This window comes from Cupressus sempervirens, chromosome 2, assembly GCF_028749045.1.
Source record: "Cupressus sempervirens isolate cs-2001-9-10 chromosome 2, ASM2874904v1, whole genome shotgun sequence".
In the NCBI taxonomy this organism is placed as follows: Eukaryota; Viridiplantae; Streptophyta; class Pinopsida; order Cupressales; family Cupressaceae; genus Cupressus; species Cupressus sempervirens.
The window spans coordinates 541,858,452-541,930,540 of NC_143119.1; positions in this window are offsets into that span (position 1 = coordinate 541,858,452).

Consider the following 72,089-nt stretch of genomic DNA (forward strand, 5'->3'; position numbering starts at 1 on the left):
TGCAAATTATATTTTGATTCAAGTCTTTGACATTTTCATCAAAACTCTTTTGAAACTCAAGGAGCTTCATGAACTTGTTAATGTTTTATAGCTTTAGTTGGATAAACATATGAATAATAATATATGAGATATGATGTATTTTATTATACATACATACATACATACATACATACATACATACATACATACATATATATATATATGTATATATATATATGTATATATGTATGTATGTATACATGTATACATAAAAAAATAAAAATAAAAGTAAATAAATATATATAAACACACATATATGCATATGTATGTATACATATGTACATATATATATATATATTTGTGTGTATTTATATGCATGTATATATATGTGTGTGCGTGTCTATATATATATGAAAGGACATGTCTCTTCCTAGGATTATTCTCAATATAAATAGGGAGATATTATTGTATTTGAAATGATATAAAAATTACAAGCAATATTAATTTCATCTAAAAAAATTATTTAAATTTAAAATGGTAATAGAATAGGTCAGTTGCTAGGATGATAAACTACATAATCCTAACATAAACAATCTAGTCAGTGGGAGGTAGGAAGATTGATTGGTGAAAAGTAGAGAAGTTCTTGATCATAAACTTAATCTAAAGAGCAGTTCAAATATCTACCATGTGTAAGATCATAGTCTATAATTTGAAAACAATATGATTGTTGTATATCAAAGAAGATGGAAAAATATCTAATATGAATTCATTTTTGCAAAAGATTAGGCTTTATAGGATATCAATTATGTATGGTATGCATGTTGAAGTTCTCTCTAAGATGATATTGATGATGTTTCTTTCCTATATAGATATAAAATAACCACTTGATTTTTAATATGTATTTGATGTGCAAAACTGCTAGGATTTGTGGGATCCCAAAGTATTATCATATCTATAATCACCCAAAAATGGCCATCTAGACTATTAGCCCCTTTTCTAGAATTTTTTTGCCCCCTTTATTAGATCCCAAGTGAATCCATTTTGTTGCTAGGGAGATATTACCTTTAGTCAGCCTACTTTTGAGATATCAAGAGGAACAAACCAAGTGGGGACAAGTAAACCTAGCTATTCCAAACCACTATAAACTGAAGGCTATCAAGGAAAAAAACCTTGATAGACATAGTACTTGTGGGATTGTGACCATGAAGAAATCACTAGGTGAGAGTGCTTAAGGTACTCATATGGCTATGAGGTCCATTACTTATCATATGATAAGGTGTCTTGTATCAAGAGAAAGATGAGTGCTATGAATGGAATCCATTACTAAGAACCTAGGATTAGAGGCCACCCTATTTTTCTGCTCAATATCTTGGTGCAATGATTGATCCTAGTGGACTACCTAGATCATCCCAAGATTTGACTCATCATATGTGCTCCTTTAGATGTGGGCAACCCATCTATGAAAAGTCAATAGATATTGTCAGAAACCACTTTGTGTAAGGAAAGGGAGTATCAATTTGTGGCCAAGGTATTGAGCAATGAACTGTCTCCTTAAGTTAGATATCCTTTGTGTGTTCTTGAATGTGTTGGAGTTTCAAAACTACTAGGAAAAAAAATACCTAACACTAGGGTTCAAGAGACAAATACAAGTCTAAGGGTTAGCTACTTCTTATATTCAACATGAATTTCTTTAGATCTAGACCAACTTCAATAGAATTTCAATGATTCTCTACTCTTTTCGCTCTACAAGACCAAGGTAGGTGCACCTTAGGGATGAAATGGCTATGATACTTGATATTTTCTTCACACTTCACTCATTAACTAATATTATTTCTTCTTATTTATACCCTATAGTAGAAAATGGTCATAATTCTTCTTGGTTTTACAAATAATTCTTGGTTACAAAAACTAAATAACACACATAGATTTATTGGAAATAAGTGCTGAACAACAATTAAACTCTTCATACAACAAAGTAAAGATTGATTTGATTTTAAATTTATGCCCTATGAAACCACATGAACTTTTCAATATGCATCTGAATTGATGATCAATTCCTTATCTATTGCCACATAGACTCTACCTAGTAAAATGTTGACCTAATTAGTTTCCTTACAATTAATTCTTATTAATAGTTAACCCTAAATTCAATTCTTATGAATATCCCTCTCATATGGCTGAAAATAATATCAACTTATTGAAGAACTTACTTAATTCATTGAATTAAAACCAACAACAAATTGGTATACATCCTATCCTAGTTGCATTAAATTGTATAAAACTTGCTCATTCAATCCCAACATAACCAATATATAAAATTGGAGACAAAATTTAGAGAAACAGATATGGTAGAACCTTCCTTTTGTATCAATCTTCCTTGAAAATAATACATTTACTAGTATAACTCATAACAACTCAAGACAAGACAACATAATCCTTCAATGCTCAATGTATTCTCAGATTTGTAGAGATGAATACATCACAAAGTTTTCACACAAACTAGTCGACTAAATGAAAATAGCATAATACTAAAAATTATATGGATTTTGGACCCTTTCTGATGTAGTTCAAGGTACGAGTATCCCTAAAGGAGATGTCCTAGCCCCCAAAAAATAACCACACAATGGAAACACAACAACAAGAAACAATAATGCAAGATTTGATACCAACTCACAACAATTTGTTCATAAATATAAGTAATTACATGCAATATGCCTAGCTATAAGGTCTTCCAAGTTAGAGCCAAGTAAAAACAACAATTACAAAATTAGTTCTACAAGTTCCAACAAGATCCAACTTACAACCAATCTTAGCTAGCCTAGATCTATAACATAACAACAATCTGAAAGAAACCACCAAGGAAATCTAAACTTGTGCTTGCAAGACCACCAAGCAATCTCCTTGTTTTCTTACCACATCCCTAGCTCTTCTCCAAGATCCAAGTGTAAACTACCTCACATTCAAAACTCTATCCAAAAATTCACAACTTCATCACAATCATGTTGTAAACTACCTCACATTTAGTGCTATGTCCATAGACTCAATAAAACTCACCCTTTAGCTGCTCCCACATTCACTCATCCTCCTCTAAATCAATAAAAGACTTCAAAAACCTCCCTAATTATACCCAACTAAGCCACAAGTCAGCCTATAACACAAATTAAATTCCCATACATAAATTAAATGCCATAAGTTAGCCTCCAACACAAATTAAATGCCCAAAATCAATATCTAAGAAAAATCACAATATCTCCTAGCTCTGATTGAATTAGAACTAATGCTTTGAACTGGAGGTAGTAGTTTAGGTCCTCTACAATCATTTAAGTGAAAAAAGTTTGATTCCCCAAAGAAAGGTGTGCATCCATCCTGAAAGTCATGCATATGAAACTATTACAAAAAATTGCTAGAAATTGATACTCTGGGAGAATTGCCATATCTCCCAACTTATAATGAATTAGGACTTGTGCCTTGTATCATAGATAGTAATCTAGGCCTTATTCAATCTATAAAGTGAAAATACTCTAACTCATTGTGGAAAATTAGTTACATGTTTTGTAATAGGCACCGAGAAACTAGAAAACACAATTCCAATAAGGTACAAACAACTCAAACTTCAACTCAATCCATCCAATCTCTATGCAGTCATGAGGAAAGGTTCCCCAATGTGTCTCCAAAAAATCCCTAACCATGAAAATCATAGCACCACCAAAATAAAAGCTTGAACCTCCTACATTAGACTCCCCAGGTATATAGAAAATTATGTCCCATACTATGACACCTAAAGAAAGATCTGCAACCAACTTCATCATTACCAAAGGCTTCCACTTCATCAAAGTCAATAGAAAAAATTTGAAAATCCACCATCTATGCTTTATCCATTGAAACATAGAAATCAAATACATATCAGCAACCCAATTAGTGTGCTCACATGCAAGAACAAACTAAACATAAGGCTTCATCAGTAAACCCTCATCCACATTAGCAACTAGTGAATCCACACTAGCAACAAAAAAACTCCATATCAGTAGAAATATATAACTCAACAACATATGCCAAACTCTCAATACCAAAAACCTCATTGCTCACAACAAGATAATATACAATACACAATTCATCACCAACAACAACTAGATCATCCATGACCAAGTGCTCTATAATTTCCATGTTAGATTCAACTAACTAAACATGAAAACCAACTTCTATCCCACCATAAACAAGGTTAGGAATATATTCAACAACAACCTCTAGCTGCTCTATAGGTTTTGTATCAGACTCCACAAATTGATCAACAAAGCCAACCTCTTCCACCTCAACCTTGCTATGCCATCTTCTCTCACAAACAAGTCTCTTAATTAGACAAACAACTCTCTTCTAGATTAGTCAACTCTAGCTCCACAGATATCTATGGAATGCCTTCCTTACCCTATCCTTAACTTGATCATCCAAACTAGTTTCAAACTGAGCAACCAACTTCTTAGTTAAATTAGCTAAACTAGCTTCAAATTGAATAGACTTCTTACAAAAATTCCTTTCCACCACATCATGGATATTCACAATCATCTCAGGGTCTAATCATCTTGGAACCATCTCCCAACATCTTCATAAACCCTCTACAAAAAAGCTTTCCCACACACTCCTTATGAAAGCCTCAATACCACTTCACATGAACAATCAGGAACCACGTTACAAGTCTAGGACTAGAGATCTACAATGCAAAAACTCTCTATGATCATGCCTTAACAAGTTTAGTCTTCCATCTTTATATCCATCAACCCATCTACAAGCCCTCTAAAATTTCATGTTAGAACCATGATCTACTACCTCACAATCAAGAGATCTAGGACTCCAGAAAGAAAATCCAGCACTAGATCAAGATCAAATTAGAGCAACTTCTCCACCCAAGTACTAGTGCAAATTGCCTCAACTTTGGTGATCTATCTACACACTTAGGAAAACCTTCACTCTAATACCACTTGATGTAGTGCAAGGAAGGAGTATCCCCAAAGGAGATGTCCTAGTCCTTAGCAAATAACCATATAATAGAAACACAATGACAAGAAACAATAATGCAAGATCTAATACTAACTCACAATAACTTGTTCATAAATATAACTAATTACATGCAATATGCTTGGCTATAAGGCCTTTTGAGTTTGGGACAAATAAAAATAGTAATTAAAAAATTAGTTCTACAAGTTCCAATAAGATCTAACTTACAACCAATCTCAGTTAGCCTAGATTTGTAACATAACAACAATTTGGAAGAAATCATCAATGAAATCTAAACTTGTGCTCACAAGCCCACCAAGCTATCTCCATTTTTTTCTAGCCATATCCCTAGCTCTTCTCCAAGATACAAGTTTATACTACCTCAAATTTGGTGCTCTATCCATACATTCACAACTTCATCATAATCATGTTGTAAACTACCTCACATTCAACACTTTGTCCATAGACTCATGAAAACTCGCCCTTTAGCTACTCTCACATTCACTCCTCCATTGAATGAATGAATAAAAGACTCCAAAAAACCCCTAATTATACCCAACTAAGCCACAAGTTGTCCTAGAACACAAATGAAATTTTCATACATAAATTAAATGCCACAAGTCATCCTCCAATAGAAATTAAATGCCCAAAATAGATATTTGAGTAAAATTGCAATATCTCCTAGCTATGATTGAATTAGAACTCACACTTTGAACCTTAGGTAGTATTTTAGGTCCTCTACAAACCCTTAAGTTAATCAAGGATGATTCCCCAAGGAAAAGTGTACATCCATATCGAAAGTCATGCATACAAAACTATCATGTGAAACTGCTAGAAATCGATACTCCAAGAGAATCACCATATCTCCTTACCTATAATGAATTAGGACTTGTGCCCTAGATCATAGATATTGATCTAGGCCCCCTTCAATCCCTAAAGTGTTTACCTCTAAATCATTGTGGAAAATTAGTTACACACTCTACAATAGGCACCCAAAAGCTAGAAAACATAGTTCTATTGGAAATATTCAAGACTATGCTAGGTTACTAAGAGGGGAGGGGTGAATCAGTTCCTCAAAAACTTTATCAAATTTTTATGTTAATTACAATAATCCAATAACAATTTAATTCATTAAATTATATCTAACTGTATGCATGAGGAACTAAAAACACAAACATTCATGGCACATGAACACAATAATTTGGTGACCTAGAAACCTTCCAAATAGAAAGTAAAACTAGGGTGGGGATGATACCCACAAAAATTAAATTCTACAGCATAAATTTGGCCTATTAAAGCTTACAATGATTAATTCTAATGATTTACCTTGTTAGGAGCAATTACAACTGCTAGGTCCACCTTGTTAGAGGTTTTACAAACATACAATGAAGTATGCACTTGGTAAATATATTTGACAAAAGACTGTTAAGTCTACCTTGTTAGAGGATTTGGACTAGTTCACCTGCTAGAATAAAATAGTAGATCTTTGACTTACAACTATTTTTTTGATAAAGATTCTTTGAAGTATTGATCACCTTTATGTGATAGATATGACTTTGCTACTCCTTTGCTGATATGGCCTTACAATACACTTTGTTGCTGATTCACATTCGCTTGCTTCTTACATATTCTTCACTTTCACTTATTTCCCATACATGCATACATACCTCCATATATTTGTATATGATACTATAGAAACCCAAAATTTGGCAAAGACTTAGATCATGTAATCCTGATCAATTAGGACTGAATTAAAGAGAAAATTAGAAGAAGCAAAGCAAAATTTTAAATCAAAAATTGCATCAGGTCATTAATCACCTTTTAAATCAACAAGACTTAAGCCAACTTTAAAAGAGGAAGAAAAAAATTAAAACTCATAAAACAAAATGTAAAAAGGGAGAAAGAAAAAGGCAAAGTGTTGAAAATAAATCATTTAGTAAATCAATAAAATCACTTTATCCTCATAAGATGAAAATCTCCCTTTTACCTTTTAAAAGAATTTGAAAAATCCTCATATTATCCCCAAAACCAAGTCTATATGACTCTTTCTCTTGGCCTTTTATGAAATATTTTGGGTTTCACTTTCACCCCTAGTCAAAAGTGGAAATCCTAATTATTACCCCAACCCCTTCCAAAATCCTATAAATAGGAGGGAAATATAAGAGACAAGGGACCCAAGTTTTTATGCACCTACACTATAGGCATATTTAGACTCATTGTTTTAACATTTTCATTATAGTAATTTCATAGCATTGTTAGCATCATTTTATGTCATTTAGCTACATTTATTGCATATTTAGCTCATGGCATGATCATTTCAAGAGCATTTCTAGGAGTTGAATCTCACACATAATCCACATTATAATCATAGATCTTGCATTCTTCATCATAGATCTACATTTTTAGTAATATCCCATTCTAGAACTGTCACTAAAAGGCTGGTCTGAGAGCTATTTTAGTGGTTTTAGTTAGAGAGACATGAGATGTTTGTAGAGATTACTTGTTGTTGATGATGTCTTGGGGCTAGCGTAGTTTGTCACTAATCCATCTTCATTTTATGTTAAAGTTTCATGAATACACATTCTTTTATCATGTACAAAATGGTGCCCACCATGGGGCTAAACTAAAAGCCTCTCTACTTTCAAGTTTTTCAAGCTAATCCTTCTTTTGTTAGTATAGATTTGTGTTTTTCTTGCTACCTTTTATGTAGATTTGGTCAAATATAGGTTCTACTGCATCTAGGAGGCCTCATGTCAGCAAGAACAACATTCCAAAGTCTTTCCCAAGCATAAAAGAGCTAGATTTGGTTCTTTTGACGCTTCTACACTTCATTTCAATGCTTTCAAGCAATATTCTAATGCTTCTAAACTCTATTTTTGCACATTTGATCTTACTATAGTGCTTATACATCATACTATAATGCATTTTCTTTATTCTGTAACACATTTGCATATTCTTATAGCACTTCTAAAGGTTCTATGATGCATTTACTCATCTCTGTAGAGCATCTAAAGCATCTTATAGTGGATTTGTATTCTTATAGCACATTTGCATGATAAAATAGAGAATTTACATGATAAAATAGAGCATTTACATGATAAAATAGAGAATTTACAAAATAAAATAGAGCTTTTGCATTATAAAATAGCACATTTGCATGATAAAATAGTGCATATAAGGTTTCCTATGATGCATATGAGCATTTCTATAGTGCATTTGATAAAAGTTGCAATTTTCTGTATCTAACTTCTAGATCCAAATATTTTTTTCTAATAGGTCTCTTCTACATTAACAAACAAGCCTTCAAGCTACAGACAACACAAAATAGAAATGAAGACCCTCATAAATGCACCTAGCCCTTTCTAGCTTCAAATCAAGTAGGTGGACCATTGCTCTTATTGATTAAAAGTGTGGCATTTCTGAGCTTTCAAACATAGTTTAATTAGATCATTCGAGCTTGCTGATCTGATAAAGAAGTAGGCCTATGCTCTCAACTCTTTTGAGTTGATCAGAATGCCTGACCTTCTATAAAGATTAGTTACAGTTGAATGAGGAAAAGAACCCACACATAGTCTAATTAGGATCCCCCCTATTTTATGTAGTATAAGGGATGGAAACAAATCCTTTGTGTCTAATGCATTTGGGGAAACAAAGCAGCAAGGATATGCTCTCACTCTCTCGAGTGATCAGATTCCCAGACCTATGTATTGACTTCCATTTCTCACTTTTCACTAGGTAGAATAATCTTGCCATAGAAGGGCTACCTCTCGAGTTGCCTTAGTAGGGCCAGTGAGAGGGATTGCCCCCAATCTTGCATTCTTAATCGAATGCAAGCCACTCGTGTTTGACACATAGCCTTCCTCTAGTAGTCCTGCAAGGGATTGCACCAAACCTCCTTGGTGTTGGTGGGAAGCTCTCTGTTATAAGAGAGGTAAATCCAAACATAGTTGGGACACTAAGACCTACTAGTCATCAACCTTAGATAACCTTGCTAGGAAGCCATCTTTTACAGTTTCTAGGTGCATGTGATTTTTCATTTTGTTTTGATCTCATTGCTATTGTGCTTGAGTGCTTTCAAACTTAATAATGAACAACAGTGTGAATAAAAAACTTTCCAAAAAGAAAAACCTCAAATTAGTATTGAGAAATCAAGTGTAAAACAAAGAAATTGCTGAAAAATCCTTGAAACAATGCATTTGATTAATAAAATAGTGCTTCTAAACATTTCTATAATGCTTTTGACTACTATTGTGATGCATATACCTATAAAATAGTGCATACAATGATTAAACTAGTGCATATGAGAAACAAAATAGCGCATTTGATTACTAAAATAGTGCATCCAAACATTCTTGTGATGCATTTGAGAAAAAACACAAAATAGAGGCTATCTAAAAATATAATACTTGCAAAAAAACTATAAATTTGGATACCCTTTTACATGCTGGTATTTTACAAAGTCTAAAATTTTTCGTATCTGACCAAAAACATCTTTCCAAAACAAGCAAAGAAACATCATCATCAACCCAACAATCACTATTCCCTCACTTTGCACATCAAGCTAGGAACATTCAGAAATACACATCTGTACCTAACTTTGCAAAAGTGGACCTCATCCTATCAACATTGACAAACACCTTATGCAAATTAGCTTGTTGCTACAAATAAATCATGGTCAATAGAAACTTTCACTTCTTGAAAAATGCTTAAACACTAAAAGGATCCTACCCACTTTTCATGCCACCATGCAAGACAAGTGTACCAAAAAAACCAAAACAATAACCCATATGAGTAAGTGCCAAAATAGCAAGTAAAACAACCAAACAAACAAAACCTTTAAACCTCTCAAAATCTACTACAACAATGAATTGTGCACAGAATGAAGTTACTCCTGAATCACCCTTATTTGATTAAAATTCAGAATCCCTAGTCACAATGGGCTCATTTTATCCATGGGATGACATAAGTGTTGAATCTAAGATTGAGGATTTTCAACAAAATCCTAAACTTGTCGACATCATGGACAAGATTCTAGAAAAACAAAAAGAATGACACATACTCACATTAGCACAATAAGGTGTGAAATTTCCATTCGATTTTGATGTGACCAATTTGAAATGAGATTAAGAAGAATCACCCCTAGATGTAGTCACACAAAAATTGCAAGACCTACAATTAGAAATGGAAAAAGTGAAAAGAGGAAAAACACAACTTGCAGAGTTTAGCCTTGAAAAAGTATGTCCCCTACCATTTGACAAAAACATTACTTTCACACCTTTTCCTCCAAATGTGAAAATACCAAAATATGACAAATATTTCGGCACGTCGAGTCCACAAGATCACTTGAGGCAATTTTACATGCTATGCATGGAGTTTTTCCATGACACAATGTAATTAATGTACCTATTTCCTAGGAGCCTTGGAGGGCAAACCATGGAGTGGTTTTCCAAGTTACCCTCAAATATTAAAACTTTTGACCAATTGGCCTCCATTTTCATCACCCAATACTCCTACAACATTGAAAGAAAGGTTACGATGATTAATCTATGCAACACAAAAAAACTCCTAGGAGAATCATTCAAGACCTTACAATAGTAGAGGTGCATGTTTGCTAAATACCATAGAGACATACCAGATAAGGAGAAGATGGATATCTTCATTAACAGTCTCTCAAAATTGATGAATTATTGGCTCCAATTTCAATGGCCTAAATATTTTAAAACCACTTTAGAGAACATAGCTAAAGTGGAAGAAACCTTGGTAAACAATGACATAATCAAACTATCTAAACATGGTAAAGGCTTTTCCAACAACTCCACACATGCACACAAATCCTCTAATGGGTCTATAGAAAAACATAAATCATGGTGGAGAAACAATAATAAAAACTTCACAAATGAGGGGGTAGTTGAAGCTAATCATGTCAAACCACACACTCAACCCCTTTAAATCAACTAGGTCCCAATGTTGCACCACAAAAAAAAAATACTGACCCATTTTTCTAATGTAGTACAGAGACTCCCTCAACATCCAACCAACAAGTTGCTTACAATCAAGCTCCTCCACCACAAAGATATTGGCCTTTTGATATACCTAAGGAGTATACACCCATTGGGGTGTCCTATGAGGGTGCTTTACAAACACTCTTGGCCAACGAAATCATCATATTGCCCAAGGCAAAACCATATGAACCCCAAGTCAAGCTGAAATGGTGGAATGAGAAACACACTTGTGCCTATCATCACAACTGGGGGCATCTAACAAACAATTGCCTCGCCCTTAAGGGAATCATTCAAAAATTAATAAAAAATGGAACCATTGAAGTAAATAATCTTAGTAATAATGAAGATCACACAACCTTTAAGAACCCCTTCATGAGTCATGAAAAGGGGGAGTCCTCCAAGCTTAATCAAAATGCACCTCCACAAACTAAGGTTAATTGTGTGCACCATTACGATAATACTATCAGCATGATTTTTGGATTTGATGACACCATAAATGTGATCATAATCAAAGATAAAAATAAAAAATAGTCCTCAAATACCATCACCCGAGGTCAAGCTTGCAAAATTACCCTACTAGGACTAGTGACAAGCCCTGACCAAGCAACTCCAAATTCCTTTGTGCCCAAATATAACCTAGTTAACCAATTGCTTAAGACTCCAGCCCACATCTCCATTTTTTAACTACTACAAATCTCCCTAGAGCATAAAGATATACTCACTAAAGCTTTAGTACCAAATGATCTAGATGTGAGTAGATTCCAAAACATGGTCAACAATTTAGTTGCTCCCCATTGTGTATCATTTTTAGTGCAAGATGACATGTCTATCATATAGCCACAAAACTCTCCTTTGCACATAGAAATATTCATCCATAGGAACTGAGTTAAAAGGGAATTGGTTGATGGTAGGGCTAGTCTAAATATCAACACACTCAGTTTAGTGAAAGCTCTTGGGTACACAGAGGATGCTATTGACCCAAGAAAAAAGATCACCATTAAGGCCTATGATGAAGAAGAAAGGTCCTTCAAATGCATGGTCATATTACCAATAAGAGTAGGGATGGTCATGAAAGAAATTGTCTGTCAGGTTTAGATTTGCAATTAAGTTATAACATTCTACTAGGAAGACCATGGATCCATGACATGCAAGCCATTCCCTCCACCTACCACTAGTGCCTCAAATTTCCATACATGGGTCAAGAGATAACCATACTCAAATATCAACATTTTTTCATAGTATTGTAACTCACTTGTCCCTCATAACAAAGAAGATGCTGATACACCAACAGATGCTAGAAGTCAACCCATAGTTACAGGCACTTCACACTCAACTAACCAAACAAGTAAACAAGTAAACACTTATCAAAATCAATTAAGGGTAAAGAGAAAGTGGTTTGTTCAGGTCCTTCTATCCCTTCACCGCCATAATCATCAATAGATCCCAAACAACTACACTATGAAGAAGTGGATAAATTGATGAAGGAATTTGATAGAAAATGTAAGTTGCATCGCAAAGGGGTAGGTGAGTACTCAGTCTCCCTATTTGATCTGATCCCCCACTTTCTATGAGGTCTCATGGAAAATTGACTTCCACCAAACCATATCATGTACATTTTGTCAAAGCAAGTAGCACACCTCCAAACTTAGTGGAAGAAGTTAATCAATAGAACATTGACATCTCCTCCCACCTACATGGGAAAGGCTTTGATCTAATGAAAAAAATAGGATATACAAGAGATGGTCCCTTAGGGAAAAGGAAAGGAATCATAGAACCTTTGATGGCACAGTTCAAGTCAAATAAATCTAAAACAAGGGTAGGGCATGATGGATAAGACAAGGCATAAACCTCTTCTACTTTGGTGTGGGTACTCAAACCAAAGGATAGTTATACCCCGATAACAGTTGATGACATAAACAAGAATTTGGTCCTCTCCAATTCACATTTTGTAGAAGAACCACCCCTAAATACCTCGAATAACAAAGACAATGATGATTCCACTAAGTGGGAATTTGAGTCACTATCTGAGGAATCTCTCCATGAAAAAGAATGTGATGTTGTCCACATACCCACCCGTGATAGTTTGGCTACACAAAGAACAATTCAAAGTAGAAGAACCACCTCTACAAGAAACATAACATATTAGGGAAGCTTAGAAGATGATGAACACATTAAATTATTTTACCTTCAAACTTTATTCCCTAACTTCTTTCTAGTGGAAGTCAAAGATGATTACTATGAGCATCTCACAAGCTCTACTTTCCTTGACACTCTAGAAGAAGCCCCTATCATAGATCTGATAGATACAGTGTATGAGCCATCTAACGAAGTTATGTCTTTAAACCCTGTTGAACCCTTCCCATACTATGAATCACTTTCCCTAGTCCATCCTAAACTCATTAATTGGGATAAAACTAAACCCTATCACCTTCCTCATTTTGGAATTGACTATGAATCTTTCATTTACCTTAACATGGTTGAACCATCTCATCGACAAAGAATGGAAGAAGAACATATGGTTGGGTTGGGTATCAATCACCTCAGTCACACTAGAGTAGGGAAAACATCCCACAATCTTATTGACCACCACCAAGTTGTGGCTAATCTTGATAAAAAAATGGAAACAAATAGAAGTGACATATCTCAAGGTGAAAACCCAACTATGGCACGTGCAAATGGGGTAATGGATACCTTACCTGAACATTCTAAGGAGCAATCTTCTACTTTGATTCAACCCGCAAAACTAGTCAACATTAGCATAGAACAAGAACCAAAGGTCTTTATTTAGCACAATATTTGAGTGTTGAAGAAAGGAGGGTATTCATTGACTTCTTTAAAGAAAGACAAATCAGCTTTACATGGTCTTATGCGAACATGCCCAGCTTAGACCCAACCTTAATCCTCCACCATCTTAACATCTCTCTAGAGGTTAAGCTAGTAAAATAGAAACTTAGAAAGATGCATCCGCATATAGCCCTATTAGTGAAAGTAGAGTTGGAAAAATTAATCAGTACCAATTTCATCCAGCCTCTAGCATATACATCATGGATCTTCAAAATTGTCCCAATATCAAAAAAGAATGGCAGCATATGCATTTGTATTGACTTCTAGGATTTAAACAAAGCATGCCCTAAAGATGACTTTCCTCTCCCTAATATTGACACCATAGTTGATCTCACAGTAGGCCATTCCATGCTTTCACTTATGGATCAGTTTTCAGGATACAATCAAATTAGAATAGCACCAGAGGATCAAGAGAAAATTTTTTTTACTCATGCATGGGGCACATTTTTTTGGAATGTAATGCCCTTTGGGCTAAAGAATGCTAGGTCAACCTATCAACAGACCATGACCACTATGTTCCATGATATGATGCATATCTTCATGGAATATTATGTGGATGACATTCGTGCCAAATCCCACAGTTGGGAAGAACATCTTCCCATATTGGCCAAAATATTCACCTACCTAGAAGCATTTAAAGTTACGCTCAATCCCAAGAAATGAACTTTTGGTGTCAAATCAGGCAAGCTCCTAGGATATATTTTCTCAGCTAAAGGGATAGAAGTTGACCCCAAGAAGGTACGAGCCATAGTTACTATGCAATCTCTAAAGAACCTGAATCAATTATGCTCTCTTCAAGGTAGGCTTCAATCAGTGTACCGATTCATTTCTTATTTGCTAGAAATGTGCATACCTTTTACACACCTTTTACATAAAGACAAAATTTAAGTGGGATGATCAGTATCATAAGGCCTCTAAAACACTTAAAACTTATTTGATGAATCTACTTGTGTTGGTTCCTCTGGTATCACACAAACCATTTCTATTGTACATTTCTATAATGGATAAGTCAATTGGAGCCCTCTTGGGACAAGAAAATGATCAAGGAAAAGAATGAGCTATTTACTACATCAGTCTCACCTTAGTCAACTATGAGCTTAATTTTCTTTCATTGAAAAGGCTTGCTTGACCTTATTTTTTGCCTCCCAAAAACTACATCATTACCTCCTGATACACAAAGTTAAGATCATATCCAAGATTGATCCTCTTAAATACTTTCTCAACAAGACAACATTAATGTGTAGGCTAGCTAAATGGGTAATGATCCTAAGTGAGTTTGACATTGAGTATGTGGATAGGAAGGAAATCAAAGAATAGGTCATTGCCAATCAATTGGTAGATGCACCTATAGAAAGTTCCAATCCTATCTTAGTTGACTTCCTTGATATGAACATCCTTCAAGTAGAGCCAGTCACATGGAAATTTTATTTTGATGGTTCCTACACACACCATGGGTCAAGCGTAGGTATTTTTTTCATCACGCCACTCGGTTTTACCATCCCCAAATCATACAAATTGCTCTTCCATTGCACCAACATCATGGTCAAATATGAAGCTTTGGTCTTGGGTCTCAAGTTGGCTTTAGAATGAAAAATGATAGCTTTAGAAGTTTATGGAGACTCCCAATTAATCATCAATCAAGTTAATGGTACTTATCAGAAAAAAGATGAAAAACTGTTGCCTCATAAAAATACAGTTGATGCACTCAAGGCATTTTTTGTTCACATTACATTTGAACAAATTCTTAGAGACAAGAATAGAGAAATAGATGCAATGGCCACCTTGGCCTTCTTACTTTAGCTCCTAGAACAACACGAGCGGTATGAGTTCCTAGTGGAAGAGGTGGTTCAACCTGTATTTACTCAACTCAATTCCCTTATCATTTGCCACCTAAACACCCTTGATTCCCTTTGGTATGATCCCATCATCACATACCTCTATGACAACACCCTTCCATCTAACCTCTCACATAACCAAAACTGAAACTTCATTCACCAAGCCTTCATTACACCTTGGTGGCTGATACACTATATAGGAAAGATCTTGATGGTACTCTATTTAGGTGTCTCAAAAAGGATGAGTTTAGAGTCACTCTACAAGAATTACATGTAGGGATTTGTGGATCACACTCCAATGGATTCACATTAGCCAAGAAGATTTTGAGAATGGGCTATTTTTGGCCAACTATGGAAAAGGATTCTATTGATTTTGTCAAAACTTGTAAAAAATTACCAAATCCATGGTAACCTTGTTCATGCACCAGCTCAAGAGCTAAATCCTTTAGCCACACCTTAGCCCTTTTATCAATGGGGTTTGGATTTGATTAGAGACATACATCCACCCTCCTCCAATGGGCATAAGTGGATTATCACTACCACTGAATACTTCACCAAGTGGGTCAAAGTGGCACCACTTGCAAACTATACCGGAAAACAAATCTCCTCTTTCATTCTCAACCATATCATTTGTCAGTTTAGCATACCTCATGCAATTCTAATAGATAACACCTTGTATTTTAAAAACCAAATAATTGATGAATTATGTGAAAAATTTTACATTATACACCATTCTTCATCTATTTATTACTCCCAAGGCAATGGCCAAGCGGAAGCTACCAAAAAAACTATCATAAACATCATTAAGAAAATAGTTAGCAATTCTAGAAGGGATTGGAACTTACAGTTAAACCCTACCCTTTGGGCCTATAGGACAAGTGTTAGGATGCCTATCGAAATGACACCCTTCTCTCTAGTTTATGGCTGTGAGGCTATTCTCCCTTTAGAATTTGAGATCCCATCCTTGAGAGTTACTCTTCAAGATGTCCTATCAAATGAAGATTACAGATTGGCCCATATAGAACAACTAGAGTTGTTGGAAGAACATTATCATATGAACCCATGCCCACCTCAAAGTGTATCAGAATAGATTATCAAGGCATTATAACAAAAAGGTCAAGCCTCGTGTTTTTTAGATTGGTGACCTAGTGCTTCAAGAAAAACCCAAGAACCAAGCAGCAAGAGAAAAGAAAGGGAAATGGGAGCCTAATTGGATTGGTCCTTACCTCATCACAGAATCCTTTGGGAGTAGTACTTATTAACTTTCAAATTGTGATGGTATTGAATTAGTAGAACCTATCAATAGTATCCATCTCAAACAATTTTATATCTAAAAGATTTGATAAAAGAATACCTCAAAAAAAATTGGAAAACATCCAAAACATAAAACAAAATTAAAAAAAAAAAAGAAATTGGTCAAACAGAAGTGAGAACGTCACTTTTGGTTTGAAAAGGGGCAAGGGATAGCACTTTTGGGCTTCCCTGTGCAACATAAGGCCTTCAATGCTTAAAAAGGGCTATAGTTGAACGGTTGATTCACTATCTCTAAAAAATATTTTGGTTCTTTGTAGCTTACCATTGCAATTAATAGAAGATGGGAATAAGAGAAAGGGATAGCATTTATAGTTGAATTATTTGGAGGTATTCAGTAGAAAATTATTTGTTTATTTGGGGTTGAGAAGCTAGCATAAACTATAAGGCTAGTATCCAATGTAGAATTAATTTCACACATATTCTCTTGAGAAACATTTGTGGGTTATAGTTCATAGATCTTTTGGCATCAAGAGTGGATTCATAGTAGAAAAAATAACTAGTATGGTAGAAATAGTAAGGCAAAGGATATAAAAGCTCATAACGACAATAATAATAATAATAAGAGTGAATCAAAGTCCTTTTCCTTGAGTGAATGTATGCAATAGTGGAAACAACTAGTATGGTAGCCACAACAAGAAGCACCATAAATTCAGCAACATAGAGAATCTGATTATGTATTTAGATACCATAGACATGAATTATAGGAAAATCAATGCACATCTCTGCCATCCACCTGACCCAGTGATCCCCCATACTTGTCATAGCCCTCAGTCAGCCCATTTGGTGTCATAAACTCCTTCATTGCCTCTTTAGGTACTTCACATGGTCCTGGTCAACCTCATATTCCACCAAATCTTGCTCACATCCTCCATTTCACCCCCATATTTCACCAAATCTCACTCACGTCCTCCATTTCACCCTCACAAATCCAAAAATTACCCAAAAATGTCAAAAAAAATCCAGAATAGCTTAAAAATACCAAAAAATCTAAAAATAGCTTATAAATACCAAAAAAATCCAAAAAAAGCTTAAAAATGCCAAAAAGGTCCACAAACTATCCAAAAATGTCAAAAAAAATCTACAAATTGTCTAACAATACCAAAAAATCCAAAAATTATCCAAAAATGTCAAAAAAAATTGAAAAATAGCTCAAAAATACCAAAAAAATCTAGAAATATATCAAAAATGTCAAAAACAATTCAAAAGTCATCCAAAAATTCATAACTAGCCCGAAGCATTCAAAATGGGGGCAATTCCTATCAACGACACCCTGAAATTCCTCTCAATTTCTTAATTGGGCCATGTAACAAGACATTAGCTCCCGGCATGCCCCATTGATATTAAGAAGTAGTGTTGTAATGTCTTGAAACATTTCATTAGACTTTGGAAAATCTAGCACAATGAAGATAGTGCAAGAGATGCCCTCGCTTCCCTCCTCTTATCAAAAGCAACAATTCCCCACAAATTATTAGTCTTATTTAAGTTGCAGTGGTCATGATTAATCTAGCCTCCTTCAACAAACATATCAATGCTATCTTGAGAGCCTAGATATCTGTCAGATTCTTTTATCCTCACTCAACTAGAGGTACAGAATAAGCATGCGTAAGTGTGTGAGCTTGACCTTACCTCCAACACCTTTTTTAAGGCCCAACATTCTTTTTGGACCCCTCCAGTGCTTTTTTAGGCCCAAAGCACCTTTTCCAGGCCCAAAGTGCCTTTTTTAGGCCCCTTTAGTGCCTTTTTCAAGGCCCAACATCCTTTTTGGACCCCTCTAGTGCTTTTTTAGGCACAAAGCGCCTCTTTTAGGCCCCTCTAGCACCTTTTTCAAGGCCCATGCATCATTTTTGGACCCCTCTAGTGCCTTTTTAGGCCCAAAGTGCCTTTTTTAGGCTAACTAGTGCCTTTTTCAAGGCCCATGTGTCCTTTTTGGACCCCTCTAGTGCCTTTTAAGGCCCAAAGCACCTTTTTCAAGGCCCAAGCATCCTTTTTAGACCTGTCTAGTGCCTTTTTAGGTCTAAAGAACCTTTTTAAAGCCCCTCTAGTGCCTTTTTCAAGGCATAATCATCCTTTTTGGACCCCTCCAGTGCCTATTTAGACCCAAAGTGCCTTTTTAAAACCCCTCTAGCACATTTTTCATGTTGGCATTATATTGTATATGTCATTAGTGACAACACTTACTCAATTCTAAATGATTATCGAGTTCATCACTCAGTCTATAGTGTATACTAAGCATTCAGTGGTTACCTTGTAGGTTCATCACTTAAGTAGTTCATACTGAGCATTCCTGAAGCTACCGAGTAGGTGTGCAACCTAGCAGTATCTACCAAGTATACAATGTTCACCAAGCTTCATAATGTTTACTGAGTGATGGAAGTCCAGTGTTTATCAAGTAATGAAAGTGTAGACCTTATCGAGTGAAAGCAAGGTAAATGAAGGATTAAGTTTTTATCGAGTGATACTATATCTACCAAGTCTCCAATGGTTATTGAGTTCCAAGCTACATTGTGTGATTAGTATGGACCAAACTTCTACTCCTACCAAGTGCACGATGATGCCAAGTAATGCAGTGGATGCTGCGTATCAAAAGGTTACCAAGTCAGCTTGAAGAACCCGAGTTTTCTACTATTTGGCTGACTTAGTAATATATTGTTCACTTGTATTTTGGCCGACCTTGCAATTGTAATTATTGGAATGGTACATATGTAATGTATTATATCATTTACAATGTATGCATGAGAGTATCAAGATATAGATGTAATGTTTTGATAAGAATGAAAGCGAATCAGTAGTAGAGTAGAGTATTCAACAAGGTCTTAAGGAGCAGTAAAGATTCATCAGTCACAAGAGGTGATCTATACTTCAAAGATCTAATTAGCAATCAAGTTGTAAGTAGATCAACTGTCTCATCCTAACAGGTGAATCAATTTTGTAAATCCTTTAATAGGGTAGACTTAACAATCTTTGTATAAATCTCCTAATAGAGTGCATACTTCATTGTATTTTTGTAAATCCTCTAACAAGGTGGACCTAGTAGTCCTTTGTGCTCCTAATAGAGCAGATCACTAGAAGTGGTCAATGTAAGCCTTAATAGGCTAACTTCATACTACAGTAACAAAGTTTTATGGGTATCATCCCCACCCCAGTTTTAATTTGTATTTGGAAGGTTTCTGGGTTACCAAATCACTGAGTACATGTGTTATGGATGTTTGATCTCTCATATATGTAGTAGATTAAATGAATGAATGGTGAATAGTATATATGATTAAAGTGGTGAATTTTTTAAAGTTTTGAAGTTACTAATTCACCCCTCCCCTCTCAGTAACCTATCATATCTTGAATATTTACAACAATTGGTATCATAGCTTTTGTAGTTCTCTGGATAAAGTTTGATAACTTGAGCAAAGATCAAGGACAATGGAGATATTTAGACTTGACAAAGCTATTAAAAATGAAAAGTTAGATCTGGAAATGGCCATGGCTCAACTCAAAGAAGTAAAGGAGCATCTTTCTCAATCCTTGAAGAGAAGGAAGGAACTTGCAAGACAAATGAGTGATCATCAGTATGTTGAAGAAAAGATTGAAGACCTTTTGCCATCAAGCAGTTTAGATGAAGCTAATGAGGTAATCAAGGAACTCCTAGCAAAGAATGGCTCTCTGTAGGAAGAAGTAAGAAATCATAAAAGAGAATAAGAAATCCAATCAATCAGACTATGTGAAGTTTTGGAATAGAGAAACAAGGCAAATGAAGACTTAGAGATAAGAAATAATCAATCCCTTTAGCATGAAGATCTTATAGATCAACTATCTAATGCAAATGAAGAAATTACGAATCTAAGATTTGAAAATGAAAGCCTAAGGAATGATTTAATCACTGAAAGACAAATCAATGAAAGCTTACAAAGTGACTTAAGATTTGAAAGACAAATCAATGAAAGTTTGGAAAATGACTTAATCACTGAAAATCAAGTCAATGAAATGATAATGAAATCTCAAGTAGCCATGACTCAATTTAATTAACAAAGTGAGCAGAATCTTCATAGATAAAAAGGTAAAGCTGGTCTTGGTTATAAAGAAGAATGTGAAACCTCCAAACAAGGTGCCCAAAGGAATCAAAGACCTACTTGCAATCACTATGGTAAGTTAGGTCACACATCAAACAAGTGTTGGAGTAATGGAAAAGGTAAATTTAATGATAAATGCTACAATTGCAGTTAGCATGGTCATAAAGCTAATGAATGTAAGGAGAAACCAAAATTTGAAAGAAATTGTCACAAATGCAAGAAGCATGGTCACAAGGCATTCCAATATAGATCTAAATCATTCAATCCAACTGAACAACTTGTTAAAGCAATATTTGGATTGGACTACAATACTTGGTGCAGATATCATTATTGTGGAGAAAATGGAAATATTGGTATAAACTATGCAAGACATCACCTAAGGAAGAAGGACACTTCTATAAGATGCTATACATGCACATAACTCAGTCATATAGCTAAAAACTGCATGAGCATAGGAAGAGTTGAAGATGAAAAGAAAGCTAAAGCTGATAACATTCGAAAGTAGATGAGGCAACAGTGGATTCCTAAATCTACCAAGTAAGATAGTTCAAATGATGGCAATGTCACTCAAGAAGTGAGTGACTCCATCTCTAGTTAGGATCCATAAACAAATATATGGAAGTACATCTTGTAGTGATATCTCAAGCAGCTCCAAAATGAAAGAAAGTAAATGATCCAATTAGTATTTTAGATACAAAGGGTCACAAGAAATTAGGTCATGCTGAGCAAGGTAGTAACTAAAGTTCTGTTTGATCATCGAGTTGTAAGCACCTACCGAGCAAGTGAATGACAACCTTTCAAGAACTATGTCATCTCAACTACCTTTGTACCAAGTATTTATGGAAAAAATTTCATCAAAAGGGTAGAATTTGATTTCATTCTTCACCACAGTTACAGAGCTAAGAAATTTCAAGCAATTCCAAACCAAATTCCAACTGATTTCAAGCAATTTTCAAGTGGAGAATTTGTTCAAAATTTTCTTACACCTATCAAGTAGTGATGACATCAGGGAGTAGTAGTAGCAGTAAGGAAAAAAGAGGTTTAGAAATGCTAGTTAAAGGTGTGGAGTGGAAGGCACCAAATTTTAAGCTAGTTCAAGAAATTGTAGAATCACTCGACCCTAATGGAGCTCAATCACAAACTCCACCAAAGGCAGTTCTCATAAATGGCATTCATACACATTTCAAATGTTCTATTCAAGAGATTAGAAACCTAGAGATGGACAATGCCCTAGGAGAAATGAGTGTTGATGGCTCTTTGAAACCTGAGCATAAGCATCTAAAGACCAAAGGGTTAACCCATATCTCACATATGCCAAGAAGTTTCCAAATTAAGTGGATAAGGTACATACTTAGTCATGTTCACAATGAGAAACTATGGTTAAAGCATCCAGTGTTAATCACCAAGAAGATGATTCACAAGATTATTGGTCTTCCCATGCTAAGTAAGGAAAAAACTACCAAAACCCTAGGTCAGGGGGAGTTATAGAAGAAAACCCTAGTTGAATGGGATGGTAGAGGTTTGAAGGTCAACACTGTATCTGATGTTGAATTAAGGTACAGATACAGTTGTCAAAGAATAATCCTTGCAAATTTGGTTCTCTATTAATTTGTTTATTTTTCTATATTCAAAAAATTCTTTCCATCAAAGGGCTCAGTTGTATGGAGAAAAGATATTCCAATTTTATATCAAATTAATGAGTTTATTTTTGACATGGGTGAAAACTTTGAGAAGGTTATGGATAATTATTTTGAAGATTTCAAGGAAAGAATGAATAATAGGTTCTGAATTCCACCAAAACTTGTTGAAGATTACAAAGACGATGTATGCTTCATGGTTGACTATGATAGAGTATACATTCAGGCAGTCAGACCTTGAGTTGCATGGGTGAAACCTCTTCCTTATGAGGTGAATATTGATGAAGCCAGGGACATTATTGAAGCACTGATAAATGAGCCTATACATCCTAAGCTTCCTACCTTTGGCACTTATGATGAAGCCAAGACTAGAATTGAGTTTGAAATCAAGCTACCCAAGGCTATAAGAAAAGGCAACAGAAAGGAAGAAAAGTTGAAAACTGCAACTAACCCTCTTATGCTTACTAAAGGAAAAAGTGAGGATGAAGAAGAAGAAGAAGAAGGTGAAGAACTTGAACTTGAAAAAGAAGAGGAACTACCAAAGAAGAAAGGGAAGGTGATTATCACCAAACCTAAGAAGCAACCTACTATAGTATTCTCTAAAAGAGCTAGACAAGGCAAGTAGGAAATTGTACTTGTCAAGCCTCCACTTACATTTGATGAAAGGATAAAATAATTGAAAGAGGGAGCTAGCATCACAAATTTCAAGGCATTGAAATTTGAAACAAGAACTAATGGAGAGAAAATGTAGATTGAGGAACTGGTACTCAATAAGATGGGAAAATGGAAATACTCCCCAGACCAGCTTGCCCCTCAAATCTCCAAAGAGTTGTTGGAGAGATGGAAACCAAGATGGGAGTCAGCCACCCAAATAGCTAAGGACATATATGAGAAATCCCTAAAGAATCTTCTACCAAGTCTTATTGAAGTAGAAATAAAGGTAGTAATGAAGAACAATAAAGGTAAAATGATGATTATATTTCACACATGTTTCATTTTAATTAAGGATGTTGAACATGTTGTAAGAGATGCAACAAACATGTGGAAGAACATCTATCATCTGAAAAAGCTTAGCAATGATCTTGTTGAAATCAAGGATGATGATAGCAGTGTCAATGATGATTTTGATAGCACTCCATCCATCACAGTTACTCTAGGAGAGCTACATGCACTAATGGAAGAAAAAGAGGAAGAAGAAAAGGAGGAAGAAGCACTTGAGGAAGAAAAAGATGAAGAAGATCCAGTAAAAATTACAAAAAAAGTTATTGCATCACTTCCTCACTCTCCACCAAAGATAGTTAAATCTACTATGGAGATAGCTTCTGTAATTGAAATTTTGAACACAACAGTCACTACTAGAGCTCAATCTTCACCGGCCACCTCCCAACTCTTGGTATCTAAAATAGATGTGCCAAGAACTTCATCTACTAAGCTGTCTATCACTTCTTTAGCTACCAATTCAACCTCCTTAGCTCCATCACCATCAGTGAGTGTAACAATAAGTTCTACATTTTTGTCTCCATCAATTCCAGTAAGTTCCATAGTTTTGTTCTCATTAGCATTATCTATATCCACTTTGACTCCAATTAGTTTAGATACTACTATGGGTACTCTATCAAGTGTGATACCATTTTTGGGAAGTGTTTTAGTTTTTGATTCAGTTAGTACTTTTGTTGGTATTCAATCCTTGAATCCTATATCATTTTTCACTACTAGCCCTTCTATCTCCACTATTGTGTCTATTCCTAAGGTCAAACTAGTCATCACAAAAGTCATAAAAAAGAATCCATTAAAACTTCTAATCACTAGAAAGGAAATTGGAGAAGACATTGACTTAGACATAGAAATAGTGACTCCAAAGATTGACTATGACAATGCTACCATTGAAGAGATGAGGTTAACCAGTCAACTCATAGAGATGAAAGCTATGCAAAAATAGTTAAGATCAAAAAGGGATAATGAATATAGAATAATTGAGAATTCTAAGGATATAATTAAAGATGCTATAGGTGTTGAAGTAGATTCTACTCAACACATTTTGATCTAGTTAGAAGAGGTAGTAGAAAAATTTAATGAGGATTCTCCTGGACAAGAGAAACTAATTGAAAAAGCTGAAAGGAAATTTGATAATAAGATGCTAGAGCATATAGCTCAAAAGATAGCAATCAAGCAAGTTGAAATATCAACATTTTTTGAGTAATTTTGAAAATTCTTTTAATAATGCAGCATCACTTTTTGCCAAACTATGTGATGTTTTTGGTTTTACTAAAGAAATAAAGGATAAGCTAAATAAGATTGACATTGATATGCAATCAAGTGCATCCAAGTTAAAGGTGGACTCTTCCTCCACAACCTCCCATCACACCAAAATCAGATATTTGGTAGATGTATAGGTAGAACTATTAAGAGAGGAAGCAAGGATTTGGTCTACACTCACAGACATCTAGAACATGATCCTTCATATCATGGACACAATGTAGAAACATATTGCTCATTTCAAAACATTGGTCCAAGATTAGAACTTCTCAATTGCTGATCACATGATCCAATTATTAGCAGAAGTTCAAATCACTCTCTCCACTTATCAAATTTTGTAGTAGACTTGGGATAATACTTTTTCCACCATACTTAAGGTACATCAAGATTTTCTATCTCACTTTGGTGTAGTCATATAAACTATATATGTAGTCCTTTGGCATTATTGTTCAAAATGGGGAGAGATTTAGCATAATAAGTGAGGAGAGTTATCACTATAAGTCAAAGGTAGAGTTAGCACTCAATAGAGTTAGCATGTGTAAATAAGTATCTTTATATATACATTATAAGTCATCAAGAAGATATATAGAAATGTATATGCAATAGTTCTACAAAGATCAATTTTGAAAAATCAAAATTCATTGAGTCAGGTTATGTACATATGTTTTGGCTTATAAGTGTTTTTCACTAATGCCAAAGGAGGAGATTGTTGGCATTATATTGTATTTTTCATTAGTGAAAATACTTAATCAACTCTAAATGATTATCGAGTTCATCACTCAATCTATAGTGTATACTGAGCATTCAATGGTTACCTTGTAGGTTCATCACTTAAGTAGTTCATACCGAGCATTCATGAAGCTACCGAGTGGGTGTGCGGCCCAACAATATCTACCAAGCATATAGTGTTCACTGAGCTTCATAGTGTTTACCAAGTGATGGAAGTCTAGTGTTTACTGAGTAATGAAAGTGTAGTGCTTATCGAGTGAAAGCAAGGTAAATGAAGGATTCAATTTTTTACCGAGTGATACTATATCTATCAAGTCTCCAATGGTTATCAAGTTCCAAGCTATGTTGTGTGATTAGTATGGACTGAGCTTCTACTTCTACCAAGTGCATGATGGTGCCAAGTAATGTAGTGGATGTCGAGTATCAGAAGGTTAACAAGTCAGCTTGAAGAACTCGATTTTTTTACTATTTGGCCAACTCAGTAATATTTTGTTCACTTATGTTTTGGCCGACCTTTCAATTGTAATTATTGGAATGGTATTTATGTAATGTATTATATCATTTAAAATGTATGCATGAGAGTATCAAGATAGATGTGTAATGTTTTGATAAGAATGAAAGTGAATCAGTAGCAGAGCAGAGTATTCAACAAGGTCTCAAGGAGCAGTAAAGATTCATCAATCACAAGAGGTGATCTATACTTCAAGGATCTAATTAGAAATCAAGTTTTAAGTAGATCAATTGTCTCATCCTAATAGATGAATTAGTTTTGTAAATCCTTTAACATGGTAGATTGAATAGTCTTTATATAAATCTCCTAACAGAGTGCATACTTCATTGTATGTTTGTAAATCCTGTAACAAGGTGGACCTAGGAGTCCTTTGTGCTCCTAACAGGGCAGATCACTAGAAGTGGTCAATGTAATCCTTAATAGGCTAACTTCATACTACAGTAGCAAATTTTTGTGGGTATCATCCCCACCCCAGTTTTACTTTGTATTTGGAAGGTTTCTAGGTTACCAAATCATTGTGTACATGTGTTATGGATGTTTGATCTCTCATATATGCAGTAGGTTGGATGAATGAATGGTGAATAGTATATATGATTAAGGTGCAAAATTGTTTTAAAGATTTGAAGTTACTGATTCACCCCTCCCCTCTCAGTAACCTATCATATCTTGAATATTTTGAACATTTCAAGGCCCAATCATCCTTTTGGACCCCTATAGCACATTTTTATGTCTAAAGCACCCTTTTTTTAGGTCCCTCAAATGTCCTTTTTGGCCCAAATGCCTTTTTATAGGCCCCATTTCATTATTTTTCAAGACCGTCGATGTTCTTGGGGCCCCCAACATGTCTTTCTCAGGTTAAAAATGTCTTTTCAAGGCTCTATTTTGCATACTTGAGACCCACATGTCCTCTCTTGGGCCCCATACACCTTTTAATAGGCCTCAAGAATGCCCATCTCATTACACCCCTAGAGAAATATCCTCCCGTTGGCATTATTATTTTCTATACTAGTTCTCCATATGCACATAAACATTATTGCTAGGCCATCATGTTGTCCTCACTCTACAGATGGTATTGTTCCTATTTTTACGAGGGTTAAACCATTCCAACATTTATCCAAAAAACACAAAAAAATCCAAATATTTGCCAAAAAATAACAAAAACATTCATATATTTGAGAAAATCACATAAACATTTAAATATTTGTAAAAATCACAAAAAAATTTAAATATTTGCAAAAATCACAAAAACGTAAATATATTCAAGAAAATCACAAAAACATTTAAATATTTGCAAATATCACAAAAAAATATAAATATTTGTAAAAATCACAAAAACATGCAAATATATTTCAAAAAGTACCAAAAATACACATCATAATGCATTTCAATCAACATCAGTTGCCACAATAGCATTTTATTCCCCTACGATAACATTAACTGCATTACATCCCAACAATGTCTAGTGGATTATTTGTTCTAGCCTCCCGAGGGATGTGGTCTAATAGGGTGTCTGATCAATGGTGTCTCTTTTGGCCTAGGCCCAGACAAAGAAGCTCCCGATGTCAAACCTTGATGTGTCCATACCGCTTCCATAAGAATTGGAAACCTTCCACCATGCAATTGCACATTTAATAGAGCTGTAAATTCCTTATCTATAAATTGCATCTCTCACCAATTCTCATGTGGGAATGCCTGATAATAAAATCCCATCCAATAAGTGACTTCTTGGTGTACCTTGGCTATTCGATGCATTTCCATGAACACATTCCCCACCAACTTTCTTACCCCCAGTGATCGCTCATTGGGCCAAATCTCGCTCCTATTGCATTTGATCAGTCATCATTTGCCAATGTTCCATGTCCACTTTTGCCTCACCCAAACACTGCTATAGTTGCGTCACCTTCCCCTCACTTAATGCTAACGATTCCTACAACTTCAATGCCAAGGTCTTCACCTTCACAATCGCTTCCCTAAATGCCTCGGACTGTGACTACAATAACACTAGCTCATTCTATGCACTCTCCAAACCTACTTGCACCATCTTCATTAATTCTTGTAACTACTATGACTTTTCTTATTCAGTTTGCATTACTGCCTTCTGCTCATGCATGTTCCATGTGCAACTCCATCTCTAGTGATTAAACCTGCAGCCACTTTGCATCTATCATTGCTTGTAGTTTTTTTGCCTCCATTTGTGCTCCAACCTCCTTAGCTTTCTCCATCAATCCTAGCAAAAATGCAACCTCCTGCTCTACATTCTCTCCTCACACTCTCTCTATTGCCAATAGTTTTCACAATCCTTCCAGATCCCATGATGCTTGATCACTATCTCCCACCTCTAGTTTTAGCTCCCCTACATTTACAATGCTCACTCCCCCTTCTATTGAACCTCATCTTGGTGTCCTAAGACTAATCCACTATTGCCTTCCACTCAGTACTTCACCACCAGTAACATCTCCCACATCCTTCATGGTCTCTCCCATAGACTTTTTAGGAGACTTTATTTCCCCCACTTCCTCCTCCACTCCTAACATACTCTTCATCTTTTTAGACGGAGTATCCTCCACCTGCGTCTTTGGTCCATCATTTTCTTCCTCCTATAGTGCTTGTTGCACTATAGTCTTGGATAACATAATTAAAGCTGACAAGGGCATTTCTCCCACCTCCATCCCCACCTCTTTAGGTTGTGCTAACCTTTGTGCTGGCTAGCTTGTCTCACCCAGACCTAAAAGTAACACATGAAGTTTAGATTGAACCACCCACCCCTCAAAATATCACCTAACACATTTTTCTCTCCACCCTTGCCCCCTCCACCTTCCTTGGCTAGCATCACCCTCTCACTATGATTGATCTAGTGAGCTTGACATACTCTCACTTGCACAATTTCTACAATTTCTTGTTGTCTCTAATATTTGCATTCTACTCTCCACTTTACCTTGATTCATTATCACAATATCCACCTCCTTATAGCCATCATTCACCTAATCCTCGTTCTACACTAGTCTTCCTCATATCCACTCTCTACACCTTGCTGCATTGGTACCTAGTATATTTGACCTTCAGCCCTTAACATTCTATCACCCAAATTTCCACCAAAGCACACCGTCCATCAGATTCTACTGCTCAATCACCACTGACACATCCCACACCTTTTCATCCACTTGATATAACAAGGTTACTCCCTGAAAAGCCTAAATGAAATTAAAAAAACAACATGATCCTATTGAAAACAATTAGAAGCATGTCTGGTTCACACATAATGGTTTTCTATGTTATCATGCACTTTTAGTATCTTAATGATGTGTTCAACTAGAGGTACTAGGATAAAGTCATGATATTTTCTTGGTTTTTCATTGCTTACTTCCTATGATCCTTTTGTTCTGTACATTACTAGTGTCCACTTATAAGAGCCTCCTCTCAGATGGAATGCCATGTCTACCTTGAGCAATTTTGTGTGTTATCTTAGGTGAGGTCTTTTATCTGACATGTGATTGGTTGGCATGCCTATTCTTATTATTCTAAAACTATAGCTTTTGTTGCTTAATAATTGTCATGTTTTCTTGTACATTATTCCTCTTTATTGGCACTTCTCGATGAGACACCGTATTCATATCACTATAGCTAAGCTAGTGGTGGTTGTACTTAGTCACTTTTATCACATGCTCTATGATGACAATTAGTTTTCCCTTCTTTAAAAAAGTGACGGTTAAGTTGCATTTTTCATCTTGGCTTACTTGCAAAATAAATGTTTGGTACATAATTAGGTTACAATTTGCCAACATCACTTAGCAATTTCATGACTGGTTATAAAAAACATATGCAACACCATCAACAAGCTTATGAGCACTCATGGACTTTATTTCTTCACTTCATCCATGCCAACCTTACATGTCATAAATCCATCATTAGATTGCACCAACACATTTGCTACCTCATGTGGCTTTTAAATCCCAAACAATCTCATTTAACCACCTTCCATTTTTATCTGATTCATTGCATCACCTTTTCTCATATTCCCTCCCTTCCATTTCCCCATTTCATCCTTTCATTCAGTGGCTTTTGAATCAAAAATATTAACATATCACCTCAAAGTGTTTGAATCTCAATCAATTTCATTTTATATTCCATTTCATGATTCCTCTTATTGCATTTCATAACACATTTCTCATCATTTCATTTCGTGTTGTTTCTTCTCATCCAATCCTCCATATCCTTTCATTTCCATCATCAACATCCCTTCATTATCATTTTAGTACTTTTCATATCATTTCATTTCATTAAATTTTCACTTGTCATTCCCTTAAATTTTCATTTCATTTCATTTTTTTGCTTACATCTTTTTGTTACATTTCATATCATATTGTTCCATGTCCTTACATTTTGCATCATTCTATTCCATTATATTTTCATTTTCATTTCCTTTCATTGCATGATCCATTTCATCTTCATTTCATAAGTCCTTTCATTTTCATTTCTCATCCCATATCATTTTATTTTATTCCATCTTCCATCTCATTACCTGTCTTCTTTCATGTCATTCCATATACCATTGCATTTTCATTTCATTTCATTACTTAACTCATTTCATTTCATTTCATTTTCTATTTCATATCATATCATTTTCATTTCAAATATCATACCATTTTTTGTTCATCTCATTTAATTTCATTTCATGACATCTTACTTTTCATTTAACCTCATTTTGGTTCATTTCCTTACATATTACATTTCAATTCACCTCATTTCATTTTATCTCATCATGTATTACATTCTATCTCATTATTTCATTTCATTTTATTATGTTCATGTTACCACATCACATTTTCATTACATAATCAGTAACCTACCATATACTCTAAATAATGATTCATCTAAATTAATCATTCACATTTATATACACATCCACATCCATTGTCAACATAATCATCAGATCAAACAATCACATGACAACATAAGTCCATGACATCATAAGAACACACATCTAAAACATCAAAGAAGCCCAAATATCTCATAAAGCAATAAGACAATAAAATTGTCCCACAAAAGGATACAATCACATGAACCATAGATAACATACATCAACATTAAAATCAAATGATCATATAACATGCAAGTACATCAATCGAGGATCAAATAAATACACTGGAATAAATATCCAATAAAAATCCTAAGAATAATCATACACAATGAAAAATGAGGCCATAGTATAATCACATAAACTCATCCCTATGAGGGTGCCTGATCTAAGGGTCCCTGCTCACTAGGTGCACCTATATCCTCTTGATGTGCCTTCTCTATCACCTCTGTCGATGGTGCATTGGGTGCAATCACTGCTATTTGACTCGATGACACCTCATCTATCCTCAATGGCAGTGGTGGTGCTGGTGGTCCTGGGGTAATCACTGCTATGAGTTTTTGCAAGGTACTCAACACCTCACCCATTTGAGCCTCGGTGGAACTCACCCAAGTCTCTAAATTAGTTTATCCCCTAGACCTCTTTGGTGGTTGTGCCTTTAGCAATACCTACAACTATGCACCTTGTAGATCCTTGATAAGCCCCTACACTCATGGCTTTTGTTGGTAGAGAAACTGAACATCCTCTGGTAGTCTTTCCCTCATTCACTCCACTCCATCACATTTCCCAACCATCCCTCCTCTCATCCATGCACCACCTCAACCACAGACATCCCTAGCTCTCCCTACACCCAATGGTCCCTACATTAGGCCTCATGCCACTCTCCTATATGGTAACACCATAGCTACTCGGATTTGTTTCCCTGTACTCTATCCACTCTACTCCTGGCTTGTTTCCTCTTTCTACCTCTCCCTAGACCACCCTCATCATCATCATCCTCTCCCCCACTCAATGGATCATTAATACTAGGCATAAGCTCAACTGGATTTGTATACATCAGGAAGGGATGATCTTGAAACCACTATGCATAATCTCCCTCCATCTCAGCATCTGCTACTCCATCTCCTAATGCCCAAGGCTATGGTGTATCTATCATCTCAAAAAAGCCTCCAGAAAAGCCTCATACTCCAATGTTGGCCCCCACACTAGTCTCTTTGACTAAACCAAGCATTATGTGCAGTCCCTTGTGACATGCCCTATCGCTGACCAAACTGCCTCACCACCTACCTAAAGAAAAACCACTCTAGTACTAAAGGAATCTGACCAAGTAAAAATCTTGAACTAAAGAAATACACCATCTCATCATCATCATCTACCCATGGCTCTATAAACCTATAAGGTCTCCATAAGACCTCATCAATATCATCCAATATTCAATGCCAGTAATCTATCCTTCCCAAATGGGGCTACATAATAGGACATGAATAAGTATACATATATGGCATGCCCTGTGGTCATTGTCATACACACACTAGATGTGTAATGGATAGATGTTCCCATATCCATACCTATAGCAAAATAACCCCTGCTGATAATGATGAGGACCACAAATATACCACCTAGTGTAAATCATGATACAAATGAGCCAAAATATAGCTACCCCATACAAATCTCTATGGCTCATCAATCATCTCCTGAATCAACCACCCCCATCCAACTAGACACCCTCACCCTCGATGATTTGGCAAAAAAAATCCACCTATTAGTCTTGCCAATATTGCTAGTAATGCATCATACTAAAACATCTAAAAATAGGACATGCTGTCATCACCAATACTGTCATCTCCAAACAAGTCTCAAAATGTGGCCCCACCAATAGTTTGATCATAATACACCAAATCCCCTATAGTCAAGATCTAAAGAATCTTGTACACATCCTCAAGAGTCACTATCATCTCCCCCATTGGCAAATGGAATGTGTTGTGGTTTGAGTGCCACTGCTTAGCCACAACTATCAATAATCCCCTATTCACTTAGAATTGGGGCATCTACAATAAATATGTAAAGCCACATTGGTCTATCACCTACTTGTCTACATTCAGAAATCAAACCACTAACTTTAAGGGCCATAGATAAAGTCCTTGCACCATGAGTTTATGCCCATACACTTGTTATTCATCAAGAAAACATGACACATCAGTCTTCGTCACAAAGTGACCATCAAAAATCAATCTCATAATTACATCTATCCACCTAGCTAATGGTTCTATCTTGGACCTATTGCTTTTCTTTCTCTATCTTGAGTTGGATTGGCTTTGTTTCCCTACTCTACATCCTAAGTTGGGGCATCACCTATCCATCATCAACTCAATCCTACGCTCATCATTGCATGACCACCTAATTTCTAATGTTTGCATGTTATGCCCACCCCAGTTGACCATAGCTAAACCCTAAACTTTAGTAATATCCCATTCTAGAACTATCGCTAAAAGGCTGGTCTGAGAGCTATTTTAGTAGTTGTAGTTAGGGAGACATGAAACATTTGTAGAGATTACTTTCTGCTAATGATGTCTTGGGTCTAGCATAGTTTGTCATCAATCCATTTTCTTTCTACATTAAAGTTTCATGAATACACATTCTTTTACCATGTACAGATACAATACATTACATATATATCAATCTAATTTACAAAATTAAAAAATTAGCCAATATACAAGTTAACACCAATATTACAAAGTTAGCTCAAATGAAGACACTCAGGTTCTGAAGACTGACTTGGTGAAGTTTTGATACATGATGTCCACTATCATTACTCAACATCATCATGCATTTGGTAGAAGTAGAAGCTTGCTTCATACTAATCATCTCGGAGTAGTCTTGAACTCAGTCTATACTAGTGACTTAGAAGATACTGTGTAACTTGGTAGAAATTGAATTACTCATTTACCATGACTGCACTTGGTAAACACTGATCATCATATAGATCAGTTAATACTAAATTCACTTCACATGAATTTCTATCTTGGTTTGAACTGCTAAGCTTGGTAACCACTAAACTGCTCAAGTTGAACTTCTAGACTTCACACTAACTAATTTCACTTGGTAACCATTGAGATGCTCGATAGGAATTGTAAAGTAGGAAACTTTACTTGTTAGGCCTCCACTCACATTTGAGAAAAGGCTAAAACAATTAAAAGAGGGAGCTGGCATCACAAATTTCAAGGCATTGAAATTTGAAACAAGGACTGATGTAGAGACTCGGTAGCTAAAGAAGTCATAAATGGTATATATGTAATGTATTATATCATTTACAATGTATGCATAAGAGTATCAAGATAGACATGTAATGTTTTGAGAAGAATGAAAGTGAATTAGTAGCAAAGCAGATTATTCAACAAGGTCTACAAGGAGTAGTAAAGATTCATCAGTCACAAGAGGTGATCTATACTTCAAGGTTCTAATTAGCAATCAAGTTATAAGTAGATCAACTATTTCATCCTTATAGGTGAATTAGTTTTGTAAATCATTTAACAGGGTAAACTTAACAGTTTTTATATAAATCCCCTAACAAAGTGCATACATCATTGTATGTTTGTAAATCCTCTAACAAGGTCAACCTAGCAGTCCTTTGTGCTCCTAACAGGGCAGATCACCAAAAATGCTCAATGTAAGCTTTAACAGGCTAACTTCATACTATAGTAACAAATTTTTTTGGGTATCATCCCCACCCAAGTTTTACTTTCTATTTGGAAGGTTTCTGGGTTACCAAATCACTATGTACATGTGTTATAAATGTCTAATCTCTCATATATGTAGTAGATTAGATGAATGAATGGTGAATAGTATATATGGTTAAAGTGCTGAATTATTTAAAAGTTTTGAGGTTACTAATTTACCCCTCCCCTCTTAGTAACCTATCATATCTTGAATATTTTCAACAAATGTCTTCCCAATTATGGCTTACCTTTAGTCCTTTAGCATGATCCTTTGGTCTAATTAATTCAAACATGGACTAAGGTATCCTAGGGTTATCTTTAGTTAGTATAATTCTAAGATTGGAATAAAAACACCTATCAAATCTAATAAAGCTAGCATCAGTGACCTCCAATGTCATATATGCACTCCATAATTGAATAGGGAGCTTTTCTCCATCTTTCTCTAGCTCTAGCTTCATTTCCTTGGAGAAAAAGGTGACACCCTCATATAGACACATATACATCAACACATAATACCAAAAAAAAGGTTTTTCTACTTTGCCCTTACTGATACCTATTATTACCCCACTTTTCATCTTGTACCCATCTTGTTAAGTGGAAAATGATCTTGTGTCTTAGTTTAGTCTAGTTAGGTCGAAGTCTAGTTCCTTTCCCTCAAGTGAAAAGTTTCTCTATTAGGTTTTCATCTTTCCTCTTTCCCTGCATTACACAATTGGGTGGGTTCTCCTTGTTTTCATGAGTGTTGTGGATAGTATAGGACCTTATTTGATGGAGATTCTTGGGTTATATAATGATTTTCATAGAGTCATTCCTGAGGATGAACTTTCTCATGGCACATTATAGTTTGCACATAAAGAAAATGAAGTTTGTGGAAAATCCAGTATTGCCTTCTCCTTAGCCAGTTTTCAACTTGTGAAAGTGATTTTTTGCAAAGGTCAATGAATGAGGCTTACAAGCTAAAGAAAAGAAGGCATGAGTTGTTTTATGGATAGATCATCCCTACATTAAAGTATTCTAACTTGGGAGTCACTCAAAATTCATCATAAAAATCACAATAGCATCTGGCGAAAAACTCTGATGTAGCTTCTTTGTGAAAAGTTTTCGACCTAGGAGGTCAGTTTTCTAACAAAGACATTTATGGGAGAGAAATGAAAGTGAGTGGGTTCCTTTTTGACTTTTGTAGCCCTTTTTATATTTTTTGAAGCTTAGAGGCACATTGACTTGGAAGATAAAGTGAAAATAAAGACAAAGGCATAAAAATAAAAGTTGCCTTCTCCTTAGTGGGTTTTCAACCCTGGAAGGAAATTTTTCACATCCATTGAAAAATCATGTCTGCAAGCATGCTGGGCTCATATATTGATCACAAGATACTTAAAAATAATAATGGAAGCAAGTTAATCACATTTGGGAAGGTATCTTAAGCAAAATTTGGCTGAGCAGATTTTTCTTGAATCTTTATGGAGTACTCCATTCTTAATTTTTTGGAATTTGGTGAAAAATGGGAAAGTAAGTCTATAATAAAGGAAAGTTACAGTTGGGAAAATGAAAATAGTGAAAAGACATGGAAAAATCTATTAGAGACCCCCTCATTTACTAACCTAATGGATTTATCCTTTAATTCACTTGTGTGGCATAGATCTTGAAGATTAACGGGTGATTTAGGATTACCATATAGAGATGAATGTAATAGATTTTGTAACTACTATTTTTTTTATTGAGCTATTATGCTATTGGATTGAATAGTGTTTTTAAAGCTCTCATAGTTGCAAAAGTTCTATTCTCTACATGGCTTACAATTTTAAGATTTCAATTCATCTCTATCTTTGATAAAATGATGACAAGATTCACTGGACTTGATGGACTAAATGGAATTAAGTCAACTTTGCAAAATGTTACAGACACCTTGCTCTATTCCTTTGAAATGCAAGATTTTCAAAGGATAATGAGGACAAAGCTAATTCACCATATAATAGAGAAACTTCAAGGAAGCAAGCTAGTGGAAGCAACCAGGTTTCTAGAGGTAATTCAAGCTTCTAAGCTGATCGTTGAATGTATTAACCACTACAATCTAGACACTAAACAAATTTTTCTACTTGATCATATAGTTTTGATCTCAATTAACTGATAAACTATGGTAAATTTCATCTAGATCCTAAAACAAGAAGAATTTTTCTAATTGACAATAGGAGGAGCCATGTCCAAGTTCTCCTTGAAATAGATGGTGTGGCAGAAGGAAATTATGAGGTCCTTGTTTTAAAAGCCATGAGGAGCTAAGAGTAAGGTTCCTAAGACTCTTTTTGACATTGATCTCAAGCCAAAGATCGTAGACATTCTGGTTCTTTTACATTGATTGAAAGGTGAGGTAGAAGGAGTCAATTTTGTTGAACAATATTTTTTTTTTGGGTACAAATCATCTGTTCAGACACACATTATGTTGATTAGGAATATGAGGTAAGCAAGCATCTTCCCAGAGCCCTCAGTGCCACAAAGTTCTACAACACCTTCCACATGTCTTCTTTCCTAATTTATATGTTAGCTTCTCTATAATTGTGGCTAGTCCTTCCTAGAATAGAGAATTTCCTCGATGATGTGAAAAGTTATGAATTTTATCCATGCATGTAGTTATAGAATAGCTATGCAAAGTATGTTAGAGATAATGATTCATTTACAATGATGATTTGCATGAAACTCCAAGGATTCTTAGAGAGGAGGTTCAACCTAGAAGTGATGGCAACCATTAGTCAGTTTGGTAGCTTCTTTATTCAATTCTCATCCTTTTTGTATTTTCATCATGTAGCTTTCAATGGATTTCCTTTGAAGCTGCCTAGATACCCAACCAACATGATCATGCTAATAGAAATCATGAGACAAGCTATCCAGGTGAATATGCTAAGCACTAGTTTAAGGAAGAAGGGGTATGAATTCACCATGAAGGTTGGGGCTTACAGTTGCAAGTCTCAATTTGATGCCAAAAACATGCTCAAGGCATTCGAGAATAAGTACAAATTGGAAGAATATGAGGTTGTGAGACCCATATTCAACCCAAATGGATATGCAAGAGAGGTGCTTCAAATTGGGAGTGTGATCAAGCATGTCACCACTATAGAGGATTATTGGGCAGATTGCAAGGATGAGTTGGAGAGTCAAGATCATGATTTTTCTAGGCTCATAGTGGAAAAAATAAAGACATATGGCATTGATCTCAATATCAAAGGATTGGAGGATGATGGTCAAAATATGTATAGCAATACATATTTGACCAAATTAAGGGGGATTCCTATTAGTTCTGAGCCATATGTAGATGTGGAAGAGAATCTTTATATCATGATGGCTAGGATCATTAAGAGAATTAGAAAATGGGTTGAGTGGACAACCAAGAAGAGTTGAAGCAAGGGTGTAGCCACTCAAGCTTCTCCGATAGCTGCAACACCTACTTCATCACAGAGTGCTATAGTGGGTGTGACCATAGCTTCCACCCAAGGACCAGCTCAACCTATAGGTGGAGGTGATCAACCTTTGAAAAAGAATATTCCTATAGCCTAGAGCTCTCATGATGGTTACTTTCCAGTCATAGGAACCTAGAATGGTATCGAGGAGAAGAAAATAGAAGAACTAAAGGAAAGTGTCTCCACTCTATTCCCATCCCCTCATGCTACTCTAGTTCCATCTCACAGTACCCTTGTTCCTTCTCCACATACCACCCTAGTTCCATCTCCTCATCATAGCCTTGTGCCATTAGCAAGTGCTTCACTTTTGAAGCAAGGTGGTTCCCCTATATAGATAGTAGACCTAGGGGATGGAAAGAGTAGTAGTAGTGAGTCTACTAAGTTAGATGAGGAGATGGAGAAGACTGTAGAGATGGAGAAGGGCCAAAATTCTTCTAGACTCATCTCTAAGGATTCAAAGAATCCTTTCTCTTCAACTACTATAATGATGACTCTAGTGAAGAAGAAAATGTTTAGTATTGAATCACTTGGAATAGCTTCCAAAGTGATAGGAATGGATTCTTGGTTAGAAGATACTTTGGAAAGGAAAAGAAAGAGAAAAGATGAAAGTTCTTCTACAAAAGATACTATATCTCTCATAGTTCACTCTGAGACTGTGTTGACAAAGGTGAAGAAGCAAAAGACTTTGTCAATACTGGGGCAAGATCCAAAAATAGGGCACTTAACAATGGAACTAGCCAAGCCAAACAAAGGAGGGAGAATTGAGGATATGATGCTTGATGATTTTACTTTTCATTCAATTGATATTGGAGAAGCCGGACATGATACAAGTTGACTTGTGGAGATCAAGTAATGAAGTGATAGAAGGACACTTGGAAAGTCTCAAATTGTCAAAGATCAAGATGAAAGTTGAGATAGAAGAATTGAACAAATTTATCAGGCAATTAGTCACTCCACTAGAAACTATTTCTAGTATGTTTGTGACCCAAACTCCTACTACAGCTGAAGTGCAAGCCCTCATTTCCCAGCTCTAGGAAGATAGCCATTATGGCCAAATTGGTAGAGAATGGATTCAGAGACTTAAATCAAAAGGAGTTTCTAACATAGATCATATTGTAAATGTTTTCCTTAGACTAGAGATAGAAAAGGACAACATCTTTTCTAATAATAATACTCTGGTCAAAGAAAGGATTAGATGTGATGACTGCATCTCCCTTTTAAAGATGATAATTTAGATGAAAGTAAAAGAAGTAGTTGAAGCAAAGATTCTAAAGAAAGGAAATGAACCTCTATTTGAGTAGCTCCAAAGTATGCAGTTCAAGCTAGAAATGATTCAAGTAGTTGAGAAGGGACTCAGGGAAACAAAGAGTAAAGTAAAGAAGACTCAAGATAGAGGATTCAAACTTATGAGAGGGCTACACATTGATTCACAAACTAGTGGTCAAGGAAAGACTCTCATTGGAGGAAAGCTTCCAGTGGTCAAAATAGAATTGCAGAACTCTAGAAGCTGAGTGGCTATGTACATGTGGCCATGAAGGATTTGCTAGATCAGTTGAATACTGTAAAGGAGTTAGCAAGGAAAAATTCAAAATGGCTTTTGAGATTCACCAATATACACATGCCCAACCACAAAGAGCTAATCCCAATAATGGTTGCTGCTAAGGCATATAAGGTGAAAACCAACAAGGGGAAGAAGTCTAAATGATTCATATTTTGCCCCCTTTTTGTTCTCTTTTGTAATTTTGTAATATGACAAACTGGCACCTTGCCATTTATCATTTTTAGAAAATGAACTGATTAAGCTTTCATTGTAATGGTCATCTCAAAAACTCTATATGTATGAAATTAAAAGATTAATGAAAGGTCAGAAATTTTTTGGTGTGAAGTAATTTTTGTTGCAGAGACAATTGAATGGTATTTTATATCGATCATTTTTTGTTCCAGTGGATGTTATAGTTAGTTTATGTTTTCTCTTTTGTTTGAATTGAGACAAGATAGAAACAAAGTTTTACCTCCCCTATTTTGAGGCAATGGATGAGTGTAATAGGTGTTGTTATTTTTCATTCAAAGAGGAATCCTTTTAGTGTTTTCAATTTATTAATCAAAGTTTAGATTTGAATTTTTTTATTTTAGTATTCATTATTATTTAGATAAGTTTTATGAATTCATAAGATGTGTGTGTGCATAAAATTGTTTTGGTGCTGGGAAACTTCTATTTTCCTAAGTTAGATTCTATTTAGATCTAGCTTGGTTATACCTCTACTATTCTGAGGTTAAGAACATACCCAAAAGTACTTTAGGAAGAAAATAGAATTCATTGAAAATCTATTTTAGGGGGTTGTACCTACCAATTCAGAGGAAAGCCAAATCAACCATAAGTAACTTTCCAATTGTTTGTGATTAGATATTTTTCCGAATTGGGCATTTAAGAGTAATAATCTAAAAGAAAAAAATTGTTTACCAATAGATTTCTAGTGAATCTACTAGGGAAATGAATAATTGCTTGACTAAAAAGCCTATTCATGAGGGAAAATGGTACTACCTCATGTAAACATTATTCCAGTGTTCCAGCCTAATCTTGGTTTTCAAGATGACCAAGAAGACAAAATTTCCTCTCTTAACACATTTGTTTGGAGATATAGAAGTAACACTAAATATTATAGGAATGTTAGCCAAGTATTGGAGGAAGAAGAAAGAAGAGCTAAAGCCTTACAGAGAGCTATTCAAAGGAGAGATATTTGAAGAGTAGAAAGATAGTTGAGACAAGAAGCTTAGAGATAAACCAAACCCAACATCTTTGAACAAATTAGGTTCCTCAGAAGTACCAAGGAATAGGGTGGGCAAGAACCTATCTTTAATAAGATTATAGAGCTTAGTTTTCTTATCTTAGACATTCCAAAGCAAAAAAGTGAAAAGAAATGCTGCAGTAGACCCCCTTCCTTTGTTAGGAATTAGGACACTAGCACTTCACATTCCACTTGTTAGGTGTTAGCACTTCATAGAGTTACTGCTCCTCTAGTTGTTAATTTCCCACCATATACTACCAGGACAATCATGGCTACTATATGGGACATGACAATAAGACCATTAATGCTAAATTCTTATCATCCACTCCTGGCTAGTTCTAGGAAGAATTTCCCTAAGTTCTTAGGTGATGGAAAATTTACCATGGACAAACACATTAAAGCCTACTTTGTAGCTACTCATATCTCAGGGGTTGGACATTAGGATGTTACTATGAGATTTTTTGTAGAAAACCTCATAGATAATGGAACAAACTAATTTTACCATCTAGTTGATGGCTCAATAACCGATTGGGATACATTGAAAACAACCTTTGAGACAAGATTCAAGACCATAGAAAATGAACATGCCTTGCTAACACAATTGACTTCAATTAAGAAGCAACCCACTATGAGTACAAGAGATTTTTTTCCAAGTTTAATAAGATTATTAGTAGAATTCCAGTCGTTGATAGACCTACACCTAGTAGCTTGAAAACATTCTTTATTAATGAGATGCCTCCAGACATCAATTACAACTTAAGGAGAGCACATCCCATGGATCTAGGTAATGCAAAAAAGAAAGTGATCGAATGTGAAGATGATATGATTTTTGTAGGGAAATGGAAAGGAGAACTTCAAACTAAAGTAAGTTCTAGTAATACCACATCATTTGGGGAGATGATTCAAAAGTTGTCAAATGAGTTGGTAGCAGTAAAGAAGTAGTTACCTAGGTTCAATAGTTCCTATCAATGGAATTATCAAAATTCAAAAGGAAGAAACAACAAAGGTAGATTTCCACAACTGACAGGATCACAACCTAGGTTGCAAATTGAGGTGGCACTGAAAAAAGGAAATATGTGTGCCTTTCATTTGACCATAGATCATGATAGTGTTAGTTTTCTAGAGACTACCTGCATGATGCAGTTGTTATCTACTAATGAATTTAACACTGCAACTCCTTGTTTAGAGCCCGATTCCTATTCAAATGGTGACTCTAGAAATTTATTTTGAGAATACAAGTTAGATTCTGAATCAAAAGGTGAATGTTATGCAACCATTGATGGAACATCATATACAATTCTTACCCAGGGGCAAAGGTTGAAAAATCAATGCTAGAGTCACACTCACAAAAATGACTCCAGTCCTTCGACAATTAATGTACATGCTGATCAAGGAGCATCTACTTCAAAAATGGGTAAGGATAAAACATCCTTTGATTTCATTCAATTTTTTGAGGAATCAAGAATTCAAATTTCCACTATTGATTATTTAAAGTCACACCCTTCTAAGCTAAAAATACTGGTAGACTAGTGTAAAGGAAACACATCAGATGCTAATTATAATGTAACGGTTGAGAAAGAGGATGAAACCATGAAATCTAGTTTGTTTAATCAAGAAGATTCTATAGTCTTAGTAACATCCCTTGGGCAAAAGCCTAAGCCTTTTTATATCTCATTGTATATCAATGGATGTAAACTCAATAATTATATAATAAATTTGGGTGGATCAAATAATGTTATGCCTTATTTTGTGGCCAAAGCCTTGGGTCTCAATCTCAATAAAGTGCATGGAAGATGCTACTTGATGGATGTCAAACATGTCCCCTTACTTGGGTAGATTAAAGATGCTTAGGTAGCCTTAGCTTCAGATTCATAAAAGAAGCTCTTATTGACTATTTTGGTAGCTGATATTACAATGAGCTATGGACTTCTTTTATGTAGAATTCTTTGTTGTGACATAGGAGGGGAAATAAAGATGGATTGGTCCCAAGAAATGATACCTATTGGGAATAAGAAAGTCAAATTAGAACTTGAAGAAAAAGAAAAGTTCATAGTCTTGAAATTAGATGATCCTAAAGCTCAGATTCTATATAAAGAGCTAGAATTTGGCAACTATATGTTATTCATTGAAAAAGATCTAGATGAACAAATAGATGAGAGTCAAAGTGAGAAGGTTTCTAATGAAAAAAAAAGATGTGTCAAGCATATGGACACTTGAATTTGATAGAAGTTGTGCCTCTTCAAGATCTAGAGGAGGTGTAGTATTGATATACTTGGAAGGAGAACCTAAACCTATGGCTTTCAAATTAGAATTTGGGAATACAAATAACACTGTAGAATATGAGGCCTTATTAATGGGGATAATAATAGCAAAAGAAAGAGTGATAAAGATCCTAAAAGCTCAAGGTGATGCAGAGCTTATTGTGAAATAGGTAAAAGGACAATATTCTATGAAAAATCACAAGCTGAAGAATTATAGAAATAGAGTCTAGGACGAGATAGAAGGCCTAGATGCCTTCTATATTGAAGTAGTTCCAAAGGAGATGAATACTAAAACTGATTCCCTTGTAGTCTCTACCTCCCTATTACTTCCTCATCCATATTTCAAAGAAAAAAAGTAACAAATCAAAATTGTGTATCGATCTGCTATTCCAGATAACACAGAAACCTAACAAGTCTTTAGTGATGATAAGAGTTTGTAGATGTTCCTGGAAAATGACAAGTCTAGTTTTGATCATGAATCCAGTGGAAGTGATCATGAAAGCTCTAATGTAGATAAGAAATGGAATCAAAATGGAGAAGTTTAGTTGAAAGGTAATATTATTCCCCCATATTTTGTTGCCTTGGAAAAATTGTTTAATAGACATAATGCCTACATAAAGAAAAAGAGAGTAGACAAGGGGCTTACTATGGGTGAATATGAGGGAGTAAACATTGGAGATATTCATAATCCTAGAATGATTAATATTGGGAAGTGTTGTTTGCTTGAACAAAAAGAAGCTGCAAGAAATCTATTCATGGAATATAGAGATGTTTTTTCCCAGAGCTATGAAGATCAGAAAAATTATAGAGATTGGAAGGTAAAAAATTAAATTCCACTGAAGCTTGATGTAGTTCCTTTCTAGTAGAAATAAAGGAATTATAATCCTAAAGTCATAGATGCTATCTTTTGGGAGGTAGATAAAATTCTAAAAGCGAGGATCATTTATCCAATTCATCATTCCACCTAGATAGCCAATATAGTACCCATCAGAAAGAAGAATGGAGCGATAAGAATCTATATTGATTTTTGCAACCTAAACCAATTGTCTCTTAAAGATAACTTTTCTCTTCCTAACATGGATTACCTACTACAAAAGGTGATGGGATCTAAAATAATGTCTATGCTCAAAAGTTTCTCACATTATAACTAGGTCAAAGTAGAAGAGAAGGATTGACATAAGATGGTGTTCAAAACTCCTTGGGGTATATTTGCATATCATAGAATGCTCTTTGGGCTTATCAATGTTGGTGCTACATTCCAAAGATGCATGAGAAAGATTTTCACCAATTTGAAGGACCAAATCATAGTTATATACCTAGATGACCTCATTGTGTTCTCAAGAAAGAGAAAAGATCATATGGAATATTTGAGGAAAGTTTTATAGAGATGTTGAGAGCATGGGATCTCTCTCAATCCTAAGAAATTTGTTTTTTGTGTAATATAAGGAAAAATCCTAGGTCATATAGTGTCCCAAGAAGGCATTAGAAATGACCTTGAATGGGTGGAAGCCATTCAAAGATTAAGCTTGCCCTCAAATAAAATAGGAGTTAAAATCTTTCTTTGGACAAGTGAATTTCCTCAGAAGGTTTGTGCTTGATTTCATGCAAACCACTAAGCATATAGTGGATATGATGAAAGGGAATTCAAATTTTAAATGGAATGAGGCAGGAAAGCAAGCCTTTCAAGATATAAAGACTACCATTGCCAATGCCCTGATTTTATGTCATCCAAATTATAAATGGGATCTTATTATTTATTTTTATGCTTCTGAACATACTCTATTGACGATACTTATGCACGAAAATGATGAGGGGATACAAGCCCCAATAGCTTTTATCAACATACCTTTGAAGAATCATGAACTAAAATATTCATAGATTAAGAAGCATGATTTTGCAGTGATTAAGGCCCTCAATTTTTTTTGATTTTATATCCTACATTTACATTCTATAGTCTTTGTCCTAGATGTAGTAGTGAAGAGTGTATTGACACAACAAGATGTGGGTTGTAATGTTAGAGGGGCACGGGTAGCAAAGATACAAGAGTATGATATAGAAATAAAACTGACCAAGCTAGTAAGGGGAAATGCTCTATGCAAGGTGATTGTAGAAAACAAGGTCACTAGAGAATTTAAAAAATTGGGGGAGAAGTGGTTGGTGTTAGTTGTAGGTCTCTATGATTCATGGCTCAAAAATATTTCTTACCTACTAACATATGGTGAATGTCTAGAGGGCCTAACTACAAAACAAAGAAGAGATCTTAAATTCAAAGTAGCTAAGTATGTGATTTGGGATGATAAACTATTCAAGAAAGCCATTGATGGCACTTTCCTTAGGTGTGTAGACAAGCAAAAATAGGAAAAGTTGTTGAGAAAATTTCATGATGAAGCTTACAGAGGAAATTTCTCATATTTAGTCACAACTTTTAAAATACTAAGGTAGTGTTATTAATAGCCTAAGATGTTTAAAGATGCATATGCTTGGGTAGCAAAATGTGAGAAGTGCAAGATGTTCTCTAGATGCCCTCAATTAGCTACTCTACCATTGAGACCTATCATCATTGAAGGACCTTTTTAACAATGGGGTCTCGACTTCATTGGTCTAATTAGTCCTGCATCTAGTGCTAGTCATCAATATGTAATAACTACAACTAACTACTTCACTAAGTGGGTAGAAGCTAAGGCTACCAAGAAAATTACTTCCAAATTCATGTATGAATTCATAAAAGAGAACATATTGGTCAGGTTTGGTGTTCCTGTTAAATTAGTGATGGATAATATTTCTACTTTGAGTATGGGATCACCATCGGTCATTCATCCAATTATTTCCCTCAAGGAAATGGTAAAGCTAAGTATAGTAACAAGAACTTGATGAATATCGTTAAGAAACTGGTTTCAAATAATCAAAAGACTTAGCACAAAAATATTCATGAAGCACTTTGGGCAGATAGAGTGACACCTAAAAGGGTAATTGGCATATCTCCTTTTGAATTGGTTTATAGGACTGAAGCTAATCTCCCCTTACCTCTAGAATTATGCCACAAATAAACTCAGAATAGTGATTGAAGATGATGTTTATAAGGATGTTCTAGAGAAGAGTATCCTATACCTAAGCAAACTTGAAAAGGAAAGGGAAGAAATTGTAGATCATATTACACAACACCAAATGTGAGTGAAGGATCTATTTGATAAGAAAGAAAGACCCCAAAAATTCATGCTAGGAGATAGTGTGCTACTTTGGGATAAATGAAGTGCTTCAAAAGGAGTGCATAAGAAGTTTGATACTTTATGGAAAGGCCCATTCATAATACTATCCCTAACCTATAATGGTTAGGATTTGAAGCTTTATCAAATTGCTAATTGAGAATAAGTAACCCCTGTATTGTATTATAGTTAGGTTAAGCATCTTTTTATGTTTCCTAGTTAGTCTTTTTCCTTTTCTTTTGTTTTCCTATTCTTTTCCTCGTTTGTGTTTTTTTGTGTTGCCACCTTTTACCCTTTTTTGTCAAAACTAGATATTTTGAGTTCCTTGCTTGGGTATGCTCAACCTAAGACCCTAGTCAGAGCTAACTATTGCCCCACTTTTCATGTTGTACCCATCTTGATAAGCAGAAAATGATCTTGTGTCTTAGTTTAGTCTAGTTAGGTCAAAGTCTAGTTCTTTCCCCTCAAGTGAAAAGTTTCTTCATTGAGTTTTCATCTTTCTTCTTTCCCCATATTACATAACCAAGTGGGTTCTCCTTGTTGTCATGAGTCTTGTGGGTAGTTTAGGACCTTATTTGATGGAGATTATTAGGTTATATAATGATTTTCATAGAGTCATTCTTGAGGATGAAATTTCTCATGGCTTATTATAGTTTGCACATAAAGAAAATGAAGTTTGTTGAAAATCTAGTATTGCTTTCTCCTTGGAAAGTTTTTGACCTATGAAAGTGATTGTTCATAGAGGTAAATGAATGAGGTTTACAAGATAAAGCAAGGAAGACATGAGTTGTTTTATGGATAGATCATCCCTACATTGTAGTATTCTACCTTGGGAGTCACTCAAAATTCATCGTAACAATCAAAATAACATCTGGTAGAAAACTCTAAAGTAGCACAGTGGGTTTTTGACCCAGGAGGTTAGTTTTCTAGGATAAAGACATTTGTGAGAGAGAAAAGAAATTAAGTGGGTTTTTTTTCACTTTCACAGCCCTTTTAATATTTTTTGAAGCTTAGAGGCACATTGCCTTGGAAGGTAAAGCAAAAATAAAGGCAAAGGTAGAAAAATAGAAGTTACCTTCTCCTCAGCAGGTTTTCAACCCTAGAAGGCAATTTTATGCATCCATTGAAAAATCACTTCTGCAAGCATGTTGGGCTCATAATGATACTTAAAAATGATAGTGGAACCAAGTTAATCACATTTGGGAAGGTATCTTAAGTAAAATCTGGTTGAGTAGATTTTTCTTTATGGAGTACTCTATTCTTAATTTTTTGAAACTTGGTGAAAAATGGGAAAGTAAGTTTGTAATAAAGGAAAGTTACCATTGGGCCAATAAAAATAGTGAAAAGACATGGAAAAATCTATTAGAGACCCCCATATTTACTAACCTAATGGATTTATCCTTTAAGTAACTCATGCAGGGCAAATCTTGAAGATTAACGCATGAATTAGGATTTCTATATAGAGTTGAACGTAATGGATTTTCAAACTACTACTTTCTTTATTGAATTGTTATGCTATTGGATTGAATAGTTTTTTCAAAGATCTCATAGTTGCAAAGTTATATTCTCTACACTGCTTACAATTTTAAGATTTCAATTCATCTCTATCTCAAATTAAATGGCAACAAGATTCACTGGATTTGATGGACTGAATGGAATTAAGTCAACTTTGAAAAATTTTATAGACACCTTGCTCCATTTCTTTGACATGCAATATTTTCAAAGGAGGCTGAGGATGGAGCCAATTCGCCCAATAATAGAGAAACTCTAAGGAAGTGGGCTAGTGGAAGCAACTAGGTTTCTAGTGGAAATTCAAGCTCATGAGATGATCATTGAATGTATTAAATGCTATGATATATGTGGTTTTGACTCCACGTGTGGTTGCATTGAAGAGGTAGACACTCATGTCAATACCCTTATCCTACAAGTAGCCAATTGTGATGCAACCACTCGATGGGGAAGAATCACTTTGCAAGCCACCACTCCCAATGACACTAATCCAACAATTTCACATGCACTTGCTATAAAATCCACTTCACAAAGGCCTACTATTTTCTATGATGTGTTATCCCAGTTAGGTAAGACTCCTACTCAAATATTGATTCTTGAGCTCTTAATCACATCACCCATCCATAAAGAAATCCTAGAAAAGGCTCTTTTAGAGTCTTGTGTTCTTGAAAACATTAATGCCTCCCAATTCACTACCATGATTTGAAACCTTGATGCCCAACAACACCTTGTCTTCATAGATAAAGATTTCCAAGGTCTTGATCCCCACCATAATTTTTTGCTCCACATTGAAGTTCAAATACACTGACATAAGATTAAAAGAGTCCTTATAGATAATATATCCAATTTGAACCTATGTACATTGAAGATGATTCAATTCTTGGTACTTCTAGAAGACCTCCTAGATGTCAATAAAAGGATAAAAATCAAAGCCTATGATGAGAGGGAAAGAGAATAAAAAGGAGTTATCATGTTACTACTAATGGTTGAACCATCCATCATAAATACCGAATGTCATGTCCTAGACTTGGATTTTCCCTATAATTTATTGCTTGGTCAACCTTGGATACATAAAGGTTGTCCCATCTACCTATCATCAATGCTTGCAATTCCCCCACCAAAGAAGAGAGGTCACAATTCCAAGAGATCCCACACCTTTTTCCTTTTGTAAAAGATTGGAAGGTGCACCAACAAATTTTTGTCGAATTAGTGAGTTTGCCAAAATTATACCTAAGTCTCTCACCATAATAGAATCACCTTCCATAGTAGTGCTAGAGTTATCCAATGATGGCTCCAATTCCCACAAAGGAAAAGAAAAGGTGGAAGATACTAAGGTCAATACTATAGGGAAGAAGATTACTTTTACTGATTTAGGAATGGGAGAGTATAAGTTTGAAAATGTCTTGTGTGTTGGACAACTACCACTGTCCCCTCATTCCTTTGGAAAAACTTCACAATTGCCACCTCCTACCAAGAAAGAGACTGTGCATATTAACAAGACAACATTTGAACATTGGGGTTCACTTAGTGATGAGCATATGGAATCTAATATTCTAGATTAGCTATACTATGATGGAAAAGATGAACCTATCGAGTTCCCCAAGGATAAGAATGTTAAGGCCCCTCCCATCATCAAAAACATGGGATCTCATGGTACTGGCCTTGGACCTAAAGAAGATGGAATGAGACAACCCCTATAAGCTAATAGTTATCCTAAAAGATGTGGTTTGGGCTTCATTAAACCTAAGGTATCCTTCGCTAACAACTATTGTATGGTTGAGTCTGATTTTGAGATTGATGAGGAGGAATTCTTCGAAATACCCTTCCAATACATTGAGGATGACCTAGACACCTATGTCCATGCCATTACCATAGCTAACCTTTCATCCACTAACCTACCTCTCACCAACCCTGACATGATAGACTAGGACCTTTATGACACACCACCAACTCTTGATATCTATAAGTCTGATGAGGTAGTGATGACACTCTTTGGCCTTAAGAATCTCCAAGATTACAAACATGAGATCCAATACAATGAGGAAGCCTACTTTGGTAGCCAAGTCAACTCTCTTAGTCACAAAAGTGAAAAAGAAAATAAAAATGGAAAAATAAACAAAACATCCTCTACTGAAAACTCTTTTAGGGAACTTTTGGATGAAGAAAAAGATAAAATGAAGCATGCATCTTCTGGTGAAAACCTCCTAGAGGTGCTAGAATAGGGAGAGATTGACTTGCCATTCAGATCTTTACCACTAGAAAAGTCATCTATTTTGAATGAGCACACAATTCTAGTCAACTTGGGTACATAGGATAATCCACAAATCACCTACATTGTAGCTACCCTAAGTCCTAAAGAGAAAAAGGCAATGACTAAATTCTTAAGAAAAGGTAAGATCAATTTTGCATGGACCTATAGAGATATGCTTGGTTTAGATATAGATTTGGTTGTGCATCACTTGACAGTAGATCCCAAGATTAAACCAATGAAACAAAAGTTGTGCAAGATTCATCCTAAGGTAGTGCTTTTAGTCAAAGAAGAGTTACAAAAAATGCTAGAAGCAAAATTCATCCACCCTATTGATTATCCTGAGTGGGTCTTCAACATTCTTCGTATAGGAAAAGTCCCTGGGGGCATCTGTGTTTGTTCAAATTTTCAAGATTTAAATCTTGCATGTCACAAGGATGATTTTCCACTTCCTAACATAGATATCATAGTGGATTTGACCATTGGACATAAAATGTTGTCTCTGATGGGTGGTTTTTCTAGTTATAATCAAATCAAAATTGCAAAAGAAGATCAACATAAAATGACATTTACCACCCCATGGGGAACCTTTTTTAATCAAGTCATGCCTTTTGGCTTGAAAAATGCCGATGTCACTTATCAATGTGCAATGACTACCATATTTCATGATCTTCTACATGTCATAATGGAGGACTATGTTGATGACATCCTAGGAAAATCAAAGACATGTGAGTCCCACATTGATGTACTTACCACCATTTTTGAGAGATTGGAGAAATATAAAGTGCACCTAAACCCTAAGAAATGTGTTTTGGGGGTCAAATCTAGCAAGTTGTTAGGCTACATTGTATCAAGAAGAGGTAGATCCCGCTAAAGTAAAAGCCATCATGGACATGCCTCCACCTAGCACATTGAAACAACTCTGTAGTCTTCAAGGAAAGTTACAATCCATTAGATGATTTGTGGCCCAGTTAGCAAATAAGGTTCATTCACTTCAACATTTTCTTTACAAGGACACTAAGTTTCAGTGAGATTGTCTATGCCAAAAAGCATTTGAACAAATTAAGGCATACTTGGCTAATCCTCTAGTTCTAGTTTCTCCAATTGTAGGATGAGCATTGATTCTATATATTTCAGCTACTTTAGTCACCTTAGGAGCACTTTTGGCACAACTAGATGATAATGGGAATGAGCAAGCTATATACTACCTCAATCGAACATTAGTTGGTTATGAGTTGAACTACAATGCTATTGAGAGAGCTTGTTTGGTAGTAGTCTTTTGCACATAGAAGTTATGCCATTATATGCTTAATCATACTTCACATCTCATTGCCAAGATAGACCCACTCAAATATTTGATATCAAAGCCTCCCTCACTAGTTGAGCTACAAAATGGGTCTTGATTTTGAGTGAGATTGACAATTTTTTTATAAAGAATGCAAGGCCATTAAGGGACAAGTAATTATAAATTAACTTGCTAAAGTGCCTCTTCTAGACTACCATCCCATAGTAGCATATTTTCCAAATGATACCATTATGACTGTTACCTCGACTACACCATGGAAACTATTCTTTGATGGTTTATTCACACAAAAGGGATCGGGGGTAGGAGTTTTGTTTGTGACACCACAAGGAGATCTCATTCCTAAGCCTTATAAGATATCATTCTGTTGCATAAAAAATATAGCTAAGTATGAAGGATTAGTCATAGGGTTACGTCAGAGGATTAGATGGAATATCAAAAGCCTTCTTGTCTTTGGAGACTAACAATTGGTCATTAAATAAGTTAAAGATGAATACCACACCAAGGATGAGAAGTTGTTACCATATTGCAAGATAGTTGAGAATCTTAAACAACATTTTAAAGAATTTTTCTTTTAGCAAATCCCAAGGGCTAATAAAAAAGTAGTAGCTACCATGGCTACTATTGCCTCCATGATTATCATGCTAGAATATAGTCCTAAATGTGAGTTTCTTGTTGAGAATCTTTTCGCTCCTACTTATGAGAAAAATAATTTAGAGTTGGTGTGTGGGATTGTCAGTCCTAAGTCTCCATGGTACACCAACATCTTTTCCTATTTACATCACAAAACTGTTCCCATAACCCTCACCCCAAATTCGAGCAAAAACTTCATCCATTGCACAACTTGATATACCATCCTAGGTGACACACTTTTTTCAAAACATTTTGATGGAACCCTCCTTTGATGTCTCAATTTAGATAAAGATAGAATTACATTAGAAGAGATCCACCAAGGGATTTGTGGTGCCCACTCTAGTGGCCTTACGTTAGCAAAAAAATTCTTAGGATAGGATATTATTGGCCCACTATGGAAGTAGATGCATATCATTTTGTGAAGAGATGTGCTCCTTGTCAGCAACATGGTTATTTGATACATGATCCCACCCAAGACCTCCAACCTAGCATCACTTCATGGCCCTTTTCCTACTAGGGATTCAATCTTATTGGTCAAGTATACCCAAATTCCTCAAATGGCCACAAGTATATTATTTTTGCCACTGAATACTTCACAAAGTCAGTCAAGGCTATTCCATTAACCTACACCATCATAATTTTTTTTTTGAATTTCATCTTGAATTACATTATTTGTCATTTTGGTATACCTCTAGATATTATGACTGATAATGGAACCCCTTTCAAAAATTAGGAAGTTTCCACATTGTGTAGGAAATTCAAAATTACCTAGCATTTTTCCACCAAATACTACCCCCAAGGCAATGGCCAAGCTACAGCTACTAATAAAACCATTTTGAAAATCCTAAAGAAAATTTTTGATGCAGCTAGCCATGATTGGCACCTCCATATTGCTCCCTCCCTTTGGGCTTTCCATACCTCCTTCCATACCACCATAGGAGCCACTCCATTTTTCCTTGTTTATGGTTCTGAGGCTGTCTTACCCATCGAAATTGAGCTCCCTTCCCTCAAAATCTCTCTCAAGAATCTAATGTCTGAAGAAGAATATAGAGTTGTTCACTTTCAAGAGCTACAACTCCTTGATGAGAGATGCCTCAATGCCCTAAATCACCTTTGCATGTATCAAAATTTCCTATAGCTTTAGTATCATAAGAAAGTCAAGCCACGAGAGTTTGAGGTGGGTGACTTAGTTTTGCAACATAACATGAGGAATCTCTAGAACCATGAAAAGAAAGGAAAGTTTGAGGTTAATTGGCTGGGTCCATTTATCATTATAGCCAAATATGGTTCTAAGGCATATCAAATTGCTACTCAAAAGGGAGATCTACTCAATGAGCCTATAAATATCTAGCATCTCAAGCAATTTTATGCTTGAGCCTTGTAGTCCCTATACAATGTTTATATAGTCTCGCAAAAATCCAAAAAAAAATCATAAAATATTCCTAAAAAAGGCCTAAAAGAAGAAAAAGTTCCTGAAAAAGTATTTTGGTCCATTATCTATAAGGCTTGATTTCGTTCATTCCATTCCATGTCCATTGTGCAAAGTCTTATCTAGCTTTTTTCTTTTCATGCATCCAATAAAAGACCTCTTTGTTTGCGAGGCTTCATTTCACCTCCATCTTTTGAAAGACCTTTGGTTTGTGAGGTAGTTTTCTATCAAGTGCTTGTTCCAATCCAATCACACTAAGATTTTTCCCACAACAATGACCACAATAGGAGTTGAACAAAATCATCTTTGAGACTTAACTATTTGAGAAACTTGTTCTTTTCACAGCATTTACCAAAAAAAAAAAAATAATTTATGATACTTGGCATCACACAAAACAATCTTTCATAGGATGAATCCTTCCTATAGGTGGTCTTATGAAATTTACTTCTAGACCTAAGGTTCTTGGCAGTAATTGTGGATTGAATGACTACTTGGTCATGAGGTATCTTTTGGTTGATTTCATTTTGTATGTTAATGGAAGCCATTTCTAGTGCACCTTGATCTTCCATATTTTGGTCATACCTAAATTGCTCTCATTGAATACACGTGTTGTTTGTGGTATGATCTGTTGTTGAGGTTTTACTACATATGTTTCAATTTCAAGTTATGATAATACATTGCACACTAGGGGCAATGGGTTAGTACACGTTCCACCAAAGATCCCTCAGAAGACTTTGGGTGTACCTAGATCTCTCTAGTGCATATATGACATTTGGACCATCATGAATATGTAAACTACACCTATTGTTCTAAAGTCTCTAATCTATGCAAAAGAGTCATGTCATTTATGCTTCTATAGCATATAATGCATAAACTCATTTGCAAAATCAAATTAAGTTGTGCTCTCTCATATAAATACAACTGAATCTCTTGATATCATGTAGTTCAATTTCATGTAGTATAGGGTGTCATTTAGTTATTCTTGAGACATAGGTTTTGTTTATTTCCCCTCCCTCCTATGCTACACTACTTGGTTTCTATGAGTGATAAGTTTTGATAGTTTTAGGTTGCATTCATTAGTGTTCATTAGGCATAGTTTGCATAATTAATTCATTTACATACATCCATGTTAACACATGCATCTAGAGGCATATACATCATAAAACATCTCATAAAATGCATCCATACATATAAAATCAAACAATGCATACACCTAATAATCACCAGCAAACCTGCATCATCTCCATGTTAGGCACCATTTACATATACATATACATCATAGGAAACATCACATCACACACATCCTACATCACAAGCATTAGTATCCACATCATAGATATCATATGCATCACATAATCCATATACACATAGGGCCATCGAATAATCTCATGTATATATCAAAAAATAATGTCTATATAGTCCATATACAAAATCATGTAGTATCATGTCGTACAAATGCATCATCAAAAACTCGCTGCATCTGCACATATCTATCAAAAAATTGATCACTCTACAAAATCAAGCTACTGGCTATGAGGGCCTAGTCCCCCCATATTCCCCCCTTAGGGAGGTCTCTTCTATCCTATGGACTACTCTAATCTAGCTCTACCTCATGAGATCCATGAGCTGGCACCCCTCTCAAAATCTAGCTATCGCCGATCAGTAGGCACAACCTCATGATATAATGATCTATAGAACACCACCTCCTATATGTCTCATGCCTCTACTTGGATGGCTAAGATAGCCTCCTCTATAACTATGATGACTACCCCAAGCTATAACATTTATCTTGCTATGTCCCTCTGCTTGCAATTTCCATCCAACTATGCCTGATGGGTAGTTCGCTCTACTTATAAGGAGGCCACCTCCCCTTGGGGTCTCTCTAGCTCTGCTAGATCCTTGGCATCTGCATGGATCTCCATACATCTAAACTCACCCACATCCACCCATTCTTGTAGGGCTACTAGAGCCCCCTATGTACCTTTTTCCCTAGCCCTCTATACCTAAAGCTCTGCCTGTATGGCCATCAAGGCCACTATATGCTCTCTTCTTGAGCCTACTCTATCTAGGCTACACCCTAGAGGTGGGTTACCTCTACATGTAGACTATCCCTCTTGGCCCTAACCATGTTTGGTTCCTCTACCTATGCCTATTCTTGTACCTATGTTTGCACCTATGGTAGTGCCTATGGTGCTGCCCATGGTGGTGCCTGTACTGGCACTAGCCCTATACCCCTCCTTGCACTGGCTTTGCACCTATACGGTCCCTGTTGTGCTCCCTATGTTGGAGGTGGAATGATAGCTACCTGTCCCCCATCCCCTACACCATCTCCATCCCCCTATGCTTGCTCTACTGGTAGAGGTGCCCTAGGCATTGTGAACTTAACCTGCTAGTGTGCTACCCACCACTGTGCATATGCCTGCGTCCCCGTGATTCTTCTTGTGTACCCAAGGAACTGGATGCATCACTAACCATGACCTCTATCCTAACCATAGCATGGTCCCATGACCCCAGAGTCTTCCATACTCCCATGATACAATAGGGTACAAAAAGCTATTTGGACCAACATCCTACACTCTCCCAAATTGCTGCTATACCCTCAAAGGCATATAGCACATCACCATGTAAATATAGTGTCCAATGGTCTAGAATTTAGTCTATGTAAAATGGAGAGACATTTAATCCTCTGAGTCATCCTCTCTACCTATAGCCAAAGCTATACCCCACCACTCTACCCCATCATATGGAGTCCAATCAAACATGATAATCTCATCGAGACATTGCCAGCAAAATCCCATAGATTCTATGGAAGTGTACTAGATAGGAGGCTAGTATCTATAGGAAAATAGCTCATTGGGACATTTGGTCTCCCAGCTAGTAATTGGCCATGTGACTCTGATGTGCTCCCATGACCAAACCATCAGTAGCATTAGTCCAGGACTAATGGTTTGCTATGTCTGATATGCACACATTTACAAATTGTGGTATAGCTCAGCTAGGATATTCTACCCCCAATAGTAGACCTCCTTATCATCCTAAAGAAGGGTTCTTAGCACCCACACCTAGTTTATAGGCCAAATATGCCACACATGGTATAGTAGCATCCTCCATATCAGTGAGTCTAGATATACCACTAGCCTTGGTAGTCTCTACTCTAAAGCTCCTCTCCATGATAGCCATGATTGCTAGATGGGTAGCCTCTATTGAAATCTGCCAAAGCACTCCCATAGGAATATATCTCATCCCTCTAGTATGTACTCTAGATATGCACCCTGAATCAAGACTCGTAGGATATGCCACACATCTAGCAATGTGACTATAGCCTCTCCTATCGGTAGGTGGAAACTCCCTATGGGTGTGTACCATCACTTGATGAGTACTGATAGTTGTATTGAGTGTGCCCTTAGGTTGGGCCACTCATGCACTTTCTCTAATTTGCATAATCACACATGCCCCTAGTCTACTTCTGTAAGTCTCTCCTATATTGCCATGGTTGACGGGTAGTGCTCCCTTGAACTAAATACCACCATCTCCTCCTATAGCGTAGAAATGCAGAGAGTCAATCCTTTTTGCCTATATCATCCTCAGCATGGGGCATCTTCCCTTGTCCTCTGCCAATTTGTCCCAATTGGTAGAGCCACTAATTGGCACAGATGCCAATAAGCTAAGATTCTAGTCAATGCAAATGCCAACCCATAGAGACATTGATCAACACAAACACTGATCAACATAGATGACATGCCCTTTGTTGCATTCAGAGATGATGACCCATAGATCATCATCTCCATTGCTATGATCCCAACTTTTCTAACCATGAAGCTTGTCATCTCTACAGATCCCCTTTCCATCTTTTGGCATCTGCACAGATGACATGATTGATCCTATCATCTCCATGAACACTGTGGTTGCCACTTTGTTGTCTATGTAGATGATAGGGTGGAGACTATCATCTTTGCCCCTTGATAATATTTTTTCCACATTTATTGCATAATAAATGGTCCTAGCCTAGTCTAACCTACCAAATGATGAAGAGGATTAGATGACTTATCGGTGCACCCATCTTAGCTGACCATTGGTACTCCTGAACATGATCACTAAGCTACAAATGATCAATGGGGTCCATGTTTACTCTAGATGCTCTGCTCTCAAGGTGTGAAAATGACCTTCTTTGAGCCCTTTGGAGGCTTATATAGGCCCCCCAAGGACCTCGTTTGAGCTCACGTCTTCCCTAAGTCATGTCCGTCCCCTGTTTTCGTGCAAGTCATGTAATGTCTTCATTTATTCCCTTTTTCTTCTATTTTTCCTCCTTCCAAAGACCTTTTTTGTGAAAATTACCCAAAATTTATTTTTTTGCACTACTTTTGTGAGGGGCCACCCTCCTCCTATGTTTTCATAGGACTCCTACCTTCTCTAGGGCAACCTATATTTTTCTTTTCTTTGATATGATGTTGTCCTGACATCACATCAAAGAGGGGCAAAATATAGATGCTTAAAAACATCCTAAAAGACTATATTAATTTATTTAATATTGTCTGTGGCATTATAATTAATTAATTATATTTGACATATTATTCTACCTATTTAATTAAATTTATTTAATTAAGTAGGTTCATTTTTCTTAAAGTATTTAAAATTTAATTTAAATACTTGTAGCCTTAATGTGTTAAATTTATTTAACACATGATTCTCCATAATTCCCCCTTTTCAATAAATTCTATTTATTTAAATCCCTCCATCTCATTAATTCCTCTAAACCTATAATAAAATTAAATCTTATTTAATTTAATCTTAAACCTAGCCTAAAGCCTAGCCTACACCTATCCCTTTCATCCTCCTAAGCCTATCCACCCTTTAATCCCACTTAATTACCCTTAATTATCTTGCTAAATCCTTCTTCAGCCTAAGTGTGTTCTCACACATGTGTGAGACAACTCCCTCTTGCAAGCTTTGTCCCCCACTCTTCTCTCCAAGTTTGTTAACACATGTGTGAGCAACTTTTGAAATGTTGACCACTTGCATGACTTACTTATGTGTCTCCTCATGGCACTATGTGTAAGGAAACTTGGCAATAAAGAATATAACCGTTTCCACATAACCCATCATAGATCTGAAATAAACGCGGAATTAAAATCCACATGCAAGAGAATAGAAAACATACCCACAAAATTGTGACACAAGATATACCCTGGGAAACCCTCATTGAGGGAAAAACCCAGCCTCCAAAAGCATCCATCATCATGTATTATTCAGCAAAAAATACCATTGCCATACAACCATGGAAGCCTTCATGGCCATAGCCACAACCGAGCAAACTATGTGAACAAGCATGAATCCACACATCCCATGCCATGCTTTCAACCTTCACAAATGCTCCCTTGGCTAACCTGTCAAGCCTTGTCCCGCTCGACTCTTGCCTTTTGTCTTCTCCTTGTCACTCTTCCTCTCTCTACAACAACTACCCTTGTGGCTGCTTATATAGTAGCAAGTCCCACAAAACCACCAAGTGGTATTACATAAACCATGTGCTAAAACCATGTGCTACCTAACCCATTGACCCCACATTTAATATTGGACATTTAATTCTTTTCCCCAATATTAAATAATTACATAAAATATTATCACAATGTTACAATACAACTCATCAAGAATATTCCATGGGAATCTTTACATGTTGCACGTCCATCTAGGTACAACATTACATAATAAAAATAAAATAATAAAATAACAATATTATGCAATGTGTGCAACACCCATTATCTCAACAATCTCCCACTTGTTGTATACATTGCATAGGGTCAATCCGTAGCCACATAAATGAACAAGGGAACAATCCCTCCCAGCACATCCACCATCATGGATCAAAATACACCAAGTGCTCCATCCTGGTACCCGCAACAAAATCAAAGTATCCAACATCTCAAACATGAATGATCTCACCTCCTCTTATGCCACTAGCACTGGACTTACATAGAAGCCATCCAAAGAGAAAGCCACCCAACCTGTCGCATTAGAAGATCATAAAATCCTGTACCAACTGAAATTCCAAGCACAAAAACCTGATCCAAAGGTAACCACATGTATCCGTAGTTGTCAAAATATTCATAGCTGAAATAGCACCCACAGCAAGTGCAAACCCATCCAACTATTCATACCTCAAAGGTATAACAAGTGAATCTCATATCACCGACATATCCAATTTGCAACCTACAATCATAAGCCTCAAGAGCAATACCTGCCACATATATACCAAGAAGCTCCCACTGCAAAAGATAATGTCAAATCTATAACCAATCCACTCAACACATCTCAAAGAAGTGAATCCATGTAGTATCAAGGACATCCACAATACATAAACTGATATCCTGCAAGAACAACTCTCATAACAAGTCTCCAATAGTCTCTCAATTTCTCCACAACCAACAAAGGAAAGAGATAAAGAAATAACCATGTCATCTCTCACATGACATACATGAGCACAAACCAGTGATCACAATCTCCAACCAATCTCAAATCCAATGTAGGCAAAATTGAACATCCAGGAAGATAACCAAGACCAGAGAAACCATGCAAATCATAACCTGTATCATGTCCTTCTACACACACCTCTAGATGTAAACTGTGCAAGTATGATCTCCTCCATAAAACCCCAACAAGAAGCTTCAACAACACCCAAACCATACCATATAACTCATCATGGATGTAAGCCTCTCACAAGAAGATCAAACTCAATAAAACCATTCCTAAACCAAGGAATAACCATTCCTAATCCAAGGAATATGCCCAAATATAAAACCATCTCCCAAATTCAACCAGCATAACAACATATGCACATGGAGATAACCAATGCTAAACCATCTCTCAAATGAACCCTCCAGAACTAACTCATGTACCATAGCTCAAGATCCATATCCATGAAAGACAAGCATAAATATAATGCAACTGAGAGAAAATAATGGGCTATACCTCTCAAGTAGCAAACCGCCGAGTAGACCAAGAGTGGGGAATGAGAATGCTCATCAAGATACCCAAGTCTCCAACCAAGACTCATCTAAGAACAATCTCCTCTCAAGTCCATATCAGGTGACTGCCCCTCGGACTTCCTGCTGAAACCATCAACCGTCCCAACAAATACTTCTCTAATCCAAGAGAAATCAGCATCACCACTGTCTCTAAGTATCCATGAGCACCTGTAACCAATCAATCCATGCCAACTCCAAATGCAACATAGCAATATCATGAAGTATCCAGCTTATGATTAGTGTACTCAATACCAAGAAACTAAACCAAGATCAATGTCAAAGTTCCAACCATGGCCTCAGGAACATAAACATGACAACATGATCTTACCATCTCAACCAAAGAGATAACATGCTCCATATGAACATACCATAACATGTCACAACTCTAAACGCGTATCAAGAGTATACCATGACATAATAAAGAAACCATCCTCATACCAAGGATAACATGCCAAATAAAAGCATAAACCACACCTTTGCCAAGAACCCTATAAGTCCTCAAGATGCAACCATCTCCACACACCATGAAGAACCATCTCCATACACCATGAAGATAACCAAGAACTCCATAAGTCCTCAAGATCTAACCATCTTCAAACACCATGAAGATAACCAAGAACTCCATGAGTCCTCAAGATCTAACCATCTTCACACACCATGAAGATAACAAGTGCACCATGCAAATGTCAAAGACGCTTCTGCAGCAACAGGATCTAAGACAAACCTCCAACATCTGCAAACACTCAATAAATATATCAATGCCAACAACTCCCACTCAACCGTGGTACCAAGTCACCTATGGCATCATAAAATCCATCCTCTCCAAACCAAGAAGATATAAACCAAACCAGGAACTTATCTTGCACTGTCACCCCATCACTGTCACAAGCTCCCACTAAATCGTGTATCCAAGCTATCCATGACATCATGATGAAAAATAACCATCCTCTAACCATGAGAATCAACCAAGGCATCAAACCATCAAAGAACTCAAAGTGCACATCATGAGCTCCTCAAAAGAAATTAAATAACCATGATCCTCAACCAAGAAGATATACCACCATAACTATATCAGAAATCCAAGCTAATGAACATCAAGGATGTACCTGTATAACCAATCATGTCATGCCAAAACCCATGACACCATGATCACATCCATGAACCGAGCATCTGGCTCTCAATATGTCCAACTTGTCAGCATAGTCAACCACAATTCTCTGCCATGACTGTACCTGGTAACAACATTTCATCCCTTCTACATGAAGATAAAAGTAAATCATGTGACTTAGGGCATAGACAACCCAAATCCAAGCCACCAATCTGAATATGCATCAATAATGAAAGATCAATGGGCAAAGACAACCCATAACCAAGCTATAAATGCAACCTGTAAGTATAGACCGCTTACAACACTGCACAACTTGTAGATCCAACAAGCCATCATGCATATCCAAACCAAACACTGATAACCATATCATCATGAGACCAATCTGAAATATGAACTGAGTATACAATGACATCAAATCTTAAATTTCCAATGTCATAAACTCATAATGTTACCATAGTCAAAATATATCAATAAACTGTTCAGATCAATATATCAACAAATAAATCATGCCAAACCTGCACCAAATCTGAACCAATGTGTAGAGCTCTCCAAGAGCTTTCCGTTGACTACTCGAAGTCCAAAATCCGACTCCGTATGCCCAAGTTATGCCCTAATTCGTGCTCAAAATAAATAACATCTGACTTTAGGGCTCTGAAAACCTGACAAAATTTTAAAATCACAGAACCAAACCTATACCATCTTGTAGTGCTCTGAATTAGCTTTCCAACGCCTATAAGAACTCTGAAATTCGATATTCTGAGAGAAAGTTATGGCCGTTTTACTAAGACAGTCTTTTTTACCATTTTCAGTACGATTTTTCATTTTTAATTTTTTCAGTGACGAAAATTCCGACGGGATTAAATTTGACGGCCATCATGGGCTGAAACCAAAAAACTCTTTCATTTCCTCTGAACATGGCCAAACTAGGGCATAATATATATCAAATTTTATGGAAATGTCGACCCAGATCCAATGGTGAGGTCTATTTTTACCCAGGAGGTCATTTCTACATGCTACCCCCCAAAACCCTCATTTAAATGAAACATCCGAAAAACTCTTTTTGTCCAACAATTTCTCATGCCCAAATCTTTTAACATCCCATCATAACAGCAAATCCAAAACCCTCAGATCTGCAACAAATCATTCATATATCTTGCCCTTTCTTTTATCCTCTCATGCATTCCCATGGATTCAATCTAGGGTTACAATAATAAAACCATAGCTCTGATACCACTTGTAAGGAAACTTGGCAATAAAGAATATAACCGTTTCCACATAACCCATCATAGATCTGAAATAAACGCGGAATTAAAATCCACATGCAAGAGAATAGAAAACATACCCACAAAATTGTGACACAAGATATACCCTGGGAAACCCTCATTGAGGGAAAAACCCAGCCTCCAAAAGCATCCATCATCATGTATTATTCAGCAAAAAATACCATTGCCATACAACCATGGAAGCCTTCATGGCCATAGCCACAACCGAGCAAACTATGTGAACAAGCATGAATCCACACATCCCATGCCATGCTTTCAACCTTCACAAATGCTCCCTTGGCTAACCTGTCAAGCCTTGTCCCGCTCGACTCTTGCCTTTTGTCTTCTCCTTGTCACTCTTCCTCTCTCTACAACAACTACCCTTGTGGCTGCTTATATAGTAGCAAGTCCCACAAAACCACCAAGTGGTATTACATAAACCATGTGCTAAAACCATGTGCTACCTAACCCATTGACCCCACATTTAATATTGGACATTTAATTCTTTTCCCCAATATTAAATAATTACATAAAATATTATCACAATGTTACAATACAACTCATCAAGAATATTCCATGGGAATCTTTACATGTTGCACGTCCATCTAGGTACAACATTACATAATAAAAATAAAATAATAAAATAACAATATTATGCAATGTGTGCAACACCCATTATCTCAACACTATGTGGATGCCACATAGATGCCACCTCACCCAGGGTCTCCCTCAAACCTATAAATAGGGTCCTTGTCTCAAGCATTTTTATCTCCCATCATTGCATTGTTATCATATCATTTTGAGTTTTGAGTTTTCAAGCTAGAGCTTTCATAGTGATCTCTAGATTGTATACTAACTCTTGGTAGCTAGTTTTTAGATTGTAGTTGCATTATTAGTCTAGTTTGCTTAATCATTTGCATTCCCATTTTGTTTTCATGTTAGTGTAGCTTGCATATTAGCATAGTTTCTTTTGTTGCATTTCACATCTTCACCTTGAAGGCCTTTGAACATGGCTTTCTCCATAGCCATTGTTTGAGGTATTCTTGATTTCATATAGCTTAGGTTTCATAGTTTCATTATCACTCACATTTGCACTTCCACATTCAAGAGATTCAAACTTTAGTTGTGTTTGTAAGAGCACACTAAACATACCTCCAATCTTAACACACCAACAAGGCCTCTCATGGGTGCCTTTGTTGAGCTGTTTGAGGTTGTTTGAGGATTTGGTTTGTTGGCTGCTATGAGTTGCAAAACTCAAGCAAGCATTAGTTAATTTTATTTTATTTTGATGAGCATTTGATACATGTTTGATTTAAAACTATTGTTTTCTTTTTGATTCATGCTCCCTATAGGTCATTTCTTTTAGCATATAGCTGTACCTACCAATTTAGAGGAAAGCCAAATCAACCATAAGTAACTTTCCAACTATTTGTGATCAAATATTGTTCTGAATTGGGCATTTAAGAGTAATAATATGGAAGAAAAAATATATTTACCAACACCTATCAATTCACCATGAATTTCCTCCCCTAAATACATTTCAAAATAAAAAATTGAGCTCATGCCATATTGTAATATTTGAGCAATGATAAACACAATAGATCCTTGGATGTGCTATTTCTCATCTATCCCAAATATCTTGCAAAGGGTAAAATAGAGTGCCTAAGCCTTGGGATTAAAATACTTTCTTAACAAGGGCTCTGGAATATTTTCTATTACTAATGGTAAACATCCTATCTTGAAAAAATATTCTTGTAATGGCCCACTTCTTAGGTATATTTTCTTAGCATCATACCTAGCTTGCATGTCCTCCAAGTCAATCTTCTCATGAACTGCATAATTAGGGTTCAAATTGAAGAACTCTATAATTAATTCTAGTGAAACTTTGAAAAGGTTATTCCCAACATGATTTTTAACTATCCTTGAAATAGGGTCATACCTCTTTGTGATCATGGCCAATAGATCATCATTGAAGAAAATCCTTGGGATAACCAACTTGCCAATATCAAAATCCCACATATTTTTTAAAGGAGTATTTTTTGTTACTAAAATATCATGTTTTCTTTTTGAAAACCACTTATGGAATAGCTCTAAATCCCCAACATATGTCTCAACATCCCTTAACCAATTTTCCTTGTCATAGAAACCCTCACTAACCAATAACCTAGGGTTTTTTGGTATCAATTCTTTTCCTTTGGAGAATTCATTTGTAGATAGTGACATTTGTTCTAAAAAATCATCATGTACAACCCTTTGTGAGTAATCTACTTTTCTAAAAAATCCCTTCATGGAGGCATCTTGTTTATGTTATGTCAACATAAATGCAATTTCTTAATTAACTAGAGGTTTTTAGTGCTTACCTTGACCAACCATTTTCTTTAGTGAAAAATTTTTCTTGCAATAATTCACAACTATGAGAAGATGCAAGTTTGAGCTCTAAATATTTCCACACTTTTAGAAATCTATAAGTTAGTATTCAATAATGAGAAAAAACACAAAATTTATGGCAATTAGCCTCAAACAAATTTGCATTGATCAAGATTAATAATCTAACAATCACATTTTAGTCCCCACCATGAAATTTGAAACTTGGCCATTGATTTATGCCAAATTGAATGATCAAGCTTTAAAATTGAAAAGGTCAAATTAATTTTTTGGAAACTAGACATGTGTTGAAACCTCCCTTCCTCACTTTGCTTAAAGTTTGATCAATTTCATAAAGTGAGGAAGCAATGATCCTTGATCTCCAAATGATTGATGATCATGAAAGATTCTTCTTATTACTACATTTTCTTTATGATTTCAAGCTTGTTGAGCCAACTCAACATCCACCTTAGCATACACACAATATCTTTTGAAAATTAGGATAAAATATTTGCTACATTGTCCTACTTAGCATTACATAGAAACCTTCTCAAAAATTGACCCCCATGCCCACATTTATAATGTCGCATTCCTACTTTATTTAAAACTTGATCACCAATATAATGTGAGGAAGCAACAACCATTGATCTTCAAATGATCAAGAGTTCCACAAGATCTACTTTACTTTGATCTAGTCATCAAATGTATCCAATGAGGTGACACTAATCTTCCAATTCATTCTAACATGTTTCCACCTATTCTGACATGCTTCCTTTTGTGACCCACAATCATAAATGGACCCACCAACTCTACATGGAATCACTACACTTCCCTACTTTTGTTAAAATAATGACATCTTCATAATTTGGGGAAGCACTGATCATCAATTTTCAAATGATTAGATATTTAGGAACTTGCATGTTCCTCAGTGTTTCAAAAAAACAAAATAGGACCCACAAGGATAGGTTTCACAACTGCACTTCACCACATTGCTTAAAATTTTGATATTTTCAAGATGTGGGGATATGCCCATCATTGATCTTATTTTGATCAATGGTTAGGAACTAAACCCCATAAAGGTTAAGCCTTTTCAAAATGACACTATGCTAATTAACTCAAAGTATCAACTCATGGTTAATAAGAAATACACATTGAGGTAAATTTTTTTTTGAGAAAATATTAAAATATAGTGCAAAAACTATGGAATAAATTTTTCTTCAAGGTCATTTAGGGCTTGGAAAATATTTCCTACATGCACTTTGAAAATAAGAAAAAATGCAAATGATTTTATGAAACTTAGGGCACAAATGATTGTAGGGAAAGACAAATTAAGGATTTTTTCTAAGGCAAAAAAATGAAAGAGGCATGATCCCTAATTTGTATAAGGATAACTGGATTTTCACTATAATTTTGCAAAAAATTTAGAAGGTGAAAAATCAAGCCAATAGAATGTGCTAGAACCATGGAAATATTTTGAACATACACATGATGATATTTCTAGGGATTTCCTTTTTAGACCTCACATATTCTTGCATAATGCATGCTTTTTTTTCCCTTGCTTGATTGCTTGGAGACTGCTCCATGTGTCTTTATCTTGTTTGGAAAAAAATTTGCTTTTGAACATCAAACTTTCTATGCTATCAACTATTGTTAAACTTTTTCAACCAAATCAAAACATCACGTACAAACATTTTCTTGTGTTTCTTGCTAAGAGGACTCTCATCATTTGAATTTTATTTCTATGTCTCTAGTACGTGAAATTTCTTAAAATGGCTCTTTGGTCATATCACTCTTGGTCTTTTCCACCTTCTTGTTCTATGTCAAGCTACTACGACCTTCTTTTTGGCTGAAATTATTACCTTGATCTCTTGACTACAGTCTTTGATTGGGAAATTTTTTCACTTGTCATCTTAATGTCTCTATCTATTTGGCTATTTTGATTCTTTCCTAGCTCTTGAATTGAGTCACTAGTGTCATAAGTTTCCTGGACACTTTTCTTGACAAGTCACTTGAGCATTTCTAGCTCTCTTTGGAAAGTGAACACTGCACCTCTCTAGTTTGGACATCAAGTTATGTTGTGTCACCTTATTAGCTTCCTCTAGTCTCCATCATACTTGATTTTCTATCTATCACTATGGGATTCAAACCTTAATCAACAAAACCTCAACCAAGTCTAGATCATCATGAGTTCTTCTATGCTACTAAAGAGTTTCAAGATCTATACATTGTATACAAAGAACTAGAAGAAATAAATGATCTTTCTTACCTTCATCTAGGGTAAACTTTAAGAAACCCTCTCCAAAAAAAGATATAAATTATTGGCAAATATTTCATTATTTTGAAAAACAAAATTATTTTTATCAATGAATCTCTCAATTTTTTTATCAGAAAATGATTTACATTGGCAATTATTTTTAAATCATAATTATTGATTAGAAAATATTGGTGAATCTCTATAATAATAGGAAGTTCATTGATAGTCATGGAATATTATAAATCTAAATTGAACATGTTTTATCTCATAGAAATTATGAGGATAATTACATTGTATTTTAAATCAATAGTGAAAACTAAATATTGGTAATATATCCCTAAAGTAACTAATAATTATGATAATTCTTGGTGAATTAATTTTAATTTCTTTGATAATAAATAATATTTAGGTGAATCAAGTCTAATCATGTATCAAATCTTGTGGTGAATTTTTTAGTTTAATTTTTTTTAATAAAATAAAGTATTGAGCTATTTTAAATAATTTAGGACTAAATTTAATAAAAATGTGGCAATTTAGATTGCATTAAATCTTAAATTATTAGCCAAATTACTAGCAAAAAATTCTAAAATTTGTAAAATTATGAATATCCTTCCCTAAAAAACACCCTACGTTCATCTCACTAGGAAAATGATAGAAATGAAGTCTAAAATTAAGAAAAGCTTAGAGGAAAGAATGAAATCATCACATGAGCTATAGTGCCTCTCGTGTTTGCAGTCTAAACCTTGTTATATTTTGGTTTGAGAGATACTTGTTACTCTTATTATTAGTACTTTTAAAATGACATGAGGGTCAGATGTTATACTTTGATTTCACTATCATAGATGCTATACTGCTATATTGTTTAGTTTATTATATTTGCATGTTGATGCCATTTTGAGATGATAGTAGGTCTATGATGATATCTAGTTATCATGTATTTTTACATATCTTTGATTCTATTATGTGATGGATTTTATGCTATGCTGATTTACTTCATTCTTGTTTCATTATGCTTTATGCAAACATGAGTGATGTAAATGGATTATTTAGGTATAAATTGAATAAATGGTTAAATTAGGTATTTACTGCATTTATTGCTTTGGATATGTTATTATGTGCAATTGCACTTGATCATGTGTTTTAGCATGCGAGAATTATATCCCTAGTAGTGGCACATGGAGTTAGTTATCCAACTATTCATATTTTACCAATGTCATTCCTATATGGTTGGCATATCCTTAATTAATTGTTTAAATTAAACCATTGGAAGATTAGTAAATCTGAACTCATTTTCATTATGTGATTAGACTAGTGAGTGTGTTTGTGCATTTAGAGGTTCACATCATGGTGAAAGTTGTTAAGGAAATTTCTTCGATTTTGGATTTTTGGGCTTTAAATTTTATTGAATTTAATTTTTGGAAATTTTTCCATAGATGAATTTCTATTTCTAGGAATAACCTATTTTTGTTTTGGTTGATTTGGATTTTAGCTCTTTTAACTGGCTATTTTCCCTAATTGATTATTGACTCGAAAAGTGAATAAGTATTGAAAGAGGAACTTAATTCCTCACTTCTCACTTTGGTAATTTGGAAATTTGAGAGATCTTTCTAAAATCCTTTTTTGAAGGATTGGTTTTCTATTTGTTGTGGGAGCTATGAGCATTGGATCTTCATGAAGATAGACTCATTGGATCTAGCTCAAGGAGACCTTGCTTTAGTATCATTTTCAACTTATCTGTAGGTTATTTATTTTACCTAGCTATTTTCTATTTTAGGCCTTTTGGCTGTTAGGAGGGCTCTCCCATTTTCTTTTTTTAGCTTAGATTCTATATCTATTTTTGGTAGCTATTTGTCTAAAGGCTGAGAACTAGTGTTCCCCTCTATTTCTATTTACTAGTTCTACCCAGTTGGTCGGGTATGAACATTTTCTTAGATTTTGGGATGAGGGTTTGGGGTTTTGTATCATTATGTTGCTAATTTTTTCATATGGTGTCTAAACCCAACTTTAATTGGATTTTTGAGCCTTTTGTGCCCTAAGACCAAATGGATTTTGATTTAAAAGTTTTCTAGTTTTTGGGTTTTTACCTCATTTTGTGTGTCACCCTATTTTCTTAGGTTTTCTTGGCATGATGTTAGTTGAGGACTTGGATCATCTATTGGGATACTAGTTAGATCATTGTTTCACTTTTATGTTGCATTCAAATGCATGCCACATTCATTCTCCCGAGTCTATTTTTGGTTGAGTGTTTTCTTTGCATTGTGTTTTTATCTAGTACTTGTGTTATGATATTCATGATGGTGGTGTGCCACACATGAGTACATGCATGTACATTTGTTGAGTGACTTAGGAGGCTTGATATTCCTTGTACTTTTTAGAATTTATGATCATTTGGGTTGGGTTGGGAATGTGCATGCCTATAGACACTCATCGTTAGATGAGCACGGGTAGGGTAGAATAGCATATGGAGGGGGCTTCTATCTTCACAAGTTGGTGTCCATGCTTAAAATATTGACTAGTAATAAAATTTAAGATAATAAAATGTGCGAGCACCTGATTAAGTTTGAGGACACAGTGATATAGCCTTCCGTTAAAGAGTTGAATTAGCATGATCCAAGCTTGGGCTTTCAATGCCAAGTGACTCTCCCTAATTTTGGCCCTACATAGTAGCCCATTGAGTGTCTGGCTAGGACCTATAGTTTATGCATTGTCTCTAATCTTGGTTTTAGTCATCATAGTACCTAGTTCAAGTGTTAGCCATGGACATTTTCTTTATGTGTGTTTGTGGTTCAAACATGATCTCCATCAACATGGTGGGAGTGGACCTATAAAATTCAAATGGTTTTGAGGTGTAGCTACCTATACCATTGCTGGGGACTAGTGTACAAAGATGGTCTATTATCCTAGAGTGATAGTTGCTAGATGTTTTCACTTGGTAATTCGGGTTCCAAAGTATACTTCCTTGTGATTTAAGCTTTCATTGGAATTATTGTATATCATTTTTAGATGATGTTAGTTTATTGACACATTTCTTTGTTATGATATTTAGCTTATGATGTTATAATGTTATCTTCTTTGTTGGAGTATCTATTGCTTATGGTTTAGCATGTTAGATTTCTTGTTCTTATGATTTTATTACACTTTACTAGTGATGCCCTTATAAGACAACTATGACTATCTAGTTGGAAATTTGGGATGTTACATGTGGGGATAGCTAGGACCTTTGAGGTTTCATGATGCTATTATGGTTAGAAGGAACTACACACTTAGCTTGTTATTTTATTTCATTGTGATGTTTTTTCTATACATTGTGATGTTACTTTTGGTTATTTCCTTTCACTGCTATGTTAGATGGTTAGATGCATTTTTCATCTTGTAGTTATTTTTTGAGTGTTTATGACTCGATTGTGGATGTGGTACTCCTCAATGTGGAGGTTCCAACTTCTTGTTTTATCCCTTGATTTGTCCTTGGATCATTTCTTGTTGTTCCTAGGTGATCATGCATTAGCATGGGGTGATACTTTAAAGTGTCACATGCCCAAAGGAGAAATATCATGCGACCCCTAATTGTATTGAATGCCTTTTAGAGAAATTTCATATGATACTGGAGAGTATTGCATGCACATTGGAGAATGGTCATACAATACTTATGAAGTATTCCACAACTTCTTGACAAGTGTCACCCAAACCCTAAAAGTATCACACCCTTTAGCTAGAAATGTTGTATGATATGGAAAGTATCACATAATGATGAATTAAAGTATCACCTAGGTTTTGGAAAAACCTATCCGAACAGATAGCGAGAACTTTTTGGTTTGACCAAAAGTTTTTTGAAGGTATTCTGGATACCCTTTATAGTGTTCTTGAATACCTTGGAATTGCATTTTGATTTCATAATGTTTTCAAATTCAAAATTGTTTGCATCCTTCTCTAATTAGTAATTTTGGTTAGTAGTGGAATTTGGAGATCCTTTGGTGTTTGGATGTTTTTTTAGTCTTTTTTTGTGATCTTTGTGATCCTCATATGTTATATGTCATGTGCATTCATACTAATGTTTAATTTTTATTTATTTATCTTGGCTTATATTTATCCTTGTTTCAAGGATCTCTAAGCAGTGCATTACATGAGCTTCCTTTAAGATCTCAATCTGCACACAAGTCATCTTCTTCATGATCATATTCTTCCTCTTCTTGTAAGTCTACACACTCTTTCTCTCCAAGATATAAACTGACTTCATTTATTGGATCTAAATACCTCCTTATAGAGAAAGAAAGTGATACATCCTTTGAGTCTATGCCAATCTTTCATGATAAACTTATCTTTGATGAAGATATTGATGCATCATATGCACTTGATGACTAACAAGAAGATCATAAACATACTCTTGAGAGAACTTTTACTCCCTTAGAAGATTATTATGATGCCATGTTGCAAATGCTTATTGATAATGATTTCATCACATTACCGTACAACTCTAGACCTTTGAACCTAAAGTCAAATATCTATGGTGGAGAGATGATCATTATTGTTGCTACTATA